Here is a 72,089-nt window from a genome sequence, read left to right on the forward strand (position 1 = left end):
ATAGAGAATGTTCCATTGTCGAAGGTGTTATTAAGCCACTGGGCCACTACAGTACATAACATAAAAGTTTTTCTGCTTATTGATTACTGTTAGTGTTCTTTTGAACGTGAAGCATGGAGAGTGAAAATAAACGTTTATCAACAAAAACTCATTTTCTTCTCAAACCCACGATGCCGTTACGAAAATAAAATGAGCGTAATTAAAGCGTCACAGAGTATATGAGTATTTCCATTAGATTCTTTTGAGTGACAGCAATCGCTGCTATCGGTCTGTTGCTGTAGTGCTAGTATTCGTGATATAGAAGGCAGCGGTATTATTGACTAAAAAACGAAATAATTTTATCTCTGGTACTATATTGATGTTTAGTCTGTTCTGCAGCAGCTGAGAAGTACGCACTACGCAGTTCTTGTGGTGCAACAGCAGAAAATTTTTGTGCAATAGAAGCGCAACGATAGTTGTGCAGTATGTCGTTGATCAGAGGGCTTTCAAAAACTTTGCGGCCGTCTCTGCTGAAAGTGCGGTGCACAAGTACCCCAGCATTGTATTATCATGAAAAAGTAAGATATTTAGGCCTACTGCGCAATACGAGCTTTCTAAGAAATGAAAATCGGAACTAGACTATTGTGTATCATTGGTTTTGACAGGTATTGGATCACTACGAAAACCCAAGAAATGTGGGATCACTGGACAAGAATGACAGCAGAGTTGGGACCGGGTTGGTTGGTGCTCCGGCGTGCGGTGATGTGATGAAACTTCAGATAAAAGTGGACGATAACGGAAAAATTATAGACGCCAAATTTAAAACATTTGGCTGCGGCTCAGCAATTGCTTCTAGCTCGTTGGCAACAGAATGGGTCAAGGGGAAAACTGTAAGTAAAAATTGAATTTTATGCACCATATGTAGTGTTAATGTACACTTTGACTTGTTCCACATCCTGAGGGGTCTGTGGAACTTGAGTGAATGAGAAGTTATTGTTATTGAAAAATACATTCCTGATAAAGCATGGGGGTGCACAGAGTGTGCCATAGTAGAGGACAGCAACTTAGTTTTTTCATCCTAACAAATTTCAACACACGAATAACGTTCAGTGAAGCTTTTGTAGTTGTATATTTTATTGTAAACCACCATCTGTAGAGTCCTGTAGTGTGACACATTTAATTTAAATACAATATACATTTAACTACAAATGGTCAGTAATCCTACCCAGCCTAGGTCTCTGGCTGCACTAAAGTTAAATGTTGAGGACATTGTTCCTGCGGAGTCTGGTGACAGTGCTACTAGGAGAAAGACTAACTATATTTGTCACTGGTCACATTGGCTCATTTTCAGAAGAATGTGCATCACGTGTTCCAAACCCTTCCAACTTCTTGTAGCATAGCCAAAGGTGATAGGTGACAAACTGGTTGTGCATTGGTGAAGCCAGTGAATGTGAAAACCAAATGAAGGTTGTGTTAACAAATTGACTGGTATTACAGCCTACTGTTCATGTCTGTTCCATACACACAAGGGGGTTCTGGTATGTAGCTTTTACCCAGAAAAGCGCTGGACTAATTATTCAACAAGGTTTTTCCTCATACACACATTGTGCTGAATAAATTCTATCATGGCGCACGGCCTTCAGGGATATGGAGCATGTCAAACTTACACTTAAATTGGCAGAAGCACCCAATGCAGGCTACATCTGTAAAAAGTGCTAGCAAATAATTTGAACTAATGCTAATCTACTCACATTTATGATTTCAATAATTGTGTGTGATTTTCATAATTATTAATGGGTGCAATTGGCAGTAGTTGTAATTGATTGTAAATATATTATACATAAGTCTAGAGTACCCTATGGACCCTGGACCTTGCTGTTGGTGGGGAGGGTTGTGTGCCTCAGCAATACAGATAGGCCAACCAAAACGCCCCCCCCCCCCCCCCCTGCGGGTTCGGGTGTTAGAATAGGCCCACGGTATTCCTGCCTGTCGTAAGAGACGACTAAAAGGAGTCTCAAAAGTTTTGGCCTTATGTGATGGTCCCATCTCAGGTTTGACCTCCATCTTTCTAAATTCTTCCGAAGAGTGAGCCGATTGGGGAAGGGCGCCTTACATGGTGCACTGTATCTGTCATGCTTTGAGACCTTTAGCCGGCTTTGTCGTCTTTGCAATACTGTCCCGCCCGTTTTCCATCTCTTGGGCGAGGATACGTTCCTGGGTGTGATTACCACTATGCACTATGCAGTGTTGCCTTTTGCTGAGACGACGACCTTGGACATTTTTGCACCTAAGATCCAGCACGGTAGCCAGTCCGTTGTGATGGGACTGCCATGTACCCTGTTGGTTGTAGCCCCCTGACAACACAGGGATCGCTCTGCTGATGCCTGCACCGTTAACTCTCCACTTATGCCAAGGCATAGATGCCTATCCTCCTGGGGCATCGAGACTCCTGGCAATGGCCATCCTGCCAGATAGCCCTTGCTGAGGCTGGGTGGCGCCCGTGGGGAGGGCCCTTGGTCGGAGTAGGTGGCATCAGGGCGGATGACCCGCAATGATGCGTGGTACATCACCTCTCACTGGTGGCCAGCCACCAGCAGTCTCTAAGCGTTCGAGGGCTCACATTAAAGCTAACGTGTATGACCTTAAATCGTTCCCCTCCCTGTCCACACCATGGGGGGGAACGAAAGTCTATGAATGACAGTGAAACATATTTGCCCCGGTATCTTGTCTGTACAAGAGCTGATGGAGAATCCTTTGTATCCGTGAAGCCTCAGTTCTTTGTAGAGAATTTAGAGGACAAGTTCGGGGAGGTGGAGGGCTTGTCCAAAATGCGGTCTGGTTCAGTCTTGATAAAAACAGCATCCTCTGCCCAGTCACGGGCCTTGCTCGCTTGTAAGAAGCTGGGGGATGTTTCAGTTACTATCACGCCCCATAAAAGCTTAAATATGGTCCAGGGCATTATTTTCCACAGGGATCTCCTTTTACAGTCCGATGACGAGCTGTGCGCCAACTTAGAGTGACGTGGTGTCCATTTTGTCCGGTGCGTCCACTGGGGTCCGAGGGATCATAAAGTTTCCACCGGTGCCTTCATCTTGGCCTTCGAGGGTGACACATTACCTTAGAAGGCCAAGGTGATGGTCTACCGCTGTGATGTAAATCCCTATATCCCTCCCCTAATGCGGTGCTTCAAGTGTTGGAAGTTCGGCCATATGTCTTCCTGCTGTGCTTCCAGCCTTGTGTCTTGATTGTGGTCATCCTTCCCATCCTGATACTGCATGTGCCCCGCCTCTCATCCCCCTTGCTCGCTGGACTGTCCGATTCTGCAGAAGGAAAGGAAAATAATGGAATACAAGACCCTGGACTGACTGACCTACACTGAGGCTAAGTGGAGATTTGAATGGCTTCATCCCATGCACATGACGTCTTCTTATGCCGCCACTGTCACTCCTGCTACAGTTCCATCAGCTACAACAGTTGCAGTCAGCTCTGAGTCGAAGGAACACACCTGCCCCCGAGATGGTGGGGGGCTTTTCCCTCCCTGTTGTTCCTGCATCACCTCCCTCGGAAGCAGCACCACCTCAACCACTGGGGACACCGGTCCCCACTTCCAGGCTGGAGAAGTGTAAGTCTTCTTCGGCTTCTCTTGCTAGGAAGGGATCCCTTGGGTCACTCCCTTCCCAGGTTCCTCCCAGCAGCACAGCAGACACCCACCAGTGGCTGAAGAAGCCACAGATCGCTGGTCGTAGGGCTTCGCAATCGTCTTCTGTCCCAGAGACTGACTCCAAGAAGCCCTCCCAGTGAGGGCAACCAAGGGATCAGTGCGAGAAAGCGAAAGTGAGGACCCATAAGACCAAGGAAGCTGCGGTGGCACCCCACTCCACCACTTCCCACAAGCTCTGCGTCTGAGGATGAGGTAGAGATTCTCGTGTCTGCTGAGGACCTAGATCTCGCCGGACCCTCGGACGCAATGGATGTCACTCGCACGGGTACTGAATCGGTGGTAGCAGGTGACACAGTGGTGTAATCTGGCTTCCCAGCCCCTTCACACCTTTCTCAGCCATGGACAATGCCATCCTCCAGTGGAAATGCACCAATTTCTTCCACCATCTTGCCTAGCTCCGACAACTTCTCAGCCTTCACCGTTTCTTCTGCATTGCTCTTCAAGAAACTTGCTTGCCAGCGATGCGAATCCCGCCCTCCATGGCTATCGGGGTTATTATAAGAATCGGGCAGCTTATGAAAGGGTATCTGGTGGTGTCTGCATCTATGTCCTTCTCTCTTCACAGCGAATCTGTCCCTCTACAAACACCTTCAGAGGCTGTCGCTGTTCGGGTGTGGATGCCACAGGCTGTTACTGTCTGCAGTCTGTATCTTCCACCGGATGGTGATATCCCACAGCATGTCCTGGCTGTGCTGATAGCCCAACTGCCGCCACCTTTCCTGTTACTGGGCGACTTCAACACCCATAACCCGCTGTGGGGTGGGTTGGTGGCAACAGGTCGAAGTGCCGCCGTTGAGAATGTATTGACACAACTCGACCTGTCCCTTTTAAACAATGGTGCCTTCACACATTTCAGTGTGGCGCGTGGCACGTACTCCGCCATCGACCTTTCGATCTGCAGCCCTGGTCTCTTACTGTCTGCCCAATGGAGTGTACATGACGAACTGTGTGGTAGTGACCACTTTCCGATCTTTCTGTCACTGCCACGGCGTCACTCTTCTGGGCGCACTTGCAGATGGGCTATGAATAAGGCTGACTGGGACTTGTTCTCCTCCATTGCCGCTATTGAGCCTCTTTCTAATGCAGCCATTGATGCGGTAGTTCACTCTGTCACCACCGGCATTGTTACTGCCGCAGAATCTGCCATTCCCTGTTCTTCTGGGTCCCCTCAGTGGAGGACTGTGCCTTGGTGGTCGCCTGCCATTGCCGAGGTGATTAAAGATCGCAGGTGGGTGCTCCAGCGTCACAAGCGGCATCCTTCCTTAGACAACCTCATTGCCTTTAAAAGGCTCCATGCGTGGGCCCACTGCATCATTCGCCAGCACAAGCAGGAGTGCTGGGAATGGTATGTCTCCACCATTGGCCTCCATATCTCTCCATTGCAGGTTTAGGCCAAGATTAGTGGCTATCGGACCCCTGTCAGCGTCCCTGCGCTTTCCCTGAATGGAGCAGTTTGTGCTGACTCCGACATAATTGCAAACCGCTTAGCAGACCATTTTGCTCTCTGGAACACTTCTGTGAATTACCCACTGGCCTTCCGCTCCATCAAAGAGTGGTTGGAACGTCGGAACCTTTCATTTCACACTCGCCATCCTGAATCCTACAATGTTCCATTCAGTGAGTGGGAATTCCACAGTGCCCTAGCCGCTTACCCTGATACAGCTCCTGGGCCAGATCACATCCACTGTCAGATGCTGAAACACCTCTCAGTGGTTTGCCAGTGACGCCTCCTCGACCTTTACAACCGGTCAAGGGTGAGTTTCCGTCACAGTGGCGGGAAGGCATTGTTATCCCCGTTTTGAAACCTGGCAAGAACCCATTGGCGGTGGCCAGCTACCACCCGATTAGCCTCACCAATGTTCTTTGCAAGTTGCTCGTACGCATGGTGAGCCGGCGGTTGGGTTGGGTACTCGAGTCTCGGGGCCTTCTGGCTCTGTCTCAGGGTGGGTTCCGTAAAGGCCGCTCTGCCGCCGACAATCTGGTGGGCCTGGAGTCAGCCATCCATATGGCCTTTGCCTGCCGTCAGCACCTCGTCGCTGTCTTTTTTGACTTGCGGAAGGCGTATGATATGACATGGTGCCATCACATCCCCTCTACGCATCATGGTTGGGGTCAATGGGGTCAGCTGTCGATTTTCATTATGAAACTTTGTCGCACTGTACCTTCCGCGTGCAAGTTGCGGCCTCCCATAGTTCCCCCCGAGCTCAGGAGAAAAGGGTACCACAGGGATCTGTCTAAAGTGTCTGCCTGTTTTTAATTGCAATTAACGGGCTCACTGCGGCGGTGGGAATGTCTGTCTCAGCTTCCTTGTATGCTGACAACTTCTGCCTCTACTATAGCTCCATTGGCATTGCAGCTGCTGAACGTCAGCTGCAGGGCGCTATCAGCAAGGCGCAATCTTGGGCTGTGGCGCGTGGCTTCCAGTTTTCGGCTGCCAAGACCTGCGTTATGCATTTCTGCCGGCGAACTTCTTGCTGTGGTGGAGACACATCGGTTTTTGGGTGTGGTATTTGATGCCCGGTTGACAGGCTCCCACATATTTTGCAGCTTAAACAGATGTGTTGGCGGCAGGCATCTTAATGGTCTGCGATGCTTGAGCCACACCAGCTGGGGCGCCGACCGATCTACCCCCTTACGGCTCTACCAGGTGTTAATCCAGTCCCGCCTGGATTATGGGAGCCTGGCTTACGGTTCAGCACCCCCTTCTGCATTGCGGGTGCTGGACCCAATCCTTCACAATGGTATCCGACTTGCCACTGGAGCATTCCGGACCAGCCCTGTGGACAGTATACTTGTGGAGGCAGGTGTCCCTCCACTGCGGTTATGGCGCAAACGTTTACTGGCCGCTTATGCTGCACATGTTTGTAGCTTGCCCGGGCATCCTAATTATTGTCTCCTGTTCCCTCAGTCGGTCATCCATCTCCCAGAATGTTGGCCCTGGTTGGTTTGTACGATCGCGGCCCGCGTCAGAGAGTTTTCTCCGGGCTTGGGCTTTTCCCTCTTCCACCTCCTTTCCGCCCCCCTTCATACACCCCCGTGGTGTGCGCCCCACCCTTGCCTTCGGCTCGGATTGGGAGAGGGCCCGAGGGACTCAGTCCCTCCGGAAGCCTTCTGCTGCCACTTTCTTTCCATCCTTGCCACGTATCAGGGCTCTGGTGTTGTTTACACTGACGATTTGATGATTGCTGGACGTGTCGGTTATGCTCTCACTGTAGGGGACCATTACGAACAACGCTCATTGCTGGCTGGCTGCAGCATTTTCACTGCTGAGCTGGTCGCCATCTTTCGTGCCCTAGAGTATATCGGCTCCTGTTCAGGTGAGTCCTTCGTTATCTGTAGCGACTCCCTGAGCGGTTTATGAGCTATCGACCAGTGTTTCCCTTGCTCTTGTCTGGTGATGGCTATCCAGAAGTTCCTCCATACCCTTGCCCGTTGCGGCCGCTCTGTGGTCTTTGTGTGGACCCCTGGTCATGTCGGCATCCGGGCCAATGAACATGTTGACTGCCTGGCCAAACAGGCCACCAGTAAACCAACTGTGGACATTGGCCTCCTGGAGACTGATTTGCGAGCAGTCGTACGCCGCAAAGTTTTCGCGCTATGGGACGCTGAATGGCGCGATCTGACCGCACCCAATAAACTCCGTGCTAGCGAGGAGACGACGGCTGTGTGGCGGTCATCCATGCGAGCCACTCGCAGGGACTCAGTTGTCCTTTGTCAGCTCCGCATTGGCCACACCTGGCTGACACACAGATATTTACTGTGCCGTGAGGACCCGCCTCTGTCTCGCTGCAGGGTGGCTTCGACAGTGGTCCACATTTCGCTGGCCTGTCCCCTTTTAGCAGGCAGACATTTGTGCTGCCTGATATGCTCCCTGCCCTTTTAACAGATGACACTGCCATGGCAGGCTTAGTTTTGCATTTTATTTGGGCAGGGGGGCTTTTATCACTTAATCTAAGTGTTTGTCCCCTTTTGTGTTGAGTCTGGCTTTTGGCCTACGATTTTAGACTGAATTTTAGTGTGTTTTTTCAGTGGTTGACTTTTCCTTTTTTGTCTCTATGGTCGGCCAACCACTGTCACACTCTGTGTGATTTCAATTCCATTTGTCTGGTCTCTGTCTACGTCTTTCTTGTCGTGTGTCGTCTTTTCCATTGTTCGTTTTTATTCTGTGTGGGTGTTTGCAATTTTGGAAAAAGGGACCGATGACCATAGCAATCTGGTCCTTTTACTCCCACAAACCAACCAACCAACCTACCAAAACAGCCTTGCTGTGCTGGTACTGCAAACAACAAGGGGAAACTACAGTTGCAGTTTTTCCCGAGAACATGCAGCTCTTAAATGATGATGGTATCGCTTTGGGTAAAATATTGCAGAGGTAAAATAGTCCCCCATTTGTATCTCCGGATGGGGACTACTTAGGACATTGTTACCAGGAGAAACAAAGCTGGCATTCTACGGATCGGAGTGTGGAATGTAAGATGCCTTAATCGGGGAGGTGGGCTAGAAAATTTAAAAAGGGAAATGGATTGTTTAAAGTTATATATAGTGAGAATTAGAGAAGTATGGTGGCAGGAGGAAAATGACTTCTGATCAGATGAATACAGGATTATAAATACAAAATCAAATAGGGGTAATGCAGGAGTAACTTAAAAAAAAAAAAAGAAAAATAGGAATGCGGATACACTACTGTGAATGGCATGGTGAACGCATTATTGTAGCCAAGATAGACACGAAGCCCACACTCCCAGGTTTATATGGCAACAGGTTCCACAGATGGGGATATTTAGGAAATGTGTGATGAGATAAAAGAAGTTATTCAGATAGTTAAGGGAGCCAAAAATTTAATAGTCATGGGGGCTGGAATTCAATAGTGGGAAAAGTAGTAGGTGAATGTCGACTGGGCGAAAAGAATGAAAGTGGAAGCCGTCTGGTAGAATTTTGCACAGAGCATAATTTAATCATTGCTAACACTTGGTTTAGTAATCATGAAAGCAGGTTGTGGACATGGAGGAGACTTGGAGACACCAGAAGGTTTCAGATTGATTATATAATGGTTAGACAGAGACTTAGGAACCAGATTTTAAATTTAAAGACATTTCTAGATCAGATGTGGACTCTGACCACAATTTATTGGTTATGAACTGCAGATTAAAACTGAAGAAAATGTCTAGAAAATGAGATCGACTGGAAGTGCAAAATGGCTGAGCAGGAATGGCTAGAGGACAAATGTAAGGATGTAGAAGCATGTATCACTAGGGATAAGATAGATACTGCCTACAGGAAAATTGTAGACGTTTGGAGAAAACCACCTGTACCAATATGAAGAGCTCAGATGGAAAACCATTCCTAAGAAAAAAGAGGGAAAGCAGAAAGGTGGAAGGAGTATGTAGATGGTCTGTACAAGGGATAGTATGGAAAGGGAAGAGGACATAGATGAAGATGGGAAGGGAGATATGATTCTGCATGAAGAATTCGACAAAGCACTAAAAGGCTCATGTTGAAACAAGACCTGAGAGAAGACAACACTGCCTTGGAAGAGCCAGCCATGACAAAACTCTTCCATCTGGTGAACAAGATGTGTAAATTACCGAACTATCAGAATTTAATAAGTCACAGCCACAAAATACTAACACGAATTCTTTACAGAAGAATGAAGAAACTGGTAGAGGCCGATCATGGGGAGGATCAGTTTGGATTCCTGAGAAATGTAGAAACACGTGAGACAATATTGACTGGAATACTCGCTTTCAAATTCTGAAGGCGGCTGGGGTAGATTACAGAGAGCAAAAGTTTACTTACAATTTTACAGATTCCAGATGGCAGTTAACAAGAGTCAAGGGGCATGAATGGGAAGCAGTGGTTGAGAAGGGAGTGAGACAGAGTTGTAGCCTATCACCGATGTTATTCGCTCTGTATGTCAAGCAAGCAGTAAAGGAAACAAAAGAAATATTTGGATTACATATTAAAGCCCAGGGAGTCGAAACAAAAACTTTTAGGTTTGCTGATGAAGACGTAATTCTGTCAGAAGCAGCAAAGGACTTGAAGAGCAGCTGAACAGAATGGACAGTATCTTCAGAGGAGGATACAAGATGAACATGAACTAAAGCTAAACGAGGATGATGTAATCTAGTTGAATTAAATCAGGTGATGCTGAACGAATAAGATCAAGAAATGAGACCCTTAAAGCAGTAGATGAGTTTTGATATTTGAGAAGCAACATACTGATGATGGTCAAAGTAGAAAGGATATAAAATGTATACTGGCAATGACAAGGAAAACATTTCTGAAGAAGAGAAATTTAAAATCGAGTATAGATTTAAGTATCAGGAATTCTTTTCTGAAAGTATTATTTATATGGAGTGTAGAGATGTATTAAAGGGAAACATGGGTGATAAACAGTTTAGACAAGAAGAGAATAGAAGCTTTTGACATGTGTTGCTACAGAAGAATGTTGAGGATTAGATGGGTAGATTACGTAACTAATGAGGAGGCACTGAATTGAACTGGGGAGAAGAGGAATTTGTGGCACAAGTTGACTAGAGGAAGGGATTGGTTGATAGGACTCATCTGAGGCATCAAGGGATCACCAATTTAGTACTAGAGGGAATCCTGGGGGGTAAAAATTGTAAGAGGGAGACAAAGAGATGAATACAGTGAGCTGGTTCAGGGGGATGTAGGTTGCAGTAGTTAATCAGGAGATGAAGAGGCTTGCACGGGATAGAGTAGTATGGACAGCTGCAGCAAACCAGTCTTTGGACTGAAAACAACAAGAACAAGCCTAGAGTGGTTGCTTCTGCAAATTGATGTATAGCCTGACTCATCTCAAATCTGAGAGCTTTTCTTCTGAGAAGCAGGAGTAATAGGCAGAGAAACAGATCAATCAGAGAGTGTATTAATAAATATCTCCACCCATTGCTTTTAATTTGTGAGCATTGAGAATAAGGAATGTCGTTTTAAAAGAGGCTGAGGTTTGTTCCAGTTGTTGATCAAAACTAGTTGTCATTATCATTGAAATTTTGAACATGATTGCTGGAAGTGCACTACATAGAGCAGCAAAGGAGTCCTTCCATGTCAAGTCAATACAAGTCCCACCCTGTCCATCTCTGAATTTCGACAGATTTGGTGTGCCCATAGCACATGACGAGAGGTTGAAAGGTGTTGAATTACAGAATTGTAATGCAAGTAAGACAAAACTAATGGCCACCTGAAGTTCGAAAATTTGCGGACAAAAATGGCTGTAGCATCTGTTATATTAAAGATAGAACTGTGAAACAGATAATTTTGTAATGGTACGGGTTCAAGCTTTCAAATGATATGAAATATGGCCATATTGAAACAGTGTAGACCTATGCAGTGAATGTCGGTGACCTTCACCTTGAATATATCAAAACATGTCAGATTCGAAATTGGTGAAAAAAAAAAAAATTCTTCTTCGTATTGCAGTATACAACACATGAAAAATCAAGATGGGATGATATTCGGATTAGGAGATATGATAAGTGATAAAGTAGTTCAAGCTGTACGCAGAATGCAGCAAAATGGTGTCAAGTACCGAAAAACATTTTAACTATTGGAAAGGTGGTGTTGTAGCAATGTACAGGATGGTAAGAGGGTGAACAGGCCAATAGCAAACTGCAAGGTAACAAATTATGACCTCTAACTTTCAGCAATGCAAGGCATAATGTAACTATCCAAACCAAATGTGGTGGTTTTCCTGGCAAACAGGTTCAGTTTATGCAAACCAACATAAGTGTGTCATAAGCTCTTATCATGCCTCAGTACTGAGTAGCAAGATATTACACTCGGCTTATTTTGGTGAACTGACATATGTCTGGCTTGTTGCTGTTATCGCATCAACCTTTGCAAAATTTAAAGGTGTCAGATCACTCAGGGTATACAAATGAAGGTGAAGGGCCATGACAATGTAGGAAGCTATTTGTAACCCCATTATTACCTTCATTAAAATTTGAAACTTCTGCAAGCTGCCAGTGATCTGCATACTTGGATGCAACAAACCCAGTAATACCACAGAGGTCTGAAGTGCGTTAGGTCAGTTTTAGAGATTCATTTATGATGTCTGATTAATTGGAAAAAAGAAATATATCATTTGGATGTTGGTTATGTCCAGTAGGAATAACAGTCTATGCAAACTGCTCTTGAAGGAGGGATTCATCATCATACTCATTGCGTGATCATACTAGTTGTGTAAAGAAAATGATACACTGTAATGTTCTTGGAACACCATTCAGACAACTGTCTGGGTGTCAGAGCATTGCAGATGCACTATAGACTGGCACAGACAGCAACACCACCACATGGTCCTTTGCTGAGTGATGTGGCACAGACATTGAAATCACTGGACTGCGGCACCACCCGAGATGTAATACAGGCACTTTGGCATTCTGTGGCCTAAATGATGGAAAAGATGGACACTCGGTGAGGTATATTTGGTTGTATGATACTATTCCTCTGCTTTGAGACATGATGTTGTTGCACTGTGATGTGTTGTGTGGTGTCACTGCGGTGTATGAAGAGGTGGTATGCTCCAGTGGTTTGTTGTTGCTGTCCTGGGTCCTGGGTCCTGGTCCAGGGTTGAGCTGCATAGGTTAATTGGAGACAGGGATATTGCCTTTTGTAGTTTGGTAGAGGGGTGGGGGTTATTTATACCCTGGTTTGGAATTGAGCTATTTAGGTTAACTCAAGTTTGGGATACCTTTATCTTATGGTGTGTGTTATATGATTTTGTCGGGTTTTATTTTTTGGAAGTTGTGAGTGTGTTGTTTTTTTTGAAGTGTGTTGTGTCTTGAAAGGTGTTGGTATTTTTCTTATTGAAATCTTAGGTTGTTCCCACCCAGAACCCCCTGTTCCCGCAGTTGTACTGCTAATTTAATTGGATTTAGTCATTGAATGGGTTAGTGTGTTATTTGTATTTTTGTGGGTGTTATGACTGATGATTTGGTGGCCATGTTGGATATGCTTGAGATGAAAGTTTTCAGCTTGGTGGTAACGTTGTTGGTCAAAGCAGATGGATGGTTCCCAGTATCCGGTAATCTTACTCAATGTCATGTTTGAGGCAGTCGGTTAAGATGACAAATGACATTTGATCTGTTGCATAGTTTCTGGATGTCTTTAACAAACAACAAATAGGTGGATGGTGGTCTGTGCATTGTTCCAGTAAAGCCCTTGGACCTCATCCTGCAGGACAAATGGACCATTATCTGCAGAAGCACATATTATGATGTATTCATTGTCACAAGTCCCTCTTTTCTGCTATAGAAATTCAGGCTGTTGGACAACTATGAGGAACAGTAGCAGGACTTTTTTTAATTTGCTTGTGACGTATTCTAAGAGGTCTTCTATAGAAGATTGACTTGTCTTGAGAGGTGATCAATCTGTAGGTGTCTGCAGTTTGTATGTTATTCCATCAGTCTCATTTTTGTTAAACACCTCTCCCTAGGTATAATGCGTAAAAATTTGTACCGAGGCAGTTCTCACATGTTGGCATGTAATGTTTCGGCTGTGCAGGATTGCAAATGATCTGAGCAAGACAGTGTCTTTATATGTGTTAAGTTGACAGCATCATGTGTCAACTCTTTGAAATTGGAAACTTTCAACAGAGCTTCACATTGTGGTGAATACTGAAAACACACACACACATATTGTGGGTACCAGTGGTGCCAGCTGGAATACAGTACTTTAGTCTTAAGTAGCAGAATTTGATAATCCTATTTTTAGTCCTGGATGTTAATCTTTGAATACTTGATAACAGCTATTCCATGCTTTCCGATACCAATCATTTTTGTTTATGACATTGGTCCATTTTCCCCTTGCACAAACAAAATCTTTCCCAAACAAATAGCAAACAACCTTCTTTGATGTAGGATTCTGTGACATGACTTGGCATGTTTTCAGTTATGATACATCTGTCTTGGATTGGGAATTGATAAGATACCACATTCTTTGACAGTCCTGTCCTCACTAAACACTTTGAGCTCATAATTTATTTTCAGTCCTATGGATGCTACAACTTTTTGGAAGAAGCGTCAACATTTGGCTCTTTTGAATACTTAATGGTGCTAGTACTGAATTTTTCTTTCAGTTGCATTATAATTTCAGATTACATGTTTATTTCACCCTCTGTGTTTTCTCCACACTGGATACATATTTACTCTGGAATACCCCAGACTCATTCTTGCACTATTTCTGTGCATGTTTTCTCTCTTTCTTGTCTTTTTCACTTGGGCTCACCAAGAAATACAAGACTGTCATTTAATGCAACTAAAGCAGTGTTTCCTCTTGTTAGGGGAGGTAGGCAGGTTTGTGATTCCTATCTGTTTCAATGTAGTTGATTCAGTCACAGGCCCTTGTTTCCATTTTAATGTTTTCTTAAATTTGTTACATATTGGGTGGTCTGTCATTTTGCCACTGATCATACAAAGCATCCACATATTCACTTTGCGTAAAGCGTTTTGTGTAACTGTTCTGTCCAACTTCCCTGAAGGGATTACAGCAATGCAGGGTCCTCTCAAACTCCATCTTCATGGTAGCTTGGTATAGTCACAATATACATCATCTTTTGCTACAACTTTCACTGTGTGAGTAGCAGGCATACTGCCATCTAAGATTTGATAGGAAATGGTATTCACACACACACACACACACACACACACACACACACACACACACACACAATATTTCTTGTTGTGTCACTTACTACCAGCTTGCTGTAGTTAAAATTTGCATGGATTTGATGGCCTTTTCACATCACTATAACACCACCATTTTAAGAGTTTAACATGTTTTTCTGTACTTTACACTATTTGTTGCAGTCTGCATACAGTTTGTATTGCATCACACAGCTGTATATATTAATTTATAGCTCCTTATCCAGATGTCATCTGAATTTGATTTTTTAGTGTGTTGTATATTGTACAATGAAGGACTGTATAAACTTTTTTCATAAATTTTGGAAGTGACGATAAGTGAGATATTAAAGGCGAAAGTGTTCTGTCCTCTGCTGAGGAGTAATAAAAACACTTTAGCGACACAACTGCTTGTTACAGTAATGAAACAAAGTACGCTTGAGAGAGAAAATATCTTCACAACATGATTTATGAAAACTGTCCATCCTGGAGCATTTCTCGAGGAGCGGGAAAGAGAGTTTGACATGGTAGTAAGAGGCAAAGAACACTTAGACAACCATTGGAAACCATGACAAAGTGGTGCCTTGTGAGTGGCTGTTGGAAGCGTAGTGGCTGATTTGGGCCACTGGGAAGATGACACGACAACTCTGGAGGCAGAGAGAGCAGCAGTGGTCACAACAGGCAGTGTCCATTGCAGAGACGTGAAGTGGATTTTGATCTGTCAGAGTCTGGGACATTTATGGCCTCCTCTGGGTGGAGCACAGATCTATGTAGCCACCTGTGGAAGGGTATGGTGTAACCACATGGATGTAAAACAGTGCCCGCCAACTGCAGTGGTGTGTGCTGTGAGCCACACGCCACATAGTAGCGAAGCTGGCGGCCCTGGACACGGTGACAGGTGCCGGAGGCCTGACTGTATATGCCGCCTTGTCTTGTCTGTTTACTTAAACCTTGTAGGTGAGGCATGGGCATTACCTGGTGTGCTAAACATAATTGGAAGAGTGGTGGTGAGACTATACAGTTTACTTTATCATTATTATTCTCCCTCTTTATTGTGGAACTTAGTAATAAACTGCATCTAGCTCTCTCTCTCTCTCTCTCTCTCTCTCTCTCTCTCTCTCTCTGTCTGTCTGTCTGTCTGTCTGTGTGTGTGTGTGTGTGTGTGTGTGTGTGTGTGTGTGTGTGTGTGTGTGTGTGTAGGGGGGGGGGGGGGGTTAAACCCGTAATTATGCTTACACCCAACAGTACAGTACCGTGTAGTGAATAAAGTCTTTGTTGAAAACCTAAAGACAGTGGTTTTTTAAGTAACTTTTGAGAGTTGATGGGTGTTGTATAACATTTAAGGTTACTTAATGAGTCGCACAGAGGTCATAGAGCGAAATAACACGTCTTAATTTCCAAAAAGTGTAATATTTGCTAAACAGGCCTATTTAATTACCACTACAGAATGAAATGGTACTGTGACAGAGTTATCAGGCAATTGTTTTGATACATACAGAATTGAGGTCTGCGTTTAGTTGAAGACTCTGCAAAACTTTTGGTAGTTTATCGATTTTATAAAAGACATTTGTGAGCTATTTGCTCTACCCTGTCAAACTCGGATGAGTGCTCTCACTGTTAAAAGAACTTTTATCTGTAACCAAGATGGGGGAAGGACATAAGGAATAACTGCAGATTGTGGTACCAACTGTCAGCTTTAAACTGTGACATTGTCAAAGTGACAGCTACTTCATTCTTATACAGTGTGGTAACTGTGACTGCACACACTAAACAGATCTAATTGCAGAGTATGTGAAGTGTTAAGTTCACGGAGAAGGTGTGGGACTGACCAAAGTTCCAGCACTTCGGATCAGGGACCAGTGTTTGTGGCATTGTCGGTGGTACATATGGCATTCTATTTGGAGGGGCTCCTGGTTTGAGAATTATAAGCTGGCCATTAGGGAGACTGTAGTAATGACATACTGTTTTTGCTGTTGCTCATGGTTTGTTTTATTATTTCAAAGTTGTGAATAATATTTCTTGTTTTTACTTTTTTATTTGGGTATTATGTGTAGGTGGGTAATAGACATATACAACAAAAAAAAAATTGCAGAAATAACATGAAACTAATGAGACAGCCACCGGAATTATGGGGTTTTGGGCGGGACAAACTAAATGTACGTCAATCCTAATAATGAGGACATACTAAAACAAATAGCTATGCAAAAATCAAACAAAGAAAATAGTCAATGAAACCTCAAAGCAAAACCTAGAAAAAGCTGTATTGGAAATTTTACTTGACATATATAGCTGAAGCGAAATCTAAGCTACCACAAAACTACACACTGCTCAACAAATCTGGTGTTGAGCACTTAGCTTGACCTGAATTGAAGTAGGTGGTACCCCAGCACTGAAACTCGCTCATATACGTAATATCAAAAACTTCAACTCACGAATGTAGTCAAAGAAACTCCATGTTATCTACCAATCACAATTCAACATCATTATCTTCTACTAACAACACAACCCAAAAATCCAAAAAAAGATTGCATCAACACCAGTTTTGAAAGACAAGAAACACGCTCTTATGCCCACAAATACACTTACCGCCCTTGATACTAGAGGAAGAGAAAGACGAAGAAAACCATACCAACAACCAAATTCAGCTCACGCACGCGCGCGCGCACACACACACACACACACACACACACACACACACACACCCTTCCCTTCCTAAACCCCCACCCTCCCAAGTAAATAACAATTCTAAACACAACACTCAAATAAAATAAAAAAAATAACACCATTCACACCTTCAAAATAAAAACAAACTTAAGCAATAGCAAAAATAGTAAGTCAACAACAAAATCTAATGACTGGCCTAGATATTTCAGAACTGGAACCCTTCCAGTTCGAACCCCATACATTTTCCTTCTGACAACAGCACATGCCCTGGTCCCCGGTCTGAGATTCAGCAACTTTGGTCAATCCCACATGTTCTCCACAAACTTCACACTTTACATACTCGGCAATTAGATTGCGCAACTGTAGGAATGTAATCGTGGTCAGCATGTCATCCCCCACTGCAGCATGCAATGACCTGCTCGTGAAATCCATTGTCATATCCATAACTAACAAAATTATGTTTCCAACTACAAACAACACACAACACTAATAATTCCAAACCTGAAAACAGATCTGTTGCCCTTAACAGTCAACATCAAAATAATGTGGTACCAAGTCATTACAAACACTTTCAATATTATTCTTACAAACAGTACTAAGTCAGTCCAGTGACTCACAAACAACTTAGAAACACTAGAGAATGACACCACTTACTCTAGCACACCCTCAGTAACCATGATCAATTTCAAATACACTGGCCACTGTGATGTTGCATAGCATAAAACAATTACGTCACCGGTTGAAGCAGACGGGTGATACTGCAAACTCTGGTTTTTGATTTTGCATGAGGCGTAAGAGTGCTGCGGCTTGTCTGTCACATAGTATAAACTGGTCACTGTTACACTTACTGCACAGGCCAAAGATATGGAGAGGGAAATCTCCATGGTGCCTTACATATACTTCATTTTAACTGTAAACTATAAGTAACTGTTTTTTGTGGGAAAGCTTCTCAGAAAAGTAATAAGCCTTGTACATTAGCTCAACTGAGTAAAATGTAATATAAATGAACTAGTATATTTCAGCAGAGATAACTGGACTGCATTTTTGACCGCAGTAACGAAGAAAAAATTGTAATTAAATTTTTTTCAGAGTTAACTGCCTTTTCTCGGGTTAAGCATGCTGTCGAAACAAAAACATCAGGAAAGTGAACCTTTATAAACACCAGTGTGAAATAATTTGAATTTTGTTCTGCTATGAATAATAGTTCAAGGGGCAGAAGTCAGTGACCATGTTAATGGAGAATGTTGCTTTGCCAGACTCGTAGAATAACCTGGAACTGTATGAAATGTAAAGTCCAGCCACCTGTGTTTCTATAATTTGTTTTGTAATTGTAGCGTGTATTGCAACTATATAATGATTTCACATGAAAGGAAGTAGTGAAGGGTGTAATATAATGTATCAGTTGTGGCCAGTGTCGGCCATTTGGATAGCATTTGTTGGCTTCGCCAACTCTCAACCAAACAGTCAACTTTGTCACTTCCTAATACAGAGTGTCTGAGGAGGAATGGTCAGTATTCAGCGATATGACAGGAGCAATCATTGAAAGTGAAAAAGTATAGTAAACATGGCTCCAAATTGCATATCTTAAGAACTCTTTGATACTGTAAAATGTATCTCTTCTACTGCAAATTTTTGCTTTCCATGTTTTGGAAACAGACAGTATAAATAAAAACAAAAAGAAACAGTAAATATAGGTTCTAAAATGTATACCTTAAGAGTAGAGATCAGAAATGCACTCCATATACCCACTTTAAACTTGCCAGTGAGTCCTGTGACATTTCCAAACTCATCATCTACCGGTGCCAGTAGACTCGGCTCATGAGTCTCTTCCACAGCTCATTTGTCACTGGAGTCTGTTGTCAGGTGCAAATGGACTCAGCTCATTCAGAAAGGAGAGTGAGTACACCAGTTCACAGGTATAAGTTCAAGTTGAAATGTCACAAAATGTTCAACTGTGTAAATGACAGAAGCAAGTTATGTACAAATATAATGAGTGGTCAGTTAGCAGTGAATTTCATCCTATTTACACATACATTTACATAAATAAAACTTATTTGAAGCAATCTCTGCCTCCAATAGGCAACACAAATATCTGTTTCCGAGCTTCCATGAAACAGCAATGTGCACTATGGAGCTAATAATCAGTTAAATACTTCGTGTTATTTATACTGAGATTGCCGTTAGTATTGATAAGTCAAACAACAGCCTCATCCCTCATTTTTTAAACAATCACGATCAACATATTGCAGCAATGTACACCACAGCGACACAGCAGAGCTAAGCAACAGTGTAGTGAAGGCGAGAGCCTAGTATACTGTACAGTTGGCAACAAACATCTCCCGACTGCGGCCAAATGCTACCAATCAGTAGGCAAGTTATACCTGGAGGTGGCGAAAGTCATGGGATAGTGGTATGCACATCTAAAGATGGCTGTAGTATCGGGTAAGCAAGGTATTAAAGGGCAGTGTGTTGGAAGAGCTGTCTTTTGTTTGCAGTTGATTCATGTGAAAATGTTTCTGGTATGATTATGGCAACATGGTGGGAATTAGCAGACTTTGAATATGGAATTGCAGTTGGAGCTGGCTGCATGCGTAATTCCATTTTGGAAATTGTTGCGATATTCAATATTAAGAGATTCACAGTGTCCAGAGTGTCCTGAGAATACTACACTACATGCACTACCTGTCTCCTGTCACCTTGGACAATGCAGTGGCCAATGGCCTTCACTTAATGACCGAGAATAGTGGCATTTGCGTAGAGTTGTCAATCCTAACACGCAAGCAACACTGCTTGACATACCAGCAGAAATCAATGTGGGACATACGATGAACATATCCGATAGGACAGTGAGGCGAAATTTGGCATTAATGGGCTATGGTAGCAGAGAACCGTCAAGAGTGCCTTTACTAACAGTAAGTCATCACCAGTAGCACCTCTCCTGCACTTGTGGCCATATCAGTTGGACACTAGATGACTGGAAAACTGTTACCTGATAAGATGAGTACCGATTTCAGTTCGTGAGAGCTGATGGTGGGGTTAGTGTGGCACAGACCCCACAAAGCCATGGACCCAAGTTGCCAACAAGGCACAGTGCAAGCTCGTGGTGGCTCCCTAATGGTGTGGGCTCTGTTTAAATGGAATGGACTGTGTGCTTTGGTCTAACTTAACTGATAGTTGACTGCAAATGGTTATGTTTGGCTACTTGGAGACCATTTGCAGTCATTCATGGACTTCATGTTCCCAAACAACAATGGAATTTTTATGTATGACAGTCCACCATGTTACTGGGCCACAGTTGTTGGCGATTGCTTTGAAGAACATTCTGGACAATTCAAGCATATAGTTTGTCTATCTGGATCACCAGACATGAATCCCAGTGAACATTTATGGGACACAATCGGGAGGTCAGTTCGTGCACAAAATCCTGCAGTGGACTTCCAGTTACTTATTGATTCCTTGCCACATCAAGTTGCTGCACTGCGCCAGACAAAAGGAGGTCCAACACAATATTGGGAGGTATCCCACTACTTTCGTCACCATGGTGTACTCCTCGCTTAGTAATATGTTTGTGAAAAGTGAGTGCAGCTAAACACAGGAAAACATAACACAACCATGATGAGACGAGAGAGACGTTTTTTGTTACAATACATGAAGATAAGTGTATATGTTTGATATGTAATGCTACTTTTGCCATACCTAAAAAGGAATATATTGAATGCGATTTTAGAGCAGTTGACTTGAGTCAGAAGCAGCTGTTGGTAGTGAGTCGAGGAGGACGAAACTTTCTAATTGTAAAAGTAATATACAATCACAGCTGATTTTTTTGTAATGTCTGTACAAATAAGTCTTTCATCAAACATATCAATGGAAAACCATTAGGTGGTGGCATATTTGTTAAGGAGTGCTTTCTGGCAGCTAGTGGGTCCTTGTACTCCACGTTTAAAAAAAATTATAAAATCACAGATAATATCAAGATGGAGTATTTCACATAAAGTTAGAATTTTTGTGAGATTGATGTGGTCAGATATCACTGTAAAAGAAGACTTACTTACAGTTTTTATCTTTAAAAACACTGCAAGAGCAGAAGATTTTTAAAAAAGCTTTCATTTCTGAATATGATTTGCCAGTTCAAAAATCTGTATGTATTACTACAGACAGAGTGTCTTGTGTATATGCCTTTCTTTAAGTATCATTGTTTCATGCGTCAGCAAGTACTTAGTGGACATGTTTTGAAAATTACGTACTAATGTTGGCACAAAAATTGAGAATTCAGTTCGCTCACAATCACCACAGAGAAGAAAATTTAAAGTCCTATTAGAAGAATTAGATAGCCAGTATGAAGAGCTGCTATCGCACACTGAAGTTAGATAGCTGAGTGGAGGGATAATTTAGAGAACTTCTGCCTGTGATAAGGCCTTTTGTGTTTGAAAGAGAGGAAGAGTACTCGCAATCGTATGATTTGAGCTGGTTGTTAGGTCTTGGCATGTGTAACTGATATGGCAGTTGAACAAAGACCTTAAAGGAAAAAAGCCAAACCATCAGTACTCTTTGTCTTCTGCAAAGTATTTGACAGTTACAGAAGTTAAATGTGAAACTCTTTCTTCAGATGCTGTCTGATCAAGAAAAACCTTTGGATCAAAAAACTGTAATGAAGTATATGGCTATCCTGACACCATGGAAAACAGTTGTTGAAACCCGATTTTCAGATTTCAAGGCAATGGAACCTGTCCAGTTTTCCAAAAAAAAGAAAAAATTCTAAGATATTTCAAGCAAAATTTTCTCTTGTAGAGAGACTGAATATACAGATGAAATAATTCTATTTAAATGTGACATTCCTTTAAAGTCAGAATACAGTGAAGATTACTCGTGGAAATTAGGGAGTGTAAAAACCTACTCTAACATTGTAAGAGTGCTAGCATATGTTTGATCATTTTTTGGATTCATTTTTTGCATCAGCATCTCTCTGTGACACAATGATGAACATAGTGAAATCTAGGTGTCCTCCTCTTTGACTGTACTAGTTTGGCTCTGATAAATTTTTCGCCTGTTTATTATAAACTTGATAATGATAGGCAAAGCCAAGTATCTCACTCAGATTTTGTTAACATTTGATAGTGCACATTTTAGTTTTTTTCACATGTGTAATATGTTGAAAATTTAGTAGTAGTATGCAACTTTTAATAGAGAGAAAATTATCTTTTATGTATTTTGTGTAATTAAAGTGGTTAATTTTGGCTACAGTATTATTTTGTGCTTAAACCTGTATGATTAAGTCAGTAGATCTCTAAATGGATTGAAGACATGTAGTATATCTCAAGTCTAAAAAGATTGAGCATCCCTTCTCTAGAGGTAGTTGCACCATTGACAAAGTTAAGTGTTAGTAATACTAGAACACAATATTCGTTACTTCACTAGAACACAATATTCGTTACTTCACCAAAAAGAAACCCACTTCATTAACGTAACATTTTTAATGTATCTTTTGCACTACGATCCTCACTGATAATGCTCATCGAAATGATGATATCTATCCCAGAAATCACTTCCCAGGTTGGATTCACTTGCCACTTTTCTATCTGGCTGAAACACTGCTGCCAAAGAGAATTAGCACTGTGAAAGAGAGATTGTTCCTGAAAAATGCTGTTGGTTATTCTAGACATTAGTGTTTCTGGTAGATTGCAGTAAAATTCTTCTGCCTTTTTCTGTACTTCCTAAAGTTCATTAAGACTTAAGTGATATGGTGCCAATGGACATACAAAGGGTGTTGCCTCAGACCGTACACAGATGAAATGCTGCCTGTAGAAATCCACTTTGCCACAGTTTGTCAAAAGAAGACACCAATGCAACATAGATACCTGTTAAAGTCGAGTTAATATTTGTGCTTTATGGAATACGTTTCTAACTAGTAATGAGAACTCCTATGCTTTGTGCCGACTCTTACTTCGATTCTTTAAAATGATTGTGCAGAATATGACTGGTTACCTTTTTAGTATGACATGACATACTTCATGTCTATAATTTTAAAATTTGGATTACTATTATGGCAAAAGAATTATATTAACTCAGAAATGCTGCAGATTGAAATGGATAATTATTATTTCAGTTGGATGAAGCTCTGAAGCTGAAGAACACAGACATTGCCAAGGAATTACGCCTTCCGCCTGTTAAACTACATTGTTCAAGTAAGTGAATTCGTGTTTTTACACGTTTAGGAAATAATGCGAATTTTATGTCTGGTTCATTCTCTTTCCTTTTGCGCGGTCTTTATTGACAATTCCTTAAGGAAAGAACACATGCCATTATGATATGACATATTTGATAAAACATTATTGCTAAAGTTCTCAGTTGTTTAAATGCAGCTGAACATAGTAAAGATGACTATACAACCCATCAGCTTTGACAAGTGACGCTATCAATTGAGTGATTATTCAATAGCACTACGTGACTGATTTGGTGTCATACAATGACGCTTACTAGTGTCAAGAGCAAATCTTGAACCTAAAGCTAATCCTAAGACATCGGAGAATTTGTAGTAAAAATTTAGTCTGCACATTTGTTGAATGAAAAAAGATCTGTGACTCAGTTTACTGAGAGTCGCTCTTCAAAACCTTAAATGAACAACATCTAGATCAATCATAAAACAGGCACTGACTGACACAGAGTCCAAAATTAAATTTATGGGGGAACTCTTAGGTCCTTTCAAAATAAAATAGGGAGCAAGAGAAGCAGATGGACTGCCTCAATTACTTTTCAACTGCATCCTTGAGAAAGTGTTAAAAGAATGGTGTAAACAAAAATCAGTTGTCAAAACTGACCAACCAATCACTTTAGGCAGAGGCAAGTTATCTATAGATTTCCTAGCATTTGCAGATTTAGAAACATTAATTTGACACTTTATGAGTCCAGATACTTTGCGAGTACTAATGGGCTTATTTGCAAATAACAACAACAACAACAACAACAACAACAATTAAAGTTGTGGGACTGCTGTTATTAATCAAGCATACTACGAGGGTGATTTGAAAAGTTCTCAGTATGAAATAGAAAAAAATGCTGACATCACTGAAACTTTTTTTAATTATTATTTTTCAATTTAGTCTCTTTGTAGATTAATGTACTTGGTCCAACAATGTTCCAGTGCCTTGATCCCATCTTAAAAATGAGTTTCCTTCAGGCCTGCCAAATATTTGTTAACTCTGGCTATCAATTCTTCGTTTGAAGTGAATCTTCATCCACAAAGAAAAATTTTCACTTTTGGGAAGAGATGGAAGTCTGATGGAACCATATCAGGTGAATTAGGGGGGTGCGGCAATAATTTATACCTATTTGTGTGTAATTTTTCCATGATTGTGGCAGCATTTGAAGCACTTGCCACATGTTTTTGATCCAGCATCAAGAATTGTGGCTCCCATCTTGCAGATAATTTTTCATTTCTAATTCTTCCATTAAAATGTGATATAACCTTTGAGATGACATCTGGCAGACATGAGCAATTTCATGCACTTTCAATCGGCGATCCTCCATGACCATTTTGTGCACTTTTGCAGTGATTTCTGGAGTAGTGACACATCTTGGCCGACCAGTGTGCAGATCATCATCTAACCTCTTCCGATCAAATTTAAATTCATTTGTCCACTTGCAAACAGTTGAATATGAAGGAGCAGAGTCCCCCAGCGTATTCTGGAAATCAGCATGAATGTCCTTTGCTTTCATACCTTTCTTTACGAAGTACTTAATCACTGATCGAATCTCAAGATTTTATTTTTCCATCTTCACAAATCACTATGTGGGAACAACAACAGAGCCATGCCACTGTCACAGCTCTCTTCAAAGAGCTCTGACGTGGCATGCGTTTACAGGCAATAATTCAATGAATATCACGTGAACAACACGTTGTGCTAGTGCTGACCTCTAGTGATGATTCTGAGAACTTTCCAAACCACCCTTCTAAATACTCGAAATATTTGACAACTTTGGGAAAATAAGTGTTTTCTGTGGTGATGTAAGTATTACTATGAAATGTGCCATCATATAAAATTTGTAGGCTTAGACAGTTCAAAACCACCTTCCAACCTAACCTGACCTTGGGCTACACTACATATCAGTTTGTCACTACAGTCATAATTTGAAAAAAGTAATGCCAATGACGTCACTGCTCAAAGCAAAACAGTTTTATTGTGAAGTTCACTACATCCTCTTAGACTAATGAAATCAACCAATATGTTAATAACAAACTAAAGTAGCTTGAAGTGGAAATAACTGAATTCTGTAAGTTCTAACATTACAGCTTGATTACAGTACATCATATACACTCCTGGAAACGGAAAAAAGAACACATTGACACCGGTGTGTCAGACCCACCATACTTGCTCCGGACACTGCGAGAGGGCTGTACAAGCAATGATCACACGCACGGCACAGTGGACACACCAGGAACCGTGGTGTTGGCCGTCGAATGGCGCTAGCTGCGCAGCATTTGTGCACCGCCGCCGTCAGTGTCAGCCAGTTTGCCGTGGCATACGGAGCTCCATCGCAGTCTTTAACACTGGTAGCATGCCGCGACAGCGTGGACGTGAACCGTATGTGCAGTTGACGGACTTTGAGTGAGGGCGTATAGTGGGCATGCGGGAGGCCGGGTGGACGTACCGCCGAATTGCTCAACACGTGGGGCGTGAGGTCTCCACAGTACATCGATGTTGTCGCCAGTGGTCGGCGGAAGGTGCACGTGCCCGTCGACCTGGGACCGGACCGCAGCGACGCACGGATGCACGCCAAGACCGTAGGATCCTACGCAGTGCCGTAGGGGATCGCACCGCCACTTCCCAGCAAATTAGGGACACTGTTGCTCCTGGGGGTATCGGCGAGGACCATTCGCAACCGTCTCCATGAAGCTGGGCTACGGTCCCGCACACCGTTAGGCCGTCTTCCGCTCACGCCCCAACATCGTGCAGCCCGTCTCCAGTGGTGTCGCGACAGGCGTGAATGGAGGGACGAATGGAGACGTGTCGTCTTCAGCGATGAGAGTCGCTTCTGCCTTGGTGCCAATGATGGTCGTATGCGTGTTTGGCGCCGTGCAGGTGAGCGCCACAATCAGGACTGCATACGACCGAGGCACACAGGGCCAACACCCGGCATCATGGTGTGGGGAGCATCTCCTACACTGGCCGTACACCACTGGTGATCGTCGAGGGGACACTGAATAGTGCACGGTACATCCAAACCGTCATCGAACTCAGCGTTCTACCATTCCTAGACCGGCAAGGGAACTTGCTGTTCCAACAGGACAATGCACGTCCGCATGTATCCCGTGCCACCCAACGTGCTCTAGAAGGTGTAAGTCAACTACCCTGGCCAGCAAGATCTCCGGATCTGTCCCCCATTGAGCATGTTTGGGACTGGATGAAGTGTCGTCTCACGCGGTCTGCACGTCCAGCACGAACGCTGGTCCAACTGAGGCGCCAGGTGGAAATGGCATGGCAAGCCGTTCCACAGGACTACATCCAGCATCTCTACGATCGTCTCCATGGGAGAATAGCAGCCTGCATTGCTGCGAAAGGTGGATATACACTGTACTAGTGCCGACATTGTGCATGCTCTGTTGCCTGTGTCTATGTGCCTGTGGTTCTGTCAGTGTGATCATGTGATGTATCTGACCCCAGGAATGTGTCAATAAAGTTTCCCCTTCCTGGGACAATGAATTCACGGTGTTCTTATTTCAATTTCCAGGAGTGTAAAACAAATGTAAAGACTAGTCTCCTTCTGTGGGAACATCAGTCTACAAATGGCAAGTAGCCGGTATGGTAATATATGCACAAAAAATTGTAATTGTGTCAGTGTATCGAATTCCAGGATCTGATGAAATAATATTTATAGAAAAAATTAACACACTAATTTTGCAGTTGTCCAAATGTAAACAACATAAAATTATAATTGTAAGTAATATTAACATAGATATAAGGGCAAAGAAGAAAAATGTTATCTATATGGTTCATTCTTTGAAGTCATTGAACTATTATTGTCTTAATGAAAAGCACACCAGACAGAATGAATGTCTTGATAACATTATTAGTAAGGTATATAAAGATACTCTTGAATGTGACGTAATAGAATTAGGAATATCAGATCTTGCAGGACTACGGCTTAGAATAGAAAATTCAAAACTCAACACTAAAGAAAGACAAATGACACACAGACTTCTAGGAGAATCCAATGTAAACAACGTGATTAATGAGTTACAGGAAATTGATTGGTCTCATAAAATTAATAATAATAAGGCAATTGATAAATGCTTTACTATTTTCCTCACAGAAATTAAGCACATTGTAGAAAAGACTTGGCCCACTGTAACAAAAAGACAACATCCTAGTAATACACATAAGCAATGTCCTACTAACAAGTGGTACACTCCAAAACTTAACAAACTTAGGATACTACCTCTAATTCTGAAGGATAAGTCTAATGAAAGTGATAAACACAAGGCAAATTACATAAATATGAGAAAACTTTACAAATCAGAAATAAAAGCGGACTAAGTACAATGCAAACAATGAATACATTTTGAATTCCAAAAATAAATGTAAAGCAGCCTGGAATGTCGTAAAACAGGAAATTAATAACATCAGTAAAGAAAAAACATCCATATAGCCTGTGATACACTCAATGATTATTTTGTAAGTAGTGCCACTACCACTCCACTCAATAATTCTACCATAGATGCAGAAGCACTACTCATCCATACAAAACAGACTAGTGAGAAATTTACTTGGACCCCTATCACCCTAAATGACATTTGCAAATCGATAAACAAACTAAGCATTTCCAAAACAGAAGACTATTATGGACTCAGTAATTTCATCATAAAGCGTATAGCAAAGGAAATCAAAATGCCTCTTTTCTCTCTGTCAAACAGAGTACTAGATGAAGGAATTTTTCCAGAATGTCTTAAGCTCACAGTTACACTACCTGTGTATAAAAAAGGTGATAAAAACCTCTCAAACAACTACAGACCCATATCAATAGTACCAATCATATCCAAAATAATAGAAAATTGCATGCATATGCAGCTATACAGCTATTTTGAAAGCAACAAACTATTAAATGAACAGCAATTTGGATTCAGGTCTCACCTATCAACTGTAAAAGCAATTGAAGCTTTGGTGAACACTGTACATGAAGCATATGAAAAGAGGCTGCATATATCTGGAACACTTGTTGATTTAAGCAAAACATTTGATTCAGTGTCTCATGACATAATCATTAAAAAGTTAGAATACTATGGCATTGAAGATATACCACTCACCTTATTCAAATCTTATTTAAGCAATAGGTTACAGCTAGTATATGCAAATAAACAGAGATCAGCAATACTCCCTATAAAAAGAGGAATACACCAAGGCTCGGTTCTTGGGCCTTTCCTGTTCATTGTCTATATTAACAATTTCTCGAATTATGTACCATGTAAGAATATACTGTACGGTAATGATATAACACTAATAACCTCAGGTGACAATTTACAAACTGTGCTGGATAACAACAGAGAAATAATGCAAATGACTAGTCACTGGTGTCAGACCAAGCAACTGTGCATAAACAGTACAAAAACAGAAGAAATAATTTTTAATCTAAAAGCTACAAAAAGTAAAAATAAAGCAGTGAAACTACTTGGATTGCACATAGATCAAAAACTCTCCTGGAGAACCACACCAATAACCTGTGCAGCAAACTAGCCCGTGTACTTTTTTTACTGTACAAATTGAGAAACAGTGTAAGCAAACAGCTGTTACTCCACTCATATTTTGCTTTCTTCCATTCCCATTTGGATTATGGAAGTTTGCTCTGGGTAATTCTTCAGGGGATAAATGTATTTTCAGATGGTAAAACAAGGCCATCAGATGTATACTAGGATTAGCACCCAGAGATTCCTGCAGAAACCACTTTAAATATCTCAGTGTAATGAGAGTACCTAGCATGTACATATATAACTGTTTAATGTATGCTAAAGAAAATCTAGACAAATTCAGCATGAGATGTGATGTAATGTACGCACACACAATACCAGAAATAGTCGCTTGTTGGATTTTCCATTTTCGAGGCTAGCTGTTGTCCATAATAACTGTAAACATTTGGGCATAAAATTTTGTAATAAGTTACCATACTCAGCTCGTGCAGCCCCATTTAATAAATTCAAGAGTGTATTGCAAAATTGGTTAACATGCAGTGAAGTCTATACAATTGAAGAATTCTTAGGAAATACTCATTATAATATAAGCTTTTAATAAGTGATAAAGAAATGTTTTCAATTCTAAAATAAGCTAAATAATTCTGTGTATGTAAGTGTTTATTGTGCTTAACTGTAGTCCAATGTAAACTTTGACGAAGCCAATTGTATGAAAAATACTGAAAGGCGAATAAAGATATTCTATTCTATTCTATTCATAAGCTACTCTTGCCACCCTTGGTGATGCCAAATGGCAAGCATCATAGAAACTTGGTCTAGGCTGCTGAGATAGGAGTATTGTACAAACATAAGAAAAACAATCTATAAATGTGCTGGTGGAGGGGTTGGAAAAACCATCAGTAGCTGACAGCATTTGAAGCACTTACCACACTCTGGTTGCTTAAGGCTTGCTTATGTATGTGTGTCTATATCTAAAAACAAAGATGATGCAACTTACCAAACGAAAGCGTTGGTATGTCAATAGACACACAAACACATACACAAAATTCAAGCTTTCACAACCCACGGTTGCTTCATCAGGAAAGAGGGAAGGAGAGGGAAAGACGAAAGAATGCGGGTTTTAAGGGAGAGGGTAAGGAGTCATTCCAATCCCGGGAGCGGAAAGACTTACCATTGGGGGGAAAAAAGGACAGGTATACACTCTCTCTCTCTCTCTCTCTCTCTCTCTCTCTCTCTCTCTCTCTCCTGTCCTTTTTTCCCCATAAGGTAAGTCTTTCTGCTCCCGGGATTGGAATGACTGCTTACCCTCTCCCTTAAAACCAACATCCTTTCATCTTTTCCTCTCCTTCCCTCTTTCCTGATGAAGCAACCGTGGGTTGCGGAAGCTTGAATTTTGTGTGTGTGTTTGTGTTTGTTTGTGTGTCTATCAACATACCAACGCTTTCGTTTGGTAAGTTACGTCATCTTTGTTTTTAGATATGTTTTTCCCACGTGGAATGTTTCCCTCTATTATATTCATATCATTAATGTGTCTATATCTAAATTGACTTCTGATTCCCTAGCTTACTTTGGGACGAAAATGGCACTCAGTAATTGTACCAAAGGCACTCCCAGTAAGTTAGATGGTCACCTGATGATCACTCCCAAATGCCAAAGCGAGTACAGGTGGGTAGTCTTCCAGAGCAAACTGAAGTACAGTGTGACAAAATGTGTACAGTCAGAGTATGTTGTTAATTTGAAAAAAGGAAAGGATGGCTGAAAATTTCCCCATCGGGGGCTCGAGACTGTTTTGTGAGTACGTATGTGGTGAGTGTGGGCCCCAAGCTCAATCTCCACCTCTGACTATCTTTACTTCTTTTACTATAGAACTCAGCATGACAATTCTTCATGTTGACCTGGCTATTTCTGCAGTTTGTCGTACTATGGCACAAACAACAGCATGATCACAATTACTTAAAGTTCATACTTCTTCCACATACATGTGAACAACAGTTAAAAACATAGACACAAATATAGAAACAATCCAGGTGCTGATACAAGCGGTTGCTGAGGGTGAGTGCTTGCTTGCGAAAAGGAGGGTTCCTGTAGATGGCACGGTGGATGCTGTGTCATGTGCACGATTAAAATGGGCCACCACAGGCAGATTATGGTGGCGGTCCATGCAGGTGCCGTTGATGGAATATTCAAAGTGTAGCATGTCAGTGGCCCGGTCTCAAAGTATTACGTACAGGGTTATAGCACCTCCACCCCTCCTTCCCCAGGAAAGGGCACTCTATCGATGCAGGTGTCAGTGTGACTGTTGAAACATCTATGGCCTCTGCGGCAGATGTCACAGGTCATATGGCAGGAGATTCCAGGCCAGAATCGGTGAGTAGGGGGCAGAAGTAGTGTAGTCATGGACACGCGCAGTGGCCTCTCTCCTGCAAAGAACCACAAGAGATGACCAGTGACAAGAGCACAGGTAGCATCTCATTATCCTGTTACTCGATGTAGTGGAACTGCTCTGATAGCAAAGACATTGGCCACTCGGTTGGGGCACAAGGGATGCCAGTGTTGAAGGGCCAGATGGTGTGGACCAGCAGACTGCAGAATCACTGGAGGCAGTGAAATATTGTGGGGAAGGCCTGGCAGCAGGTGCTGGGGGGCCTGGGCCTCAGAGGAGAGGCATCCACAAGGATGGTGGGTCCACCCCAACAAAAGGGACTGGGAGGTGGGACAGGTGCTAAGGGAGGAGGCAGTGATTGCAGACCCACAGTGCTCGGGTGGTGTGAGACTGCAGCTGATTGTGATGGTGTGCCACCAGCCCATAACCGGTGTGCACCACACAAAGGCAGTGACCTCGGCAGCTGTGGACCGTGGCTAGAATCTACTTCAGTCAGCAGCTGAACCCCTGAGCCCAGACTGCAAAGCCAGGAGCAAACCACAATGTGGGCTACGATAATGGGCATTGGTGGGGCGGGATGAGCAGAGCATAGGAGTGTGTGTGGCTGGAGACCTTGGAGCATCTCAGCTGGTCCCAGATTCCCCACCAACATAAACCTGTCGGAGCATGTCAATGTCTCTTTCATGGAGTAGTTCGCAGCGTACTTCATTTGAACCTTGAACAGGCGGACCAGACATTCTGCCTCGCCATTAGATTGTGGGTGAAAAGGAGCATCTGTCATGCGCCGACTACTATGATGGGTGCAACAATGGTGGAAGGCCTGAGAGACAAACACAGTTAACCATCACAAGTGTACAGGGCATTCCTTCAATAGAGAAAATGTTGGAGAGGGGCTGAATAATAGCCGCAGCTGACATTGTAGTACAATGTTCATGCATGAGCTGAAGCATATCCCACCATAGGGTGGGTAAGATAGGCAACAGCTCATCCGTAGCTAAGAGACCACCACCATTAAATACCAAAAGACAGTGCTGGAGGGCAAAATACGTATGCAAAGGTTCAGAACTCCTGCTAGGAGGCCTGTCCTGCCAACCGTGCTGAACGAGGTGAACAACTTACTGCAAAATGGGATCAGCAGCAACAGCAGCTATTACCCCTGGGACCCCGTAATAGGGAATCCTTCCATTATACATTGCGCCTCAACATCTAAGTAAAAAAAATAAAATAAAAAATAATAAAAAAAAAATTCCATCCCGGTCGAAAAATAGGATCTGACCACCTTTGGAAGCCGGTACAGCACACCGGTCTTAGCATGTTGCGCAATAGGCTGGACCTTTGGAAGCCGGTACAGCACACCGGTCTTAGCATGTTGCGCAATAGGCTGGAAATGTATATCAGAGTTTTAGCGAGACAAACAAGCCCAACACTGGAGGTGATGTGCTGCTTTGTCTGGCAATGAAGCAGAAGGATTAAACAATGTAACCAAGGGTTTGTGGTCAGTAATGAGGTGGAACTTAGACCCATACAGAAACACATGAAAAGTTTTTGAGAGTGTAGACTATAGCACGCACTTCCTTTTCGACTTGGAAGTAGTGCTGCTAAGCGGAATAGAGCGTTTTTGACATGTATACTATAGGATGTTCAGAATCATCCTCATGTTGATGTGTGAGAATGGCCCAGAGTCTGTACTGAGAGGGGTCTGTAGCTAATACCAGGTCGTGGTGAGGGTTGAAAGTAGTCAAACAAAGAATATAATGTAACTTAGATTTCAAAAGTGTGAACATGTGCTTGCAGTCTGGCATCCACTGGAAAGCAACTTTTTGTGGAACAACTCGTGGAGATGATGGGCCAATGTGATTGCACCTGGAATAAATTTGTGTCAGTAAACAGTTTTACCTAAAGTTTGGAGTTCTTGGGACATTTGTAGTGTGTTGTAGAGCTGTGACTGTTGTGACATGATGGCTTAAAGGCTTAACATCATCCTGAGAAACCTCAGCCTCAAACCCCAAGTACACAATGAATGGCTAAAAAAAGTGTGACTTGGCCAAGTGGCATTTCTACCCTGCAACACGAAAGACCATGAACAAGGTGTAACAATAAAATTGAGAATATAATGAAATGGATAGGGGGGAAAAAATCTATTCACCAAGCGGTGGCAGGCACACACAAAAGGTTTAACAAGACTGTAAACCTGAGAGCTTGAAGGTGGAAGACAGGGTAATATGCAAGACAGAGATTACTACTAAAACATTGTGCATGAGTTAAGAAGAGTAAAAGCTAAGAGCATAGCATTGTGTGTAACAAAGGTGGGTGCGGGGACAGCGAAAAATAGACAGGTGAGAAAATGACATATGTAGAAAACTAAAATGCAGTGAAGAAAGGAGTAGTTAGTGTGAAGAAATGCTAAGACAGAAGAAATTAAGGCCAGGTGGATGACAAGAACCAAGGAAATGTTGTAGCACTAATTTCTACATGTGGAGTTCTGAGAAACTAGTGTCCGGGGGAAGAATCCATATGGTGTGTGGGGTGAAATAGGCACCGAGGTCATGGCTGTCATGTTGTAGAGAATGCTCTGCAACAGGATATTGTGTTTTGCCAGTTAGTGTTGGAATAGGTGGTAGTAGGAGGTTGTATAGAGCAAATCTTGCAGCAGGGATGGTCATAGGGGTAGTAGCCATAGGGTAGAGAGATGGGTGCAGAAGCAGTATAGTGTCGGACAAGGATATTGCGGAGATTGAGAGGGTGACGTAAAGCTATTATAGGTGTGGCGAGCAAAATCTCAGACAGAATGGATCTCATTTCAGGGCATGATATTAGGAAGTCCTGGCCTTCTTGAAGTAGCTGATTAGTACATCCCAGACCAGGATAATACTGAATGACCTGTGGTGTGCTCCGAAGTTTTTTTTTTTTTGAGGGATCAGCTGTACCAGGGTTGGAGGTGATGGCCCAGGAAATCTGCTTTTGAATTAGGCTGCTGGGGTAATTACTTCCAGTGAAGGCCAAGGTGAGACTGGTGGTGTATTGCTGTAAAGAGTCTACATCTGAACAAGTACATTTGCTTCGAATGTCAAGGCTGTATGGGAGGGAACGTTTGACATGGAAAGGATGTCACCTGTCAAAATGTAAGTGCTGTTGTTTGTTAGTAGGTTTAATATGGACGGAAGTGTGTAGCTGGCCATCTGTGAGGATATCAATATCAAGGTAAGTGGCTTGGGATTCAGAATAGGACCATGTCAAATTTAATTGGGAGAAGGTATTTAGAGATTCCAGAATTTTAACAGGTCAGCTTCACCATGATTCTATATGACAAACGTGTTGTCATTGTATCTAAACCAAACCAGGGGCTGAAGCCTTATGGATCCCAGGAAAGGCCCCTCCAAGTGACCCATGAAAAGGCTGACATAGGAAGGAGCCATCCTGGTTCCCGTGACCATACCTGTGATCCGTCTGTATGTCTGCCCCTTAAAGGTGAAGTAATTGTTGGTAAGTATAAAGTTGATTAAGGTCAGCAAGAAGGATGTCATAGGTTTGCAATTAGGTGGGTGCAAACTGAGGAAATGTTCAGCAGCAGACAGGCCATGTACGTGGGGGATGTTGGTATAGAGGGAGGTGGCATTAGTGGTGACAAGCAAGGTGTGTGGTGGGAGGGAGACAGGCAAGGATTTCAGACGATCTAGAAAATGGTTGGTGTCTTTGATGTAGGAGGGGAGTTTTTGTACTATGGGTTGCAGGTGTTGATCAACTAAGGCAGATATACATTTGGTGGGAGATTTGAAGCCAGCAGCTATGGGACAGCCAGGATGATGGTGTTTGTGGATCTTGGGAAGAAGGCAAAAGGTGGGGGTTTGTGGTTTGGGTGAGGTAAGAAGTTCTGTGGATTGAGGTGTAAGTCCTTGTGAGGGGCCTTAAGTTTTTAGGAGGCACTGCAGGTCAGTTTGAATCACAGGGGTGGGATCTTGATGGCAGAGTTGTATGTAGAGGTGTCACACAGCTGGCATAAACATTCACAAACATACTCCTGTCGGGCAAGTACCGGAGTAATCAGCTTGTAGAGAACGTAGAGCCTGGAGTTCTGGAGAGAACAGGTTAGGGTCATGTTGCAGAGACCTGAGGAAGGGTTGTGAAGCAGTGCTGGATGTGAGGAATTCTAGGAAGGCTTGTAAGGGATGATTTTGAGGTATTGGTGGTGGGCCAAGTTGGGATCGCGGTCAGAACTGTTAAAGACAGGATTTAATGTCAGGTTTGCTGTTAGAAAGGTTTTGGGACTGAGTTGCAAAGTGATATTTGCAGTTGACATTTGTTCAAAGGAAAGTAGGTCCTGCACCAAAGCAGTGTGATTAAATGCTGGTTTAGGACTGAAAGTGAGACCCTTGGATAAGACAAATAATTGAGGAGCGAAGAGTGCTTTAGATGAGAGGTTGAGAACACTGTACTGTTGTGACTGGTTCTTGTGATTGAGTTATTACTGATTGGGAGGCCTTGGTGAAGGCTGTGGGATGTTAAGGAGGTTACCCAACCTCGGTTTGTAGGAGAAAAGTGGTGGTTAAAGGTGAGGCTGTTTCGGGAGTTGCAGAGGGACAGGAAGGGAAATACTACTGTTGAGGTAGTTCAGGAGAAGATGGGATAGCTTTTTGAGGTGAAGTATAGCATGTTGTTGCAGTCTAAAGTTGGCTTGGCAGATGATACCATCCAAGGAAACATTAAGGCCAGGTAATTGCAACATTTTGGAGGAGAGAAGTCTGGAGGAGTGGAAACTGGCAGATGAGGCATATAGGTCACAGATTAGTCGTGTAGGTGCAAGAGATTTCTGTATTTGAAACTGTAAAAGAGCCTAGTGTAGAGTAGGATTACATCCAGAAACAGGGTTTCCAGTGATAAGGCTTTGGAAGTAACACCAAAGGACAAGCAGGTTTCAAGAAACAGAATGTGGGACCTTAATCTTGATAGTGCAAAAGCTTGTTTTCGAAAAGAATGGACGTAATGTGTGATGAGATTGATCATGGCAAGAGAGGACTTCTCCCTGTCCCCCCCCCCCCCCCCCCCCCCCCCCCCCCCCCCACACACACCTTCATTACATATAATACACTTGGCTTTTCATTCTCATTAACTCGTGGATGATGTTATAGCAGTAATCTCTGTTTTGCATATTACCCTGTCTTTCACCTTTAAGCTCTCATGTTTACATCCAATGCAGTCCCCAATAGTCTCTTTCCTTATCCCGCCCAGTAAGTCTCCCCTGACCCCGGGGTCTGGGTGACTTTCCTGAACTGTATCCCTTTTCCTAAACCTCTCCAGTCCTTTACCTTAACCGCTCTTTCCTCCCCTTTCAACACTTCTGCCAGGAGGAGGAGCCACTTGCTCCGAAAGCTTGTAATAGTTAAACCATTTTGAGTGTATAGTTTTTATCTATCCATTTACATGAACAAGGTGTGAAAGTTCTGTAAATGCTCTTCTGTGGAGGCACACATCATAATTATATCAAGAGATATTTGATGCAACCCAGAACAGACATTGTCAGTTGTTCCAAAGAATTCTGAAAAATTGTTGGGGCACTAGCCACACTGAACAGGAGGTGCTGATATTGGTACAACCCAAAGAGTGTGTGAATCACAAGGAGCCATTCTTGTCATCCAGTAGAGCCTGTAAATAGGCTTCAGATGAATCAGTTTTGGAGAAAAACTAGCCCCTTGCCAGTTAGCCAATAACTCATCCGAAAAATGCAAAGGGTAAAGTGTGAATGATAGTTTGTGTGTTAAATGAAACTTTAATGTTGCGACAGAGGCGAAGCTGACCAGTAGGTCTTTTAAGTTATTGGGGGGAGGGGGGGGGGGAGGGTACACCACTCACTTGATGTAATAGGCTGTATGACTCCCAATGATGTCATCTTGTCCCATGCTGATTTCACTTGAGCCACTGGAATAGGGCGTGCATGAAAAAAAGCGCGGCCATGCCATTGGTTTCATGGTAATGTGAGCTGCAAAATTAGTGGCACAGCACAACCTATCTGAGAAGAGACACGAACTCGGAAGACAGAGAATCTAACTGCCAATAAGGGACAATGTCTGAAATGAGGTGCACCTTATCTGAAATGGAAAAACCAAAAGCGTTGAAAGCAACAGACCAAACAATTCATGGACGTGAGCACCATTCACTACCAAAAAAGTCAAGGAATAAATCACAGAGTTATACATTGTGGGAGCTAAGTTGCCACAGAATTCGATATGCTGGTTGTTGTAACTCGCCAGCTGTTGAGTAACTAGAGACAACACCAGATCCCAAATCCACATAAGTTTGTGAGTTCAGTAAAGTCATGGCTGCACCCTTGTCTGAGCACTTTGCCCATCATTCACACATCAGTAACAGTTTATTACGATTCGTAAGTGTTGGAGATGCACAATTAACGTCCATGTCTGCAGGTGGGGGCTGGGAATGATACACACTTGTAGCAAACTGCCCAGTGCTCTGGGGTGTGCGGCCCTCTCATGTTGGACGAAATAATAGGGGCAAGATGGGAGCGCGGAGTGCTGTCATTACTGTGGTTGCTTGGCACATCACTGTCCAGTGCAACATTGAAGCTGTGTTTATATGGCTACCACATCATTCTCCTCCCTCCCCTCCCCCCCCAGCCCTCCCCACATTCCCCCCATCTCCCAAGAACGGAACTGACCAGTGCCCAAGGACCACGAACAGGAACCACTGCAATGATGTTGCATGAAGCCTCAGCTGTTCACCAGCAGCACAATATGCCTCAAAAGATTGAACAAGAGCAAACATGGATTCTTGTAGTGTAGTGCTTGTTGATGCACCTCCTTGTTAGGAGCCAACTGAATGATGGCATTATGGACAATAGAATCAGCATAGGAGTCACGCAGAGCATTGGTAAAAACTGTTGTTTGCAACTGAGGACTTGGAATTCGGCCGCCCAAGCCGCAAAGGACTGGTAGGGCTGTTTATGATACTGATCGAACTCTTTACGCACTGCAATGACATACGTATCTTTGACAACAACTGAACATAATTTGTTGAACAAAGGAGATGTGGATTCCTGGATTTGGAAGACTAACACAAAAACTGATAAATTTGAGGAGAAATCCAAGAAAGGAACAAAGCCTTACACATGTTTGTGTCAGTGACACCAAAAGCGACGAAGTGTTGTCAAAGCTGCTTCTCATAAGTCTGCTAATCTTAGACTGCATCATTGTAAGGGGGAAATGGCAGCAGATACGTTGGCAGTGTGGGAGTCTGCAAAGTCCATACAGCTGACAAGTTAATGATAGGCACTGTAAGAGTACTGCCTCCATGGACACAAGAACTGAAGGAACAACCAAATAGACGAAGTGAGCACTACACTCATCTCCAATTTTAATACTGTAAGACACAAGCAACAGCACTGCCATGATGAGCCAAAAGTTTTTTTTTTTTTCAATGTACAAGCCAACAACAATTGAGAACATACACATGCACACAGATATAGAAACAATCCAGTTATGTTACAAGCAGTTGCTGACAATTAGTATGAACACAGCAAGAGGGAGGGAGAGTGCCAGCTGCCCTTCTCTTATAAAGAGCACTTTTATTTACATCTTTCTGCATTACTTTTCATCAAACATTTTGGCTATAGATACACAAATATGCTTAAAAGCCAGCACGGTAGCCAGTCTTATCATGGGGGGGAACATCATCTGGCCTCTTGACAGAGTCCATTGAAAACATAGGGGTGGCACTTCTTGATGCCAGAGCTGTTAACTCCTCATGTATGCCAAGGAATAAGTGTTAAGTCTTCCTGGTTTACCAGGGTTCCAGGCAATGACCATCATGCCAGACGACCTTTGCTGTGGCCAGATGATGCCAGTGAGGAGAGCCCTTGATTGGAGTAAGTGGCATCAGGATGGACATTCCACAGAGGAAAAGAATCAGATTAACTCAAAACGATAGCCATAACAACTCTGCTGTCTCAGTAGAGGAAAAATCCTGTAATCTGGAAACTTATAACTGTATTGTGTTCCCATCTTGAGCAACACCAAGGGATGAACAACCTAGCAGGATGAAGAGTTCATTTCATCCACCAAATCAGAAATGTCTGAAAGGCGATAGGATAGATACAGGCACTTTTTCCATGGTCCACCTTTGAGACTTTTTTGTGCCTGTGCTTTGTTCACCTGTGTTCCTGCTGCATCATTTAACTTAGCTGTGAAAATTCTGGAGGGCTTTGCACAAGAACTGACCTCGCAAACCACCTCCAATGTTTGTTAATTGTCCAGGCCAACAGTGCCCATGTTAATCATTCTGCTCCATACTCAGAAAAGAAAAAAATCCAAGAATACAAAATTATAGAAGCCAGTGGTTGACCTCTGTGGTGGTGGGGCTGTGTTGTCAGAAGTCAGGAAGCAGGTAGTTCACCACCACGGGCGGAGTAATGGTGAAGCACTGAGTAGAGGTCTAGTTGTTGTCTGATGTTCTGTCATGAAAATAGCAATGTCAGAATATTCACTTATTGCTCAGCAACCTACAACATGATTGGAGAAGCAAACGCTCCCAAAGTGTAAGCTGTGCATGGTTGGCAAGGTTCTGCAGTCAGAGAGCAGCTTTTCTCTGGCCACCGGCTTCACTGGTCAGATGAACTGGTGATAACAGTGACTCTAAAGATGTTGCCTGCAGCAGTGGACAGGTAGTAGTCCGTGATGGCAGGCTAAAGGCAGCCATGTGACTCAAGGCAGGGTGTGCTGGATACACACAGTTGTGCTGTAGACTTAGCATGGAGAAGGCTTCTCTGCCCATGCAAGAGAAGACAGACAGAATGGAATTTGACAGCACACAGGTGATGATGGCTGAACGGCTGCATGGCACCAGGTTCAAACTGTAGACCACAAGGGTAGGAGGCTGCCAGTGACTGAAGTAGGCACCCGGGTGGCACACCAGCTAGAGGACACTGATTGGCAACATCAGATAGTTGACTCCATGCAGACTCATGCGTTCGCATAGAAACTGGTGGCTGTTGGACTGCTTACTTCTGTGTGGATATAAGTCCATGTTTCACTTCAATACAAAGCTAAATTCTGGACAGACACCTTCAGAAAAGACTTCCAGACATTTAAATTTATATTCTGTGTTAACAAATTTCTCTTCTTCAGAAATTCTTTGCTTGCCATTGCTATTCTATTTACTTTACTACCCAAATAGCACAGATCATTTACTGCTTTTAGTGTCCCACTTCCTATAATTCCTTCAGCCTCACCAGATATAATTTGACTACCTTCCTTTACCCTTGTTTTGCTTTTGTTAATGTTCATCTTACACTGAAGCATCAAAGAAACTGGCATAGGCATGCGTATTCAAATACAGAGATGTAAGCAGGCAGAATATGATGCTGCGGTTGGCGACACCTATATAAAACAAGTATCTGGCGCAGTTGTTAGATTGGCTGCTGCTGCTGTTGCTGCTGCTAAAGCAGCAGGTTATCAAGATTTAATGAGTTTGAACATGATGTTTTAGACAGTGCATGAGTGATGGGACACATTATCTCAGAGGTGCTGATGAAGTGGGGATTTTTCCCGTACGGCCATTTCACAAGTGTTCCGTGAATATCAGGAATCTGGTAAAACATAAAATATCAGACGTCACCGTGGCTTGTAAAAGATCCTGCAATAACTGAACCAACGGTGACTGAAGAGAATTGTTCAACATAACAGAAGTTCAACCCTTCTGCAAATTGTTGCAGATTTCAGTGCTGACATTGTGTGTGAACCATTTAATGAAACATCATCGATATGGGCTTTCGGAGCCGAAGGCCCATTGTGCACACTTGATGACAGCACGACACAAAGCCGTACACCTCGCCTGAGCCTGTCGACATAAACATAACTGGAAACGGGTTGCCTGGTCAGACAGACGAGTCTCACTTCAAATTGTATTGAGCGGATGGATGTGTACGGTACACACACACACTTGTGAATCCATGGACCCTGCATATCAGCAGGGGACTTTTCAAGCTAATGGAGGCTCTGTAATGGTATGGGGCATGTGTAGTTGAAGTGATACTGGTCCCCTGGTATGTCTAGATACGACTCTTGACAGGTGGCACTTACTTAAGCATCCTGTCTGATCATCTGCATCCATTCATGTCCATTGTGCATTCCAACAGACTTGGGAAATTCCAACAGGAGATTGCGACACCCCAAACGTCCAGAATTACTACAGAGTGGCTCCAGGAACACTCTTCTGAATTAAAACACTTTCGCTGTCCACCAAGCTCCCCAGACATGATCATTATTGATAATCTAGGATACCTCTCAACATGCTGTTCAGAAGAGATCTCCACCCTCTTTTACTCGTATGGATTTATGGACAGCCCAGCAGGATTGATGGTGTCAATTCCCTGCAGCACAGCTTCACCATTAGTCGAGTCCATGCCATGTCATGTTGTGGCACTCGTGCCTGCTCGTGTTGGCCCTACATGATATTAGGCACGTGTATCAGTTTCTTTGGCTCTTTAGTGTATTTCCTCCTTTCAAGACCCTGTCCTTTCTGTTCAACTGCTCTTACAAGTCCTTTGCTGTCTCTGACAGAACTGCAATGTCATTGTTAAACTGCAAAGTTTTTATTTGTTCTCCTGCCCCGAATTTCTCTTTTGTTTCCTTTACTGCTTGCTCATTGTACAGATTGAATAACATCTGGGATAGGCTCCAACTCTGTCTCACTCCCTTCTCAACCACTGCTCTCCTTTCATGCCCCTCAACTCATATAACTGCCATCTGATTTCTGAACAAGTTGTGAGGTAGCCTTTTGCTCCCAGTATTTTACCCCCACCCCAGTTGTCAGAATTTCAGATGTTATTCCAACCAACATTGTCAAAAGCTTTCTGTAAGTCTACGAATGCTATAAATGTAGGTTTTCCTTTTCTTAAACTGTCTTCTGAGATAAGTGATAGTGCAGTATTATCTTGCGCATTCATACATTTCTCCAGAATGCAAACTGATGTTGTCAAAATTTGACTTCTGCTAAATTTCCATTCTTCTGTAAATAATTCGTGTCAGTGTTTTGCAACCATGACTTATTAAACTGATTCACATTTACTTTCTTTGGAATTGAAATTGCTACCCTCTTCTTGAAGGTTGAGGGTATTTGCTCGTCACACACATCTTACATACTAGCTGGAATAGTTTTGTCATGGCTGACTCTCCCAAGGATATCAGTAGTCTGCAGGAATGTCATCTATTCCAGGGATGTGCTCTTTCAGATGCCCTCGTAGTATCATCTCTCTCATCTCATCTTCATCTTTCTCTTCCCTTTCCATGAGGGGCATTTGGAAATGATTTAGAATTGGCTTGTTTTACAAATACTTCTCAAAATACTGGCTTGTCCTCTTGTAGCACAATGAACCGATTCTAGTACACCATGCATGTTGTGAACATTGTGTATAGTGAAACGACAGTGCTTTTTTGTTGTTGTTAAGCATCAAAAGCTATGGGTAAGATGGAAGGTGGCTATCAAGGACAAAGATGGATAACATGGTTTTTGTGGAAGGAAGGAGTCAAAACAAAAGATGTACATAAACATTCAGTTGTGGTGTGTGGACAAGAATTTCCTGCACAGAACACTATTCACAACTATATCTGCATACATACTCCGCAAGCCACCAGGGGAATGTGGCAGAGGGTACCCTGTACCACTACTAGTCATTTCCCTCTCCTGTACCGCTTACAAATAGAGTGGGGGAAAAACATCTGGATTGCCGGGTTCTCTAGTGGAAAGGAATCTACATGCTTGAATGCGAGTACTGATTGGCCCTAGACATTTTGGTCTTCAGGGAACATTGAAGTTATCAGAGTTAATTATGGCTGATACATGCTTAACCTTTGATGAACTGGAATGGAAAACAGGTGCTGGTGCTGCAGCCCTGCACCCCATTATTCATGACTATTTGGATATGAAAAAAATGGGCGCACATTGGGAACTTCCCACAGGCCCGGAAGGAGAACAGAGTTGGAGTATGTCAGTGACTGTCAGAAATGAAGAATGCAGGTGTAGATTTTTTTGGAACAACTGAGGCCTGGTGACATTACCAGACACCTGATAAGTCATCCACCCAGTGGAAACATCCTGATAGTCCCTGGCCCAAGATATTTTGTGCTGCTCAATTTGCTGTAAGCAGATGATCTCAGTCTTTGGGACATATGTTGCATACTAACAATGGGCTGACTTGTACAAGGAACAACTGTCAACAGCAGGGTGTACTGTGACACCCTTACGTGGCTTAAAGTGGTTTAAAGGAGTTCTCCTTCAGAATGACTGCAAGGTTGAGTTCATTGTGGTTCGTTGTTGTGCCAGAACTTCTGTATTCAGCGGATCTTTCTCCATCAGATTGTGCATTATCTGATGATATGAAGAATCCGCTGCTAGGTAAGAAGGTAAGCAACAACAAATAATTGCAGGCAACTGTCCACAATTGGGTGCATAGGACCCCCAAATGATTCTGTTACGCAATAATGAAGTTACCAGGAAGGTGGCAGATGTATGTTGAAGTCACTGGAGACTCTATTGAGAGATTCCATGTACGTTGACTCATGTGTATCAAAAAATAAAGTACAAAAAACTACAATTTTAAATCATTTCCTAATGCCCATCATATAATATTGCCTTTAAGTTGATTCCTTTGTGTAGTCTCTATGTATTTCATTCATTTTCTGCCTTTCGGCTTTCTCTTCTTTGCTTGGTACTGGTTTTCCATTTGAGATATATATAGATGCTTGTTTTCCAGCTACTCCTACTTTGCCATTTTGCACTTCCTGTCAATCTGATTTTTTTTTCCCCTATCACCTGCTTCATTTGCTGCATTTTTACATTTTCTACTTTCATCAGTTAAATTCAATATCTACTGTAATATCCTGGAATTTCTATTGGGCCTTGTTTTTTTACCTACTTGACCCTCTGCTGTCTTCTTTATTTCATATCTCAAAGCTACCCAGTCATCTTCTACAGTATCCCTTTCTCTATTTCTGTCAGTTGTTGTCTCATGCTCCCTTTGCAACTCTCAATGACCTCTGACTCAACTTACCTATGTTACACCTCTGTAATTTCTTACCCGTACGCAATTTTTGGTTTTAATGTACAGTTTATAACCAATAAAGTATGGTCAGAGTCCACATCTGCTCCTGAAATGTCTTTGTTTACAATCTGGTTTCAAAATCTTTGTATTACCATTATATAATCAATCTGAAACTGTCCAGTGTCTCCCATGTATACAACCTTCTTTCATGGTTGGTAAACCAATTTATTAAATTGTGCTTTGTGCAAAATTCTACAAGTGGCTTCCTCTTTTCATTCCTTTCCTCAGTCCATACTTTCCTGCTCTTCCTCTTCCTACTCCCAAATTCAAATCACCCATCACAGTTAAGTTATCCTCTCCTCTAACTACCTGAATAATTTATTTTATCTAATCATATATTTTTTTCAGTCTCTCTGTCTACAGATGTAGTTGCCATATGAACTTTTACTATTGAGGTGGGTATTGGCTTCATGTCTGCCTTGGTTATTATAATGTGTTCAATGTGCTATTCATAGTAGCTTACAACCTATTCCTATTTTCCTATTCATTATTAGATTTGGATGAGGTGGTGCAGGAAGCGACTTCTGCGATTATGGGTGCCACAGATGCAACAATACCTTTTGCAACAGGCCTCCCCTGCAGACACCTGCAAGCTGATAGTTCAGTGAAATGGTTAAGGCCATTATAGAATGGGGAAGAGTGTGACAGTATCATAAATACCATCCCATTATGACTTAGTTAGTTACATTCAAATGACTCAGAATGAAGTTGTGATTTTTAATTTAAAAATGGAGAAAAAGTTGGGTACAGTGTGTCTCCTGAGTATGCATACTCCATCTCGAGCATCTATGTCTACATGGCTACTCTGCAAATCACACTTAAGTGCCTGGCAGAGGGTTCATCGAACCACCTTCACAATAATTGTCTATTATTTCACTCTTGAACAATTCATGAAAAAAATGAACATCTATATTTGTCTGATTTCCCTTATTTTATTGTGATGATCATTTCTTTCTATTTAGGTTGGCATTAACAAAATATTTTTGCTTTTGGAACAGAAAGTGGATAATTGAAATTTCATAAGATCCAGCTGCAATGAGAAATGCCGTTGTTTTAATGGTGTCCACTCCAAATCCTGTGTCATGTCTGTGATGCTCTCTCCCCAATTTATTGATAATACAAAACGTGCTGACTGTTGAACTTTCTCGGTGTACTCTGTTAATTCTATCTGGCAAGGATCCCACACTGTGCAGCAATACCCCAAAAGAGGACAGTCAAGCATAGTATAAGCACTTTCTTTAATAGATCTATTGCATCTTCTAAGTGTTCTGCCAATAAAATGTGGTCTTTGGTTCGCCTTCTCCACATCATTTTCTATGTCTTCTTTGCAATTTCAATTGTTCATAATTGTAATACCTAGGCATGTAATTGAATTTACAACTTTTAGATTTGATTGATTTATAGTGTAACCAAAATTTAATGGATTCCTTTAACACTCACATGGATGACATCACACTTTCCATTATTTAGGGTCAGTTGCCAGTTTTTGCACCATACAGATATCTTTTCTAAATTGTTTTGCTATTTGTTTTGATCTTCTGATGACTTGAATAGATGATAAACAACAGCATCATCTGCAAACAATCTAAGGCAGCTGTTCGGATTTTCCCCTAACCCATTTATATAGACAAGGAGCAACAGAAGGCTTTTAACACTACCTTGGCGAATGCCGGAAATCACTTCTGTTTTAGTCGATGGCTTTCCTTCAATTACTACAAAGTAAGGAATAAATTTCGATGTATTTGTGGACTACCCACAGATCTGTCTAGCATTTCTCTCCACAGATCTATAGTATTTCTCATAAAGGGAACATTATCACAGACTTGTGGCCATCATGGAATTTCGTGCTGCATACTTTGCAGAAAATTTGCATCCCATAGTTACTGCCCTATCTTTGCAAATTATGGACACTGCATAGAATGTTACACTTTTCCTTTTACTCCCATCTCTTATAAACATATAATGCTTCTTTTAATGAATAGGAACTCAACAGTGCTTTAGCTTCACACAAAAAAATATGTCCCTCAGTTTTGACAGATTTTTCAACCAGGTGCTTTAACACCTGAACAACAGAAGTTGAGTATCCTGGAGACTTTTTAATTGGATATTACAAGAGGGAGTTTCTCCGTCCAAGTGAAGGGAGATCATTATGGTACCTACCCTGAAACTGAGAAAAGACACCCTCAACATAGATAACTACAGATAGATTGTCTAACATCTACTTTATCTAAATTATTAGAAATTTTGGTGACTATTGGGGCATAGTATCGAAACTGGTACTTTCTTAGACATCCAAGAATATCTATCTACCACTGACCACCTTCTGAGACTAGTCTGCAGTCAGACGTCTTTGCACACTGCCAACACATTGCATTGTATTCCTCGATATACAAAAAGTGTAAGATACTACATAGAGCTATCACATTTTGTCCACATTGTGTAAAATGGTATATTAGGATTGGCTAACAGTTTTTATAAAGAACTTTTTCTCATTCAGACTGTTTCCTGTACCAATTTGCATGACCCTTAGCACCCGATATGTCCAGGAGAACAGTCCCACTGGGATTGGTGCTACCCTCTTTGCTACTGCAATCAATGTTACTGTAGCTATTGTGTATTCCACAGTCTCAACAGTATCATATGTAGAAGACTTCTGTATATATGTACCTCTTCATCACTTCATTCTACAGAACCACCACCACAAATGCTGTACAAAGGGCACAAGATTGGGCCCAGAAGCACAGCCATTCTCTCTCACCAACAAAATCTCTTGTCATGCATTTTTTGCTCTCTGTTTTGACACCAACATCTCCTAGAGAACGAATTCAGTAGTTTTAGTAAGATTTTTAGAGACTTAAATCTGTACATCATCAACTGAAACTGTACTTGAGAGACCAGCTACCAGTAATATTTGACCAATTTTGCTTTTTAGGATTTATATTTGTAGTAAAGTAATGTGGACATCTTGGAGAACAGATTTAGTGGTTTTATAAAACGCTAATTTTTTGTCGCATGTCCAGCTGATAACCTCCTTGTGGATACGGGCATCTCACGTTTGAGAGTGCGACACCAGTTCATCCTTATCAGCTATGCAGTCACTATCAAGCAGCAACCAAAACACCCTTGTTACCCAATTCTGTTCCACAATGAAAGGATCTTTCTGCTCCAGAAAGGTAGACCAGCTGAGGTATGGCTTTGGAAGCCCATGTAGAGAACTCCTACTCTCCCACTTGCTTGTATGCAAAGAACCTCCTCTCGGACTCCCCCATGTTATATTCCCAGGTCAGGAATAAGGAAGGACATGCATTGTGGCACAAAGGGAGCTACAGACCCCACCACTTACAGGTGGATGTATAACTCTGTACATCATGATTGATTGTCTACGTCATGAAACTGTATATGCAGATGGTTCTAAGGTCCATGGCAGTGTCAGTTTTGCATATGTATTTGCAGGAGGGTTAATGTTCTCTGCTAAAGATGTGCAATACTTTTACGGCAGAACTGACAGCTATATTTTGAGCTTTCCAATAATTGAAAACTCTGTTGAAACTGAACCTCCTTGAATGTAATGCTCCTTGAGTGGATTGTAAGAAGTAGAGCAACGCTACTCATGAGACATGCTTGTCTCCAATGTTCATGATCTGTTATGCCACCTCAAAAACTTTGGATGCTATGGAGTTAATTAGGCTATAGACTTGCTGACAGTTTGGCCAGGGATGCATTCACAATGAAAACATTATGATTTTGCACCAGGTACTGTTTTTAACTTACATTTGAGATCATATCCTGAGCCCAAACTCTTTGCCTTTACAAATGTCTGCTTGTGTCTGTGTATGTGCGGATGGATATGTGTGTGTGCGTGTATACCTGTCCTTTTTTCCCCCTAAGGTAAGTCTTTCTGCTCCCGGGATTGGAATGACTCCTTACCCTCTCCCTTAAAACCCACATCCTTTCGTCTTTCCCTCTCCTTCCCTCTTTCCTGACGAAGCAACCATTGGTTGCGAAAGCTAGAATTTTGTGTGTATGTATGTGTTTCTATCGACCTGCCAGCGCTTTCGTATGGTAAGTCACATCATCTTTTTTTATATATATATATATATATATAGGGAAACATTCCACGTGGGAAAAATATATCTAAAAACAAAGATGATGTGACTTACCAAACGAAAGCGCTGGCAGGTTTATAGACACACAAACATACACACAAAATTCAAGCTTTCGCAACAAACTGTTGCCTCATCAGGAAAGAGGGAAGGAGAGGGAAAGACGAAAGGATGTGGATTTTAAGGGAGAGGGTAAGGAGTCATTCCAATCCCAGGAGCGGAAAGACTTACCTTAGAGGGGAAAAAAGGATGGGTACACACTCGCACTTGCGCTTGCGCGCACGCGCGCTCGCGCGCACACACACACACACACACACACACACACACACACACACACACACACACACATCCACCTGTATATGTGTGGATGGATATGTGTGTGTGTGCGCGCGCGAGTGTATACCCGTCCTTTTTTCCCCTCTAAGGGGAAAATTTTATATATATATATACAAAGATGAGGTGACTTACCGAACAAAAGCGCTGGCAGGTCGATAGATACACAAACATACACACAAAATTCAAGCTTTCGCAACAAACTGTTGCCTCATCAGGAAAGAGGGAAGGAGAGGGAAAGACGAAAGGAAGTGGGTTTTAAGGGAGAGGGTAAGGAGTCATTCCAATCCCGGGAGCGGAAAGACTTACCTTAGGGGGAAAAAAGGACAGGTATACACTAGCACACACGCACATATCCATCCACACATACAGACACAAGCAGACATATTTAAAGACCAAGGCATGTTTGCGGAGGGAATGTAAATAAAACTTAATGGGGTCATTGTGGGGGTGTTGTGAGGGTGACATGGTATTAGAAGGTGGAAAGTGTAACATGAGGTGAAATGAAAATGAAAATAAAAATATATGGGGAGAGATAAAGGTGAACCAGAAAGAAACTGGAGATCTGGAATGAAAAAAGGCGAAAAGGTGTTGGTTACAGATGGGCTATGTTGGACTTGGGTTGGTAGACAACGATGTGCATAAAGGTTAGGTGGTTGTGTTCCCGCCAAAACACGTTAAAGGACGGAGAAATTCGGGAAAATTTCGAAAAAACTGCGTGTAGTATATTAAAAGGAGTGGTATTGTGGTGGCAGATTATGAAAATGAGGCTAACAATTGTCTGACGAAGAAATAATGGCGTTAAAACCTGTGGGAAGCGGCTAAAAATGATCAGTGATGTGGGAAAAACCGAAATGGAAATAAAGCGAAAGTTATTAGAACTGGCCGAAATGGTTGTTTAAAAGGTGAAAGGAGCTGTTTGTGAACTAGAAACGGTGGATATTATAGCGGCGGTAATGCTGAAAGCGGCAAAAAAAATATTTTTTTGGTTATGGTTTGGAAGTGGGTTACGTATTATTGAGTATATATATAGGCGGGATAAAATAGTATAGCAGATTACGGTAAAAAGGAGAAGGTGAATACAAAGTGAAACTACTGACAAAAACAGAAAGAGGAAAATAAGACGACAGAAAAGATTTCGAAATGCAACAGTGACAATAACAAACTCCTTACCCTCTCCCTCAAAACCCACTTCCTTTCGTCTTTCCCTCTTCTTCCCTCTTTCCTGATGAGGCAACAGTTTGTTGCGAAAGCTTGAATTTTGTGTGTATGTTTGTGTTTGTTTGTGTATCTATTGACCTGCCAGCGCTTTTGTTCGGTAAGTCACCTCATCTCTGTTTTTCTATATAATTTTTCCCACGTGGAATGTTTCCTTCCATTTTATATATATATATATATATATATATATATAAACAAAGATGATGTAACTTACCAAACGAAAGCATTGGTATGTTGATAGACACACACACACACACACACACACACACACACACACACACACACACACCTGTCCCATACACCCTCCCACCACCACCTATTCCAGTCCTGTAACCCGGAAGGTGTACACGATCAAAGGCAGAGCCACTTGTGAAAGCACCCACATGATTTACCAACTGACCTGCCTACACTGTGAAGCTTTCTATGTGGGAATGACCAGCAACAAACTGTCCATTCGCATGAACACACACACACACACACACACACACACACACACACACACACACACACACACCCATCCACACATATACTTTGCCTTTACATATGTCTGCTTGTGTCTGTATATGTGCAGGTGGATGTGTGTGTGTGTGTGTGTGTGTGTGTGTGTGTGTGTGTGTGTGTGTGTGTGTTTGTGTGTTTTTTATTGTGTCTATCTACCAGCGCTTTCCTGTTTGGCAAGTCACAGCATCTTTGTTTTTTATATATATATTTTTCCCCACGTGGAATTTTTCTCTCTATTATATGTAACAAACGGACATTTTCCATCGACACCAAGTGTCATGTAAAAGATATGATGAGGAAGATTTGTGTGGGCTGACTCCAGCCATGTGCTGCAGTAAGGAAATTGCAAATATTGACTGAAACAACAGAGAAAATGCGCATGACAACCCATAGGAAAGGCACAAGGTATATGTATGATATTGATTTCAATAGGGAGTGAGCATGGAGAGGAACCACTTCTCACTGCAGATAATACACTGCACTGAGAGGCATCCAGCTTCACAGTGGTACACAACTGCACTTTTACTTTTAGATTTAAGAACCTTCATCACTATTATTGGGTGTATTGCCTCTCCTTTTAATCTAACTTGTGAAAGCGAAACATGATAAATATTAATCATGAGAAGTTCAATAAGATTAGCAATCCTACAACTTCTGTGTATTGTATTTCACTGACTGCAGCTGGATAAAGTAACTGATAATCTTATAATCAAGACCTTTTAAATAATCAGCATCATATTTGAGAAACTTTCTCCATTTCATGTCCAGAAAGCATGAGCAGCACTGGGAAGAGACTTCAAACCAATAAAAAGGCTGTATAATGGAACCCTGTAATTAATACAGCTCTCTATCAGCAAGCAAAACACTTTCCATTGTATTGTGTCAGCAGATGTTGCAAATTGTGAAAAGAATTGTTGGAAGAGGGGGGGGGGGGGGGTTGTGGTGGTCTGAAGTATAATGAAAAGTGTGAATGGCAAAAGATGCAGGGAGAGAGGAAAAGAAGCTGCATGTATAGTAACTTTTGATCCACTTATATTACTGAAATATGCCAAGGTAGGCTTCCTTAATCTTAATGTGATCATATCTACCGACCCCATGTCCTGCTACAAATATAAGTATTATAACTGCAGTATGCCTGCATGTAAAGGCCAGGCAACAATGTTTCTCATGAACCCGGGATTCCATGCACTTTTAAAATGGTGCTTTGTGGACTACTTGGAGCCACAATTGTTCTGTTCCATTCACAAAGCTGAATAAAATATTACAAAGCATCAAAACTGCCTAAATTTGTGATAGCTTTCACACCATTAATGAAATAGCCTGTTACGATAATGTTTTCTCTTGAATCCTGACAAAAAGGCAGAGGGAATACCTTTGTTTGCAAGGTTGCCCTGGTTCACAGCAATAAGTAAACCACTAAAAAAAAAAAGTAAGAGAGTTGCCCAAAGAAAGCCACTGACATCATCAGCCATACTAAAATGTTTAATTTAAAACACCTGAATAAGAAAAGTTTAGCCGTAAAACCATATGGCCATCGCACTTCTGTGTCAGTGTGACACACACATGCAGGTGAAGTTGCATCTGAGGAAACTGAAAACGAAAATGGTAAGTATCATACGGTTTTGTACACTCCCAGGAAGGAGAACCTTTTAGTTTAACAGAATCAATAAAAAATTGAAAATTTTTTCCATACATTAAACCAGTTTCTGTTACCACATCCTGAAGCATTTGTCGCATGAGCAATCTAGTCTTATTCGATATAGCACTGTAATTCTTAAAGGTATTTGACAGTGCTTTAAAAGATGCTAAAAACTTCTGAAATATATAAAGTTCCAAAACTTTTGGATTTTAAACATTAATACTGGTGTTCGCTCTGCTTAATAATAAAATTAGCAGTTCAGTGAACTAAACACATGTTAAAATGAGTATTGGTCTTGTTCAATGATACCACCCTGTTTAATCAATAGGAACTGGGGTACCAACAGTCTTTTTCTTCTGAAAATGGAACTTCCACATTAAAGCTGCATGGGCATTCCTGACTTCAGTATTTTAATGCTGATCAGATATATTTTAATGGTTGCTTCATTTAATTTTATTGTTGTAAAGCTTAACTTTCCATTGACACTGTATGTGTTACTATTGAGATAATCTGTGTGTGTAATCCTGAAGTGTTAATGAAATTGGAAATGTGTTTTTTTTTCTGTGCTCCATGTATGGATTAATTCCATATTGGCAGCAAAGGAAGTATAATAGTTACATTTTCTTTCTTTGGCTTTTTCAGTGTTGGCAGAGGATGCTATAAAGGCAGCTCTATCAGATTACAAGATTAAACAGGAATCACTTTCAAAAGACAAAGGAGAAGAATAAGGACTCATGATATAAGAAATTATTCAGAAAATGATTTTAAGATTAATTCAAGGTTTGTATTTGATGAAGCATCGAATAAAAAATAAAAGACAAAAATTTATGAAAATACAATCCGTTTATGAAGAAGCCATGAAATTAGTAAGCAGCTTTATTTGGCATATAACAGCTGCAGTGGATTCACATATGTGATATTTAATTTTAAAATTTCATGTAAATATATTGTGACTAGATTAATATTAATTAATATAAAGCTTAATGCACTTGATATAGGTGCCTGTTTCATGAATGCGATGACGCATTCTCCTTTAAGAGGAAGTAGGAGCTTTTCTCTGTAAAGTTGAAATTTTAAGTTATTGCAAATATTGCCTCTGTCATTTGTTTCTTTCACTGAAATTTTCTTAGGAAACACAATTATAAAGAAATATATTTGTATGACAGTATGTAGAATAAATGCTTTACACATAATTAAGGAGTTTCATTTTTATGTCTTTTCTGATTACCTGTGAGACATGTAAATACTTCATTATATAATTCTTTCTACAGCAGTAGCCTTTATTCTCAACAAATTGGGGTTTAGTAAATGGAAGGGGTAGTATTAATGAAAGCAAGTAAATTAAACATAATTAAACATACTTTCCTTATTCATGAAAGTGGAAAAATTTGTGTTAAGGTTGTGGTATCAACATTCAATACCACACTTGGTATGGGTTGCAGTTATCAACCGCGGTCCATACCAGTATTGCTGGACCCGCGATTCGTGACTAGTGCTGCTAGTGCCGCTCCGGGGCTTGTAACAATTCTCTAGCGAGCGCTCACCCACTCTTGTTCAGGACATGAAGTAGGGAAGTAGTATAGCCTTCAGCTGATGGGAACCAACCTGTGTCAAGGTGCTTAATTAAGTATGGCCTATGTGATGCCTCTGTAGCTCTCTGTTTGTAATTATATTCATCCTGACTATGAAGACTCCTGTACCAGCAGTTAAGTACAATACATTGTTTTACTAATGACTTCTAATTATTTTAGTCATTGCAGACCCAGACCATGCAGTCAGCTCCTTATCGACTTCACTGACAAACCTGCTGTATATGCAAGAAGATATTTGTATGTTTCTATTTAGCATTGGCCACCAGTCATTCACATTGGCGACGATTCGTTCGTTGTTGTCATATCAAGGGTTAAGTTGGTTCTGCAGATGTTAGAGGACATCAAATCAAGTGTAGTAAGAAAACGTTCAGCTGTGTACACAGAATGTTTCATAGGTCTCATAATGAGGCAGCACATTCAGTGATATGGAAAGTGTCAACCACCAACTGAGTTGTCCTAAAAACTCAACAAAAGGTAATTTTGAACACCTGAGGAAATCTTGAAATGGTATCGGCTTAGTGGATGACATATTGTCATTTTGACAATGAACATCTCATTCATCAAATTGCAGGAGGTCACAACACAAGAGTCCTATGACCACAACATTAGAAAACTTGTTTAAATTAATGTAAAATAAGGATGTAGAAGTTAGTGGACATTTAATGATAATTCAGTGCCCATGTGATCATTACTATCAGAAATTTTGTCTTATTTCAGTAACAGTAAATTAAAGAATGGTTGTTTACACCAGATAGTGCTCTACAGTCAGTAACCAAGTGTTGTTCAGTTGGCAGCCAGATATATACAGTGTTACCTTTCTATAGAAGAAAATGGATGCACACACAAAATAACCACCATAGGACATTGGTATTTGTTAAACAGGTGTCCTTGGGATGTCATTCCCTCACGAACAGAGCAATGAGAGATGGGCTCAAACTAGAGTTCTGCTCTGCCAGAGTTATAGTATGAGAAAATTGTCTCAATATACTCTTTGGGCTGGCTTTCCTACCGTGCTGTTTAAGATGGGCACTCGCTGACATGGTCATTATATAGTAAGTAATGTACAGTGTAATGAGCTAAGCTGTTTACCTCAGTCATTTCTTGAACTGTTTAGGATATCATAACACTATCATCAGCCAAATTAGTTGTGAAGAAGTCTTCACTAAAAGATGTGTACTAGTTTTCAAGTTGCATGAAGTACAGAAATACTGGTATCAGCTTCACTTTTTCAAATGGAACAATAGTAATTTCTGCTGCAAGGAACATAGTTGTAAAAGAGGCTAATTCAAGGGGGTTTCACTCTTCAAAATGCAATTATTAGTTTGGAGAAGTTCCATTATTTACAACTTACAATTTATCTGTTTTGAACATGAACCAAATTGCTGTCTTGTGCAGAAGTTTGTTTTTAAAGGGAACTGTTGCATCAGCCTGATGGAGAACTCCCATTTGACACAGCTAAGAGATTCTACTTGCAGAAGTGGAATACTAAAGAAAAGTTTAATTTGAAACTGATGCTAATCACACTTAGCTACACATGACTGGACTAACACACCAACTGAAAGGCAAAGGATGTGGCACAGAGCACTAATTCAATGCCTGGCTACAGTAACAGTTCTACTCTTCTCTCTGCTAGATCCTTGTGGAGCAAATGTGGACATAACAAACTGAATGGATTTGTAAAACAGGGAATCGTTAGGTAAATATTATTTAATAATAGCCTTGCACCACGAGTTTCATGGTAAGATACTCTCTTATATTGCAAAATTACATTAGCTACAACAACAAAAGAGAAATTGCCCAAGACTGTCACCGTAAGCACTTGCTTAAAAATCCCTTTGTATTATAAAGTGTTCAAAATGCCCATTGTCTACTGAAATACACATTTGCAATACCTGGTGCTAGGACTTAGAGATAGAATGAAGAAATTCTGTCTATATCATTACATATGCTGTAACAGAGATATTTTAAATCTTCTTGGTCCATTTGAACTTTCGCGTAGGCTTCATCTTTGAATGTACACAGAGAAAAATATGTAATGGTATCGAATCAACCGAACATGTAGACCAAGTGATAATGCCTTCACATCCTATTCAGCAACCAGGAAAGAGATGGGGAGTACTTTACTAACTGCAAGTGAGTAGTGGACTGAGCATGCATTGTGCTGGAGCCACACATTTCTATGTATTTCACATGGCGCTTCCTCTAGGAGAGCTGGTAGCACTTTAAAAAAAGTTGTGTATATATTTTACCCTTTAAAGTTTCTTCAGTGAAGTACGGACAGATCACATTGCATCCAATAATCCCATAACAAACTTGCACACTCCACTGCCTCTGATATTAAATCTGCTCCATTGGTCCAGTAATGCACATCTCCTGCTTTTAGCTTTCCGTGATTGGTAGCAATGGTTTTATTGGTAAAGATAGTTCTTTGAAGGAAGAATCTCTTGTTCTGATGTCACATCAGAACTTCGTGACAGAATTCCAAGTGATCTTCTGCAATCCTGCCAGTTAATCTTCTGATGAAGTGACTCATGATATGTATAGAAACTATTTGCAAGCAAAGTGAAGAAAAAAGTGGGCTGACTTATTCCAGAGTGACTCTCAGTTCTCTGGAGTTACACATGTGGTATGAGCAAAAGCAGCCAGAGCATCTTTCACCCCTGCATAATATTCTGGTGACCTTCTGATATCAATTTTTGGCACATTCACTGCATTGTTGGTTTTATTGGTCATTGTTTGTCAGGGTATGTTTAGTATACAACTCAACGTTTCTCTTTACGTTTATTTTGCATCCTCCATAAGGAAGTGGCATATCTAGTTTCTATTGGTTTGTGAAAGACATTTACTTTTTCAGACCAATCAGTAATTGAATCATGTGGAAAATACAAACTAAATGACAGTCAAACTGCCTCTGTGCTCCTTTTATACTGGTATTGTGGCAGTTCAACACATTATTTCCTTCTTACCTGGTATATTTCTTTATTTGGGTATGAAATCATCAATTACATGTTAGGCAGCTATCAGTTATATGTTGAAAACAGATATATTGTAATTTATTTTTGAAGAATAAAATATTGTTGTATTTGTCTTTTAGAACTAAGATATTAAACGCAGAAATTACTGTAGCTCCCTTAGAAAAATGAAGTTTATGCCAATACTTCTGTAATTAGTATAGCTATGAAAAGAGACTAGAGATCATTTAGTGATGACTTTCTTGTGACTCATCTGGGTGAAAACAGACTTGGGATCACACAGACAGTTCCAGAAATGTTTTAGGTGAACAGATTACCTGAATCGTCCTCTATAATGACTTCACCACATAATTATCACTGGCACCTCTTTCATAAGAGAGCTCTGTGGATGTCAGTATGTTAATATGGATGAAAGGACGTTAGTGGAATAAACATGTTTGAAATGGGCCACACCAAGCTGCATCTGTGCTTATGCCTGTTTTCTTAAAGCAAAATATTAATGTACATGTTAGATGGAAAAGCTGTTTGTACTGTGATTCAGATAGGGACAATAAAGTGCAGCACAGTGGTTGCCCAACCTCTGCTGTTGCCTATGGTTGACAATGGTGAGTAAAGAAAGGATGCACAAATATGCAGTGTCTGGGTGTCTGTTAAACACCATGTGCTGATCCAATAGTGGCAGCAGCAGCAACAATAGCAGCAGCAGCATGTAAGTACCAGATCATTGGCAGGCAGTTGCACAATGCAAGACTCTTTAGCTTGCAGCTGTGGAACATCTCCATACCTTCGTGTAGTGTGAGGGATCTTTAATGGGGCCATTCAGACCAGTAGATCATTTTCAATTGTCAGAAACACTTCTGCATCAACACTTTTGTTACCAATCCCATAATTAGACAGGGTAACGTTTCACTCACTTTCAAATATGAAATGTTATATTGATGGGTTTGATTGGTCTTCATTATGTTGTGATGGATATGTAGTTTCTAAAACAGCCAAGAAAGGCTGGCATTCTAAGAAATGGCACAGTTTTCATGTTCAGCAGTCAAGTGTTAAATGTGACAGCCATTGAGTTCGTGTCTGGAAGAGAAGTGGGAGAAATGGGTGGGAGAGCTGGTTTGTAGTATCCCTTACAGTAGCTACGCCTTTCTTGTATGTTTGATATCATATGGTGTCTGATCGCGTTGGTGTTCCTCATGTGCATGGTAACAGCCGCGTAACATAGTCAGGAGGATTTGTTACCCATGGCATTGCTATTATGAATGCCCACTAGTATGACATATTTCATAAGGCTACAAGTGTTTTCGCATCACAGTTGTACTGAATGCTTGCAGATTTGGATACTTGTATGCGGAGTAAAAGTTTTACCAAGAATTGTTAATAGCTACCCCTCTTTTTCGTGAAATGTACCGCTTCATCCTTCTGCCCAAGCCAGGGCAGAGAAGCAGAAGTCCTCATGTCATATTGTTAAAGTTTCTTCAAAGTTACTTTACAGTTGACGGCTATGATGGAAGCAGCACAGGGGGGGGGGGGGGGGGGGAGGAATCAGGTGGGAGGCACTGACTGCATTCCATCGTTCCACGAACCCCATAATATCTGTAGCTGCAGCAAACCCTTGAAGGTGCCAAACTCCACCCCAACACTCCAGCCCCCACCCCACCCCCTGCCCCCTCCACACACAGTGTGCTAGAGTTTGACAGCTTTCTGTCCTGTGTGTTCATTTCACCCTGTGATTTTGTTTGTTTTTACTGTTGCAGGAATTATTTTATTTGTTACTGTTATTTGTAGTGTGGTACTGAACAATGTCAGTAGAAAGTTCGTTGAAAGCTATGAGTGATAAAGTTCTGCATTCTGTTGGTCAAGTGATTTCTGTAAGAGATCAGTTGAGAGAAATGGTTTGTGCATTATGTGACTGCTTCGAGACTGAAAAACTCAGTGGCTCAATGCTCTCCTTTTCTAATGTAATCATTAGAAATACTGCTCTGAACATGAACAAAAGTACGATTTTAAAAATTGGCAGGGAAATGTTTGAGAAATAAAAGCAGGCTGGAAAAACACTGAAGTTTGAAACTCTTGAGGAAAAAAAGTTCTATGAATAAGTAGATTATAACTGTAGATTCATTTTCTGAGGATGTGAGTTACTTCCATATTTATGATTATTATAGCATACAGGGAAGTCCAACACCGTTATTGGTCACCATTAGGGACTTGGCCCTTTTCAATGCAGGTGTACATGGTTTTTTCAGTTCATTTAATAACAACAGTGACAGGTACAGTGATTCTTCAAGCATCTGTCATAGTTGTGATAGTGGTGTTCATCGAGCATTTCCATGATCACCACAGAAAAGGAGTAAAAGTGAATTCACCTGCATCTTTGAAGTGCCCAGTTTACAATGGTAAATAGCTACGTAACAAAATATTCTCATTAAGTTCTGATATTTTTTTATAAGAAGGCCTTATCAGCGACCAACTCAAAATGAAGTTTGTCTGAGGGATTTAGTCTGCATCACACAAAACAAATATTACTATTTGCAGCATAATTGCTGCAGTACTGAAGTAACGTTTTTTTGTATTGCTTTTGTTCTTTCTTCTGATACTCACTGACCGATTTAAGATATATTTTCTCACTGCAATAAACACACACAAAACTTTGTTTTGCTAGTTTGGAAATATGTAGGTGGATCAGAAAAACTAATAACAGGTTAATTACAAACCTAGGAATCTGTTTCTCATAACAAAATCATGTGGGTGACCATGTAGTACTTGATGCGCAAGCGGACAATAGTGCATCATATTTAACTGAAATTATCTGATGTTAGAAAACCGGACAAAGTTCCGGTTTGGAGTATTTGATGTATTATTAAGATGTAATACCCTTAATGTGTTCACCTAACTTCAACAACAAAAGTTTCCTGCATTTCAAAAATTTGATAACATACTCAGAAAATGCATTTTCGTAAACTGTTAGTGTAATGTCTTAATGTGTTTCACTTTATGCAAATGAAACTAAAGTGAAAAATGTGTTGTTTCTCCTTCTGACAGGTATTGTTAATGCTAATAATGGTGTTAAGGTTCTGTCACCTTTTGGTAGCTTGCACAAGTTTTATCTGGATTTATTTTCAATTACGGTTGCCTTCTGATGATTTCTTGATGTCGTAGACTTGCTAATCAAGGCCAGTGGTTACCGTACAAGGCTCTTCTCAGATACAGGTGGTATGATAACTGATATGTCCAACAGCTATGAAGTTATAGCTCAATGTTCTCTCACAAAACTGTTGTATTTCAAATTGTCTTGAACAATCTTACAATATACTGTAATAGATCTTGAATTTCCAAGTTATTACATTAGTACATGTGTAATATGTCTGTCACATGTAGTGACCAAAGTTCAACTTAATAATGAACTTTGTTTCCCATTCTGAGATGTTCAGAACACCTCCAAGTAGTGACGGCATGACTCAATTAAATGTCCACACAAGTGGGTCTGCTAGGGTGTTGGCACACCTTGTAGACGTTCTGTATGCATTCTACCTCATGGATTTTACCTACAGATCATAACTGCCTCAAACAGTGGGATGTTCCCACCAACTACTGAGCTACTTACACGTACATGATCATCTCTTTTCTAACATCGATGAATAGGTGGAACATGTATCTCTGGACAAGCTGCATGTTACACCTCGAAACATAGTACAGCTCTTCGTGACCACAAGTTCCATATTTATAATGCAAGTAGTTTGTCTGTTGGAGCAAGTAGAATGAAGTGTAAGATCATGCACATGAACCATGCGGGATGTGGCAACTCTGCTGTCTGCTGAACTGTCAATTGTAAACTAATTGTTACTGTGTTGGTGCTGATGAAGGGATAGTATGGCTGCAACTTCTATTTACACATGTGCTCAATCACTCACTTTTCCCCAATTTGATAACAATATCTGTGTGTGTGTGTGTGTGTGTGTGTGTGTGTGTGTGTGTGTGTGTGTGTGTGTGTGTGTGTCACATTGGTAAAAAAGGACCATTAACATATCATTTTTGTTTCAACCATTATTATGTATATAATTACACTGTGAAACTTTAATCGTGTTTCTGATCTTTAATACTTCACCCGAAGTTTTAAAATCATAGTTATAAAGTGTCCACCTCCCTAATTAAGTTTATTACTCAGTAGGTGTAGACTAGCCACCAAGGGGACTGGCAATCCAGTTGCACCTATGTTTTGATTAACAACTTTTCTGTTACCCAGAATGAATATTCACCATTTCATCATTTTCTTTGTACATGCTATAATCATGGATTTCTATTACCCACTGAACATTATTAACATTATTTTTGCATCGTCAAGAAATTACTGGTATCTGCACAATAACTCTGGCAGTCCTATTTAAAAAAATCTGTTGTAACGCACAGATAAGGAAAGGGTTTCTGTGGTAGAAATTACTAAATATGAATGAGGGAAGATGGACATGGTACTCGTGATGGAGAAGAAAGGAAAAAAGACAAGGAATGTTAGAACTGAAGAAGAGAAGACATATGCCCATACCACCCCCCGCAACAAGTGTCCCTTCCTGAGACACATTATACCTGTGGACTGGAGGATGATGATCCCCAATTCTACAGACCGGTAACCACCAGTTTCACCTCCATAGGTCCGAAAAATAGGTTCTGGCATCCTGTTGTTGACAGCCTGTGGAGAGAATAGCAACATAAATAATAACTCCTGTTTGGTTAACCAAACAAACTCCTAAGGCAACTGTGGCCTGTGATCCATACTTCTTCCTTGTTCTACCTTGTATCTGAAAGACAGCTAAGCAGATAGTTTTACAAGTAATCTAAGTTAAGCTAATATTTTGTACAAAATTCTGTAACAACCCAAATACAGAGCTTAACTGATGGCAAAAGGTATAAATATCCGAAGGACAGCCGGCCGGTGTGGCCGAGTGGTTCTAGGCGCTTTAGTCTGGAACCGTGCAACCGCTATGGTCGCAGGTTTGAATCCTGCCTCAGGCATGGATGTGTGTGATGTCCTAAGGTTAGTTAGGTTTAAGTACTTCTAAGTTCTAGGGGACCGATGACCTCAGATGTTAAGTCCCATAGTGCTCAAAGCCATTTGAACCATCTCTAGGACACCTCTTAATTAACCAGGTTTTCACTAACCAGTAGAAAATTATACAAAACTTGGTAAACGTAAATATACTTGGCTACATTGCCTACCTTAGGTGTCGCAGGAGATACACTAAAGCATGTAAAAGCATGTAATATTTTTTATTGTTTTTGGCACTGCGGGGGCCAAACCAGAGGAGTTGCATTTTTTAAAGACTAGTAGCAATCTTATGTTGCCTTATATATTATACGCCTTAACTTTTTATTGACTGTCTCATGAACAGCACAGGAAGTTCAAAACACTTCCATCCTTATGACCCATCTATTACATCTATATAAACAGCAGACTGTAGAATTCAGGGAGGTACGTGTACTCTTCAGCTTTGAGTAAGCCTCAAAATCCACAGTATACTTCTACGGAAATTAAGTGCACCTCCTTCTGCAGGAGGATATTCACCAAGCAGCTACTAATTTTCACAGATAGTGTTCCTACACACACACACACACACACACACACACACACACACACACACACACGTACGTCCCTTCTGAGTCGTCAGCTACATCTTCTGGTGCTTCAGCAGAAGTTTGCAATTTCATTTTTGCAGTGTGTAGCTGGAGTCAGCCCAAGTGAATATTGTGTATCACATTTTTCATGGGATGTCCAATGTTGACAAAAAGCAAGTTTGTTTCCCATTAAAAACAAAATTATTTTTAATGCGGTATTTTACATGTCTATTGATATTCATTTTGTTGATAGGTGTGAACAAGGATAGTAAAACACAAAGAATAATCAGTATTCCTGCAGCAACTGATAGCGCTGCTGCAAGGCGGAAGCAGTTAGCGGGGGCCAAAGCAGTGCTGTTGCTGCTGCAATACTTATTATTCTAGGTGTTTTACTATCCTTGTTCATGCCTATCAATAAAACTAATATTCCACTTGACTTATTTGGGATTTTGGTATCGAATCGGCAAGTAAAATTCCATTTCAAAAACCATTTTGTTTGTAAGGGGGGAAAAGTCAGGGCTTCCCATTGCCACTGGCCAAGAAAAACAGTGAGCAGAATTTCTTTGGGCTGACTCCAGCTACACATTGCAAAAATGAAATTATGAATGTCTGCCAAAACACCAGAGAAAATATCCTGACAACTTTGAGGGACAGCCTATATACACTATGTGATAAAAAGTATCCGGACATCCCCAAAAACATAAGTTTTTCATATTAGGTGCATTGTGCTGCCACCTACTGCCAGGTAGTCCATATCAGTGATCCCAGTAGTCATTACATATCGTGAGAGAGCAGAATGGGGTGCTCCGCGGAACTCATGGACTTCGCACATGGTCAGGTGACTGAGTTTCACTTCTGTCATAGTCTCTAAATGAGATTTACATACTCCTAAACATCCCTAGGTTCACTATTTCCAATGGGGTAGGGAAGTGGAAACGTGAATGGACGCATACAGCACTAAACAGTACAGGTTGACCTTGTCTGTTGACAGATACTGCCGACAGTTGAAGAGGGTCTTAACGTGTAATAGACAGGCATCTATCCAGACCATCGCACAGAAATTCCAAACTGCATCGGGATCCACTGCAAGTACTATGACAGTTAGGTGGGAGGTGAGAAAACTTGGCTCTCATGGTCGAGCTGCTGCTCATAAGCCACACATCACACCGGTAAATGCCAAATGACGCCCTGCTTGGTGTGAGGAGCATAAGCACTAGATGATTGAACAGTGTAAAAACATTGTGTGGAGTGACGAATCATGGTACACAATGTGGTGATCCAATGGTAGGGTATGGGTATGGCGAATGCCTGGTGAACATAATCTGCTATAGTGTGTAGTACCAATAGTAAAATTTGGAGGCAGTAGCGTTATGATGTGGTTGCGTTTCTCATGGAGGGGGTGTGCACCCCGTGTTGTTTTGCGTGGCACTATCACAGCGCAGGCCTACAATGATGTTTTAAGCACCTTCTTGCTTCCCACTGTTGAAGAACAATTCAGGGATGGTCATTGCATCTTTCAACATGATCGAGCACCTGTTCATTATGCACGGCCTGTGGTGGAGTGGTTACACGACAATAACATCCCTGTAATGGACTGGCCAGCACAGAGTCCTGACCTAAATCCTGTAGAACACCTTTATCCTGTTTAATATCGCATACCTCTCTACTCTCCTCTTTGCTCATGGACTTCAAGATAATTTACTCCTATTGTACTTAAAGCGTGTGGCTAATTTCTGGGCTTCCTCAGCTGCTGTGTCTTACATGTACTCTGCCACACATGACCTCAAATCACCATCTTGTTTTTTATCAGTTTAATTACAAATATGACATTTCTCATACTTTTGGCAACTTAGCATAAATGTAAATATTAATTATGTTAATTACAGTATTTACTACTTTTTGTAAGTAATGCAAGTTAGTCTGAGAAGCTTGGTTACTTTATCTTTGCTAATTTCTGTATTGTTTGTGTGATTATTTTGTAATGGCAGCATGTGTGTCCTTTCCATAAATTATGGAGGCCAGGTTAGGGCTGTTTGTCAGTCATCTTTGCTGATTGTGGAAATCCTTCTGATCTCTTCTCACATTGGACATACTTGTGCTGCACATTGGACTTACTTGTGCTGCCACGATAGAGAGAAAATCTGTAACCACTGCACTGTTAGCGGAATGGTCAGCAGCATCTTGCTATTTGTGGCTTACATAGTTTACACCACACATGATACAGATTGGTCAGCCATGTGTGAATTCTGCAAAAAGTTGTATTTGCTAGTGTTAAGCTTTTCCTTGTTCCAATAAGAACTATTTCTAAGAGAATAGTCGAAGGACGTAAACAGGTGGGTTTTTTCCCATCCTGAAAGTACACTGATAAACAATTTATTATAGTGACTGTGTTTGTCAATTTTATAAGACATAATTTTACGCACTTCACGAACCTTCTACAGCCACAAATATACATGAAACTCCCCCTCTTCCCTTAGGTTGCTGTTATATCATGTAAGGCCTGTGTTATTATTGGATACATTTTGTAAATTAATTGGATATTGTCTTTTTCAGTGTTTTGACACCGTGAAAAAGTCTTAAAATTCTACTTAAGTTCTTAAAATTGTAGAATTTTATCATATGCTGAACACACTTCCTTATTCGAAAACTACCATAGCCTCTAAGTAAAAACCAAATAAGATCTTCTACTGCTACCTGAGGAGTACAAAATTTCAAATGTTTTGAGTATTTGTTAATTCTTCAAAACAAAGCATCTTCATGAACAACCATTTACACCCCGCCTCCTCTGACAACTTCCCTTGGTCCCATGACCTAATAATATTAACAAAATACCCATCAAACTCTAGTTGTCCTTTGAATTTACTAGCTAGTAGTCATACCTCATTATTGGTATAAGACTGTCTGCGCCCAGAGTGGCTAAAAGGAATGTAGCTGGCAGGCAGCTGGTTGTTGAATGGCTGGCAGCGGTGTTCTGCACACAGTGCAACTCTGGAGAGAAAAAAAATAAATAAATAAAAAATAAAATATGCAGTTGCCATATGCGCTCGAGGAGGAGGAGGAGGAGGAGGAGTACTGTTTGTTGCACCTGAGCATCTTTTGACTACACTCAACATGTCAGATATAGATCGAGCCCACAGGGAGATGTGATTCTCTATTTTTATTATTATTGTTATTATTATTATTATTTTTTATTTTTATTTCATATGGAGGAGAAAATTAAGAAAATCCTGGATTCATCTGTACATCAAAAGAAACATAAACTGAAGGCTGTATGCAGCATCCAAGGAGCTCTGACAAGAGTTGAAACTGATAGGTTTTAAAAAGCAACTAAACAGTACTACAGTGATTTGGTACAGCAGATCTTTTCCACTATAACATAGAATTATATATAAAAAACAAAGATGCTCTGACTTATCAAATAAGAAAGTGCTGGTAGAGACACACACACACACACACACACACACACACACACACACACACACACACAAATTTCAAGCTTTTGCAACCCAAAGTTGCTTCATCAGGAAAGAGGGAAGGAGAGGGAAAGACAAAAGGATGTGGGTTTTAAGGGAGAGGGTAAGGAGTCATTCCAATCTCAGGAGCGGAAAGACTTACCTTAGGGGGAAAGTCCTTTTTTCCCCCTAAGGTAAGTCTTTCCACTCCCGGGATTGGAATGACTCCTTACCCTCTCCCTTAAAACCCACATCCTTTTGTCTTTCCCTCTCTTTCCTGATGAAGCAACCTTGGGTTGCGAAAGCTTGAAATTTGTGTGTGTGTGTGTGTGTGTGTGTGTGTGTGTGTGTGTGTGTGTGTTTTATTGTCTTATCTACCAGCGCTTTCTCGTTTGGTAAGTCACAGCATCTTTGTTTTTTTATATATATTTTTCCCATGTGAAATGTTTCTTTCTATTATATTCATAACAAAGAATTATTTCGATTTTGAAAACCCAAATACCTTGAGATTTATATACACAGAAGAGTGGTGATAGCTGTTTGTGCACGTTAAATTGCTTGCATGCAAACATTATTGTGTTCGCTCATATCAGAGATTTGTTGCTTTTCTGTCACTGTTTCCACTGTTTGTAATTTTAGAGAATAACAGACTGCTAGTCTCACAAAAAAATACTTTTTGGAATGTTTTACATTTTTTGTACATTTGCTCCCATTTATGTACTATCAATTTTATTTTGAACAATAGATGTATAATACATTAAATACATGGCACATGAAATTCTTTTACCACTTTGCACCCACTTTCTATGTCAGATCCCTCTTGCAGTAGCCTGGAAGCATCTAGTTGCATAAATGGGATGTTTTCCACTTCGCATACAAAGCTTATGTTCACAACCTGCTTGTTCACCTTCAAATTAAACCAATACAGAGCTGCGTTTGTGGACATGGCACAACTTTGCTTGGCAATGCAGACACTGAGTTAACTCACAGTTCATTGGCAATTTGTTGCAAGCAATCTACTGGTGAGTTACTCTGCAGTTGTACTGTCTGTGGAGCCCTATTTAACTTCATTTGCAATCAAGTGGTTACCAGATTGCGTTACCAACAGGTTTCATTTAAGTTGCTCAATGCGTGGAGGACCCAATTAACAGAATAAATTTAACTGTAAATGTTATTCCAAGATCTTCTGTCCTGCTCATCTTTTTCATACCTATGGACAGTGAGGTAAATGCATAAAGTAAGTTATTTAGTTGATGTAATTTATTTGCAGTCTAAACTCTTGTAAGAATTAGAACTATCTTATAATTTGTCTACACAATGGTCTACTTTCTATTAAAGACACTAGGGCTTGGCGGTCTGTGTACAAGGTGTGCAAGAAAAGTAATGAGACTGACAACACTGTGAGCAATCTGACAACGCTGTGTTGTGTTACTTGTGTAGATTGGTGTGTTCAATCAGAGTTTTAGCTCCTACAGCCACCATGGGAGTTTTGAGAGCATTGTCACTGAAGTTATATTTTTGTTTTGTGTTACGAAAGTGGTACAGCAGAATTTAAAGGAGCTGTATGCCATTAAGTTTTTGTTAAGCTTGGGGAATCCGGGAGTGGGACCTTTCAAAAGTTGAAACATTGAAACAGGCCTATGGGGAATTTTCCTTATCAAGACCACAGTTTTCTGCTGGCTCAAATCATTTTTGGAAGGTCGAGAACATGTTGAATGTGAACCTTGCTCAGGGAGACCTTCAAGTTCAAAAACTGATGGAAAGTCAGTCGGACATGTGCGTCTTCTTCCGAGTGTGTTCCTCCAGGACAGTCTGTCACAACCAAGTGTTTTACAGAGATGTCCTTGAAAGGCTCAGGAAAAGTCTGAATTGAGATGTTGCAGACAAGTGTATGCAGCATCGTGATAAGGCCCCATGTTGCATAGCCACTGCCATAACTGAATTCTTGACCTCAAAAGACATTCTTGTTGTTCCACGCCCCCCCCCCCCCTCCCCGCCCCTCCCCATTCACATGAGGTATTGTCACTTCTTTTCTTTTCCTGAAATTGAAAAAATATTAAAAAGGATGTCATTTAGAACTATGGACATCGCCACCGCCGCCCACCGCCACAAACCACCCCACACCCTCGTTGCTGTTGCCGATGCCCTCCCACACCCCAAGAGCACCAATAGTGATACGTGTGTCACAAAGTGTCAAAAAAAATGACAGTGGAAATTGTTATAACACGTAGAAGTTTTCCATATCGTGCCAGTATAACCCTTGCTTCAAGTGTTCTCTACCTTCCTTGTGTGCAATCGAGAGGTATGCCCGACAGTGAGTGCCTCAATATGATTATACACTCCTGGAAATTGAAATAAGAACACCGTGAATTCATTGTCCCAGGAAGGGGAAACATTATTGACACATTCCTGGGGTCAGATACATCACATGATCACACTGACAGAACCACAGGCACATAGACACAGGCAACAGAGCATGCACAATGTCGGCACTAGTACAGTGTATATCCTCCTTTCGCAGCAATGCAGGCTGCTATTCTCCCATGGAGACGATCGTAGAGATGCTGGATGTAGTCCTGTGGAACGGCTTGCCATGCCATTTCCACCTGGCGCCTCAGTTGGACCAGCGTTCGTGCTGGACGTGCAGACCGCGTGAGACGACGCTTCATCCAGTCCCAAACATGCTCAATGGGGGACAGATCCGGAGATCTTGCTGGCCAGGGTAGTTGACTTACACCTTCTAGAGCACGTTGGGTGGCACGAGATACATGCGGACGTGCATTGTCCTGTTGGAACAGCAAGTTCCCTTGCCGGTCTAGGAATGGTAGAACGATGGGTTCGATGACGGTTTGGATGTACCGTGCACTATTCAGTGTCCCCTCGACGATCACCAGTGGTGTACGGCCAGTGTAGGAGATCGCTCCCCACACCAAGATGCCGGGTGTTGGCCCTGTGTGCCTCGGTCGTATGCAGTCCTGATTGTGGCGCTCACCTCCACGGCGCCAAACATGCATACGACCATCATTGGCACCAAGGCAGAAGCGACTCTCATCGCTGAAGACGACACGTCTCCATTCGTCCCTCCATTCACGCCTGTCGCGACACCACTGGAGGCGGGCTGCACGATGTTGGGGCGTGAGCGGAAGACGGCCTAACGGTGTGCGGGACCGTAGCCCAGCTTCATGGAGACGGTTGCGAATGGTCCTCGCCGATACCCCAGGAGCAACAGTGTCCCTAATTTGCTGGGAAGTGGCGGTGCGGTTCCCAACGGCACTGCGTAGGATCCTACGGTCTTGGCGTGCATCCGTGCGTCGCTGCGGTCCGGTCCCAGGTCGACGGGCACGTGCACCTTCCGCCGACCACTGGCGACAACATCGATGTACTGTGGAGACCTCACGCCCCACGTGTTGAGCAGTTCGGCGGTACGTCCACCCGGCCTCCCGCATGCCCACTATACGCCCTCGCTCAAAGTCCGTCAACTGCACATACGGTTCACGTCCACGCTGTCGCGGCATGCTACCAGTGTTAAAGACTGCGATGGAGCTCCGTATGCCACGGCAAACTGGCTGACACTGACGGCGGCGGTGCACAAATGCTGCGCAGCTAGCGCCATTCGACGGCCAACACCGCGGTTCCTGGTGTGTCCGCTGTGCCGTGCGTGTGATCATTGCTTGTACAGCCCTCTCGCAGTGTCCGGAGCAAGTATGGTGGGTCTGACACACCGGTGTCAATGTGTTCTTTTTTCCATTTCCAGGAGTGTAGTTATATCAGTGCAACAAATTAGTGTTTCATGTGCTTATATAAGCCTTCCTTCCACCATGAATAGCTTTCTTCCCTCCATTCAGTCTCCCCTACTCTCCCTCACCAATCTGTATCAAACTAGCCCTACGATTGCACCGTCCACTGCTTCCTAGTGTATTGCTCTTAGCTCAATCCGACAAAATGGCTTAACAATTCGCTATAATGGTAATGTTGTTCTTTTTTATTTTATCATGGTTTGTTTTCTTTGTTTTCTATGTTAAGATAGTTATTCATGAGTGTTTTCCTATGGATACCACTTTGCTCACCAAATAACAGCTGACAGTTGATACATTCATTGATATTTCTGTCAAGTTGATTACATGTCTAGTGTATATACCAATATGGTCTGGTTTTCAAGGCACAACGTAAAATGCTTCCCATCTCTGCTTTCCAACACTAGATTTAATAAGAAACTAGTTAAAATACAATATTATTTTAAAATGCATAGAAAACATACACAACTCAAAATATAAAAAAATTAATAAATAATAATAACGCAACTAGTAGTAAGTAAAAAATTCCTTAAAATAACTTTTATCTACCAATTATTCTGTGTAAATAACTAGATCTTGCAATCAACACTGTCTTCCAAATTCCTTCTGCCACATGTACAAATGTAGTGTATCAAAACTCAGAAAACGCTAAACTGAAATAATAAACAGCTTAAGGAACTACTAACAAACATAAAAACACCAAATGAAATAATTAACTGGACAATAACAGAAAAATAAAAGCACAGAACAGATTGTCTTATCGCAACAAGTAAATTGCAAACTATTTGTAAAACAAAAATTGTTATTTTGTAAATAAAAGTTTATACACTCAAAAAAAAGTCCTGGCCTTGGAACTAATTTTAATTCATTGCTTCAGCTTCTATCCTTATTTTAATTTATTCTTGATTAAAAATCCTCATGACTGATATTTGAAAGCATGAGATGAACTTATTGGAGATACAGGATTTGTATCAGTTAAATTGTTTCTGTAAGATTATATAAGCTGTTAGCAGTGGCATCTTGTATTACAGCAATTACCATATCTCCATCTCCATTATCAACAAGTGATGTACTGATTCAAATGCTTAAGTTTTGTAAGCAGAAATGGAGAATACTACAAATAAGACTACAGTAGTTTATAATTGTTGAGTTACTTGTATGTGACTCTGGGGTGCAGGAAGTGACTTAAAGTCAAGACCACCCATGTGTAAGTGCCATAGGAAGGTAAATAGTTCACTGCATAGGACCTGTGGATAAATTAGCCACCATTATAGGTGAACTGTTGCTTGATAAATACCAGGTCCTGGACTGTACTGTTGATGCAATAGCTGAATGAGTCTGTTTCTTGATTTAAGCCAATATTGATAATTCCTTGCAGTGCTTACCAAAGACACTCCGTGACTGTGCTTGTGAGTTTTTGAACAGATTCATGTGAGAAATGCAGAATTCTTATTATTCTATGGTGATTTTGTCTCAATTGAGGTGGAGTTTCTTGGAAAATTATGTTAACATCTGATGTTTGGAATCAATTCGATATTCCTGAATCAATTATGATTTCAATGGAATTAGTTTATTCTACCTCTGGTACTATATCTGCATATTCAGGTTCTTAATCCATTTCTTTCAGGGAGTTTTTTGTTTGAAGTGTTTACTTGTACTTGTTGCACTGAGGTTACATTTCTATTCACCATTGATTCCTGGCTGGCACTCTCAAGTCCTCCCTTCGACCATCCTGACTGATAACCAAGAATGTCCATCACCACAGATTCATCACTGCCATCTTCTCTGACTTCCTCGCTGACATCACGTGGTGTTGCCTTCATATTATGACTGTCAGTTACAGAATAATTATAGTGAATATTCTGCCCTTTGGAACCACATTCAACATCATACCCTCTCCCACTCAAATCAGAAAACAAACTAGGTGGTACAAATACAATACATTAAATCAATATATATGTTTCCTGAATGACTGCCTGCATATGACAACCAAATCTCACAGATGATTATGTAGGACAACCAAATTTGCAATTATTTTTTATTCTTAACTGAAATTCAAATATAATTGATATATTCTATGTATTTATCTGAAGTTTACATTCTCTGAAGTTAAATATGACATTTCAGTATGTATAAACAATGTAACTAAGTGCTGATAGCTTTGTTCAAGGGTTTGCTTTTGATTTCCTTGAGCGTTTTAGCCCAAAAGGGAAGCATAACTGATCTTTCTGTCCAAGTATCCACCAGTGCTAGTGTAGTGACTGAGTATGGTACACTTAAGCATACGTAATGCTGTAAATTTATCAATTTTACAGCACACAAAACTTTATGAAGTCTATTGCAATAATAACTTTTTATTAATAAGAGACACTAATATATTACCTTGTTAAGAATTGTATCAACTCTGGGCCACTGTAAATTGACTTAATATATAAGATTTTTATTGCAGTGCAGCGATGTGTCTGAATTATTAACTTTTAGAATTAATTGCAAACTTAACTGCACATACTTACATTCTGGTAAAATGAACATTTAAAGTGGATAAGTGGATCTTACACCATTCTGTGAATGATAGTCCATTCTATTATATGTTGCTATGGAGATAATAAAGAATAACTTTTGACATTCTTGGTGAAATTGGTAACCTTAGCATCGACTAATGTAAATTGAATGGCAGCAGTATTATTTAATAGTACTGCTGCCACTGCAAGC

The 72,089-nt window shown here is 41.3% G+C and overlaps 1 protein-coding gene across 1 annotated transcript; it reads left to right on the forward strand.

Annotated features, from left to right (window-relative positions):
- Nucleotides 1-333: 333 nt before the first annotated feature.
- On the forward strand, nucleotides 334-53,156 carry LOC124619492 (iron-sulfur cluster assembly scaffold protein IscU). Its single transcript, XM_047145905.1, has 4 exons — nucleotides 334-557; nucleotides 645-869; nucleotides 23,108-23,186; nucleotides 52,606-53,156. The coding sequence occupies exons 1-4, from the start codon at nucleotides 465-467 to the stop codon at nucleotides 52,689-52,691; spliced, it is 483 nt and encodes a 160-aa protein (XP_047001861.1). The 5' UTR covers nucleotides 334-464; the 3' UTR covers nucleotides 52,692-53,156.
- The last annotated feature ends 18,933 nt before the right edge of the window (nucleotides 53,157-72,089 follow it).

Source organism: Schistocerca americana, chromosome 6 (assembly GCF_021461395.2).
Source record: "Schistocerca americana isolate TAMUIC-IGC-003095 chromosome 6, iqSchAmer2.1, whole genome shotgun sequence".
NCBI classification, from domain to species: Eukaryota; Metazoa; Arthropoda; class Insecta; order Orthoptera; family Acrididae; genus Schistocerca; species Schistocerca americana.

Bases quoted from the DNA above. Each gene is read 5' to 3' on its own strand.
- LOC124619492 (XM_047145905.1), top strand. From the start codon at position 465: ATGTCGTTGATCAGAGGGCTTTCAAAAACTTTGCGGCCGTCTCTGCTG. The intron at 558-644 runs GTAAGATATTTA...TGGTTTTGACAG, and splicing joins CATTGTATTATCATGAAAAA to GTATTGGATCACTACGAAAA. The intron at 23,187-52,605 runs GTAAGTGAATTC...TGGCTTTTTCAG, and splicing joins TGTTAAACTACATTGTTCAA to TGTTGGCAGAGGATGCTATA.